The sequence below is a fragment of the Pinus tabuliformis genome, chromosome 2_2 (genome assembly GCF_031772625.1).
Source record: "Pinus tabuliformis cultivar Carrire ecotype Pingquan chromosome 2_2, CPIR1, whole genome shotgun sequence".
NCBI lineage: Eukaryota > Viridiplantae > Streptophyta > Pinopsida > Pinales > Pinaceae > Pinus > Pinus tabuliformis.
Window position 1 is genome coordinate 527,723,694 of NC_142300.1, and position 72,089 is coordinate 527,795,782.

At 38.0% G+C, this 72,089-nt stretch overlaps 1 protein-coding gene and 4 pseudogenes across 1 annotated transcript; 4 read left to right on the forward strand and 1 right to left on the reverse strand.

Moving 5' to 3' along the window:
• Positions 1-9,195: 9,195 nt before the first annotated feature.
• On the reverse strand, positions 9,196-18,315 carry LOC149193678 (uncharacterized; annotated as a pseudogene).
• On the forward strand, positions 9,287-13,626 carry LOC149193679 (beta-phenylalanine coenzyme A ligase-like; annotated as a pseudogene).
• A 1,399-nt stretch (positions 18,316-19,714) lies between the features above and the next one.
• LOC149193680 (putative xyloglucan endotransglucosylase/hydrolase protein 32) lies at positions 19,715-21,265 on the forward strand (annotated as a pseudogene).
• A 1,719-nt stretch (positions 21,266-22,984) lies between these two features.
• Positions 22,985-38,360, forward strand: LOC149193681 (putative xyloglucan endotransglucosylase/hydrolase protein 32; annotated as a pseudogene).
• Positions 38,361-43,553: 5,193 nt separating this feature from the next.
• Positions 43,554-45,261, forward strand: LOC149193682 (putative xyloglucan endotransglucosylase/hydrolase protein 32). The gene is made up of 4 exons (XM_089406828.1): positions 43,554-43,854; positions 44,090-44,190; positions 44,329-44,549; positions 44,828-45,261. The coding sequence occupies exons 1-4, from the start codon at positions 43,566-43,568 to the stop codon at positions 45,252-45,254; spliced, it is 1,038 nt and encodes a 345-aa protein (XP_089262954.1). The 5' UTR covers positions 43,554-43,565; the 3' UTR covers positions 45,255-45,261.
• The last annotated feature ends 26,828 nt before the right edge of the window (positions 45,262-72,089 follow it).

A 72,089-nucleotide genomic window follows, 5' to 3' on the forward strand; every position in this document is an offset into this window, starting at 1 on the left:
AGACGGATACCTAAAGCATTAATTTGATCAATTTGTGGGGGATGGACTCGACTCTAGGAATTGAGGATTTGTCGAGTGAGCTGGGGTTGGATCTTAAGATCATGATTCTATATGATCCCTATATAGAGATAGAATCTTTTTGGAAGGCATTGTGCAGGAAGAGGGTCTTTGATTCTGAAAACCTAATTCTAGGAGGGGATCTAAATTTTTTTATGGGAGTTGCAAAAGTGTGGGGGTATTCATGTAAGACTTGACCCTTTTATAATTTTTTTCCCTTATCTATTATCATATCACGAGAGTAGCGATGTAAATATGGTAAAAGCCAAACCTACTTGGAGGAATAAGAGAGTGGGCCATTCCTGAGTTGCGAAAATATTGGAATGATTTTTAATTGTTGAAAGGTTAGTGGAAGGGAAACCTATATTTCATCAATGGGTGGATAACAGGGGTGGAATTTGACCACTATCCTGTTCTCCTAGAGATCAAGTGAAACAGGAGGAACATCAAGACTCCCTTCAAATATAATGAGAACTGGTTGAAACATAAGGATTTCCTAGACCTGGTATGTTCAAAATGGACTCTCTTTGATCCTATCTCTAGTTATTAAACTACTTCACAATTTGCTTGGAATATTGTAGAAGTCAAAATACCCTTAATTGAATGGGTAGATCTCAAGTGGGTACAATATGATCGAGGAATTAAAAACGGTGGAGGAGGGCCCAATTTCTCTTTGGGATTCAAAGGATGGTGGTTTTTTCTCTAAGGAATCCAAAGAAATATTGATGGAATTGGAATTAAAAAAAGGGGAAGATCCAATAAGAAAAATAGGTCCTTTAGAGGATGAATAGAAGATCCATCTCGATGGAATGTGGATATGTAAACATGAACAATTTCCAGAAATTTTCAAAAGGAAGGAAAATGGTAAATGCCATCTGGAGAGTCTATAAGACCAAAACAATTTCTAGGCTTCTTCTTTTGAGGGGCTATCAAGTCTTTGAAAGAGTCACTTATGTTACTTATTTCATGCTTAAGAAGGGGAATTCATAGCTAAGGTTAGGTTGGATCAACTTTTCTTAAGGTTTTTGGATGAGAAATATAATTTTCACTTGATGTAAGAAGTCTCAAAAGATGAACTAACTGGGTTCTTCAAAACTAGAAGGATAAAATCCAGGTCTTGATGGGTAGTCTATTGAATTCTTTCTGGGGTTATATTACATGATTGGAGGTGACCTTCTCAATGTGGTGGTAGAGTCAAGGTAGTCTAGGAAGATGTTAGCTTTTTTTAATACAAATTTTATTTCCCTTATCCCAAAGGTGGACATCCCAAGGAATTTTGATGATTTCAGAACCATTTCTTTATGCCACTGCATCTACAAGGTGATAGTCAAAGTGATAGCTCAATGGATCAAGCCTATACTTTCAAAATTTATCTCAAAGTACTTTGGCTACTTGGAAGGGAAACAAATCCATGGGGAAATTGAGGTTGCACAAGAGGGCCTTCATAGCCTCAAAACTTGAAAGCTTAACAGGGTGGTTGTGAGGATTGATTTGTCTAAAGAATATGATTGGGTAAGTTGCATATATCTATGACTCCTTTTGACTCATTTAGGGGTTTAGGTCCCATTTATCACATGGGTCATGATATGCATCACTACTATTTCCTTTCTGGTTCTCATCAATGGTTTGGCCTCGGATTTTTCCATAGGGGCTTCACTCAATGAACCTCAAACATATCACGTGTGTTCATGGCATACTAATTAGTACCCCTAATTTGACTACATATTGGAAAATATCTCTAATAATCACATTATTTAACCCCCTACCAATACGAACCCAATACACCTTCCCAATTTAAAAAAACCTCTACTTTCATTAGATATTGTAGGTATCCATTTTTCATTATAAAAGCCCTTTACCCCATATTATATGTTCAATACATCATGTCATTTTTTCCTCAATATATATCCCCCAATATGAATGCACATGGTGTGGTATTTCTCCCCCGTTAAAGCCCCTGTGGATTTTTCCATGCACAAAGGGGTTTGAGGTAGGGATATCTCCTATCCCCACTACTTTTTCTCCTGCTCATGGGGGACCTAAAGAAACTGCTAGAAAATGAAAAAAGAATGGGATATTTCTAAGGGATAGGGGTAGTAGAAGCCATGTCAATCATGCATCTACTTTTTTTTTATGACATCTTAATCTTCTGTTATGGATCCAAGCACTATGCTAGGTTTTTGCACTCAACAATGGATCTCTTTGGAAAGGCAAATGTTATGCAAATAAATACATCTAAATGGGCTTTGTCCCGATTTGATTTAGAATATGCATAAGTTTTAAATTTACATAAATTTTTCCCTTTTACTTTGATGCTCTTTGAAGGTATAAAATATATGAGATTCCATTTAAAGCCAATCTTACTATAAATCCAATTGGAACGGGCTACTAGAAAAGCTAAAAAAAGTGTTAAAAACCTAGAGATTTCAATGGCTTTCTAAGGAGGTTTGTTTAGTCCCCATAAAATATGTACTAGAAACTATCCTGGTATACTAGATGTCACTCTCATGGATTCCCAAAGGACTGTTAGAGAAATTATGAAAGATGTGTCTATGATTTCTGTGGGCGGGAACAAAGGACATATATGTTGCAAACTATCTAAAATGGGATAGAGTTACCATTCCAAAGGCTAAGGGGGGATGGGGAACGAAAAATTCCCCTTTTTTTCCAAGGCTTTGGCAGCAAAATCTAGGTGGAGTATTCACTCTTCAAATAGTCCTTGGACGATTGCAGTACACATGAAGTAGATCTACCCGGATACCATTGAAGGATGGGTTAGAAATCCTAACAAGCCACATACTAATGTGTCAGTTATATGGAAGGAAATTATGGCCTCCTTCTCACTTATTGAGGAATACCTTTCACGGAAGGTTGTTGATGGCACACCAATTAGAATTGGCATGGATCCTTGGTTTGATGTAGGGGAAGGATTTCGGCTCCCATATGATCTAGTCACCTTCCTAAATGACAAGAGTATCCTATGTTTCAATCAGGTCTTGGAACCTTTAACCACAAATATATTGATGTAAGATTGGTCCTTAGTTGGGTAGCTTGGAATTCTAGATGTCTTTTCTGAGAGTATAGAAAACTATATTATTTACCTCTACAACTCCCATATCAAGCTATTAGAGAGAGAAGTTGTATTATCCTAGAAACTCACCCCGTTTGGAGATTATACCCCAAATATGGGTTCTCAAGTGCATTCTCAACTTGCCTAGTGGTGGAAGCATCTTTGTAAACTCAAGTTCTTGACAAAATCTCATCTATCAGTGCGGCATTTAAAGGAAACCAAACTCCCCACTTGGGACAATATCCATAAGATGCTCTTAGAAGGTACCAATTAGTGCACCCTTTGTAAGGTTGAGGAAGAAATTGTCTCACATTTATTCTTAAAATTCTCCTTTGTGATAGTGGTGTGGGAGTTTGTGTGGTCACATCTAGGCTTAGGTAGTGAGTGGCAAGGAGAAAAAATTACATAATCTAGGTATAGATGGGATACTGACAGGGTCCTAAGGCCATTTGGCACTATTCCACTCCTCGTTTGTGGGGATATTTGGATTGTAAGAGACAAGGCTATCTTCCAAGGGAGAGCCTCAACCCCAGATAAGATTCCATCACAAGTTATAGATATTTCCCCTTCTCCCACAGAAGAAAAAGACATAAGGCATTCAAGCCATTACTAAAGAAGTCATAAACACTTCCAGGACTTGGGCTTTCTTTAATGGGGCCTCACGTGATATAAATAAAGCTTGTGGGGGAGGTGTGGTTCTTCACCTCTCGAAGAATCATAGTTTTTCCTTATCAATGGGTCTAGGGATGGGTACGAATAATTATGTTGAGTTGATGGCTATTAATCTCTTGCTTCTTTTTGCGAAAGAACAGGGTTATGAATCCACCCAACTTTTCACTGACTCCATGAATGTTGTTAATTTGGTTAATGGAAATCAAAGATGTCATAATAAACAACTTTTTCCTTTGCTAGAGGAAATTTCGCATATAAAATCCACATATAACATTTACTCTTGCTACGATGTTTACAAGGAACATAACACAAAGGAAAATTCCCTATCTACATAAGGTCTTTGACTGGATTATGGGAAATGGATCAGAAAGGATAACATAGTGGGGAAATTCTATGAATTCTATCACTAGCCCGTCACCAAAGGTTGATGCAGGAGCATTCAGACTTCCAAGTCAATATTGTATTTTGACTAGACCTAGGGGTTTTCATTTACCAAGGGATTTGGTTCCCTAATTGAATGTAATTATTAATTATTGTATGTCATGTTTTAGAGAGTTCTAGAAAAAATATGTATAATGAAATGAAATCGTAATCAGATCTATTCTTTGGGAGAAGTCTCAGGAATATTGAGAGAGCTAGAGAGATCTGGGGATTAGTTAGATCTCTTGAGAGAAGTGTGGATCTAAAGGATCTAGTTTAGGTGAGAAAATAGTGGATCTAAACCTGAATTAGTTCAGAATCCCATTTTGTATATCAATTTCATGAAATAGTGGCCAAGTGAATAGAAGAGATTGGAGAGGTTTTAGGGCCAAAAGGCCGAGAGAGGTTCACGTGATATATTCCAAGCCAAAGGGGCCTTTTGTAATTTATTGTAATATATGAGAACACTATATTTTGAGTGTGTGGATCCAAAACACAAACCTTTGTTTATTAATTGTTAACATGTTATGATTTGTTATTGTGTTAAGCTTAGGAGAGAGAGCATTTGAGAATGCATGCCGAAACCAATTTATGAGAATTAGAATATTTTTTAAGCGGGACTGAGCCTTTCTTTAATAGTCAGAATGAATATGATATAGATTAAAGAGGAGAGGTGATGCTTTGGGGAAGCGAGAAGGTGAGAATCTCTTGGTTTTCCCTAGATTTGGTTGGAAGCAGAGATCATTGATCAACAGAGTGATTAATGATCTCGCTGCAACAAAATATCAAAGTAGCATAGAGGAAGAATGAAGATTGGAGAGGGCCAAATGTCTCGTTATAGTTGAAGTGAGAACTTCCTTTTAAATGGAAGGAATGACAAATTTTCGATCATTGATCAATGATCATGAATACACAGAGGAGATGAAAGCCATAGAAGCAATTCCATGGTGGAGTGAATGTAGAGGAGCCCTAAACACTAGCAAAGCCTAAATACACAAGCGAAGGAACATATACTTAGTCTTTTAAAGGTCTTATGGAAACTATTAAGAGACATAATCGTCAAGGGGGCAGCATCAACTAACAACGTCAAGACGAAAGTATCATCCTAGAAGTTTGAAAGTGGTAACATTATAAAGATTCAAGATATTGTATCCAGGCTTGTGGCCTTGAAAATATGTAAGGATAAGTGGGTCCCGCCCAGAGATTCTATCTCGATGGGATTTTGCGAATCCCACTACCATTGCACTGGATTTAAAGAGTGGCCCAAAAAATTAAGTTGGTGTCCCACCTAGAAGCTCCTACCTAGCGACTATTATAATCACTTTTCTCATATTGTCAGCTTATTTAACCAGGCTTGCATGGAAAGTGGGCCACTCGAAAGGGATTAAGTTGGTGGTTGTAGCCAGAACGCTTCGAGGTGTCTTTATTGAATTTGCATAAGGGTCGAGATGAAAGAGAGAGGCTTGTGAAGATTTGGGGAAGGGTTTGAATGTATCAACCTTTTCGGCTCCTGCCATTGTTTAATTAAATCTTTCACTGTAATTATCCTGGAAAGCGACAACAAGATAGGGTTGAAGGAGGCATTGTGGGTCGACATGTCTAATTTGGGCCTACATCATGGTCCTCCATATCAACAGATTACAACTACTTAATGATATATGAAAATATTTATACTGATGTAATTCTCAGTGGTTACTTGTAATCCTAAAAACTATATTTTTTGTGCTCAGTAGAAGAATTAATCTTGGTGGCAAGATTGGTTTTGTATTTTATGGGGATAGAGAATCCGAAATAATTGTTGAATTTATTGTTTACAGTGTAGTATCATTATAGTATCACGTGACCGTAAGCCACTTATATATAAGAGATGAATAGATCCCACAATAATACATAATCTTACATCTAAAAAAATGTAAGTGTACATTATCATACTAATAAAAACAAATTATTATTTTTAAATAAAAAACAAATTAATTATAAAATTAATAACTATAATTAATGAAATTTTATTAATAATTAAATAATATAATTAATGAAATTTTATTAATAATTAAATAATATAATTAATAGTAATTAATGATTTCCAAAAAAACATAAAAACACCCATAAGTTTGGAAAGAGTAAAACTTTTAATATACCATTTTTTTTCCATTTTGTCTCCAAATTCAACACAAAATATAAAATAAAATTGGTATTATGATGTAAAACACAAGGTTAATAACTCAAAAAACACATAAGAGCATAAAACTGAATGATACTCCAATCAACTACATATTTTTTCTATAGTATAGAACAATAGGGCATAAAACACCATACAAATTCCATGACATGAAACTAATATGGCATAAAACACAATACAAATGCCATGACATGAAACTAATAGTTTTTTTTTCAATAACACCTTTAGGCGGGCCCACTCAAAGGGGCCATGCCTAAGTTGAGTTGACTTAACTTACAAAGTCTAATCTTTATGAACAAAGATTGAGCAACCAACTAAATTATCCGTCCAAACATGACACCTCACTTTTATAATACAAATTACAATCAAAATAATATGCAACCACTACAATGTACACCATCTTCCAATGTATTACAACTTTTCCAACAAAGATACAATGTACTAACACCTTCCAATTCGTTATAACTTTGCACCATGGAAGATAGAAATAAGATAGAAATAAAATGGGGAAAAATGCATGCAATGTTATTTACAATTTGCTATGATATTGTATTCAACATAAGGTGTAAAATCATTAGATTGATGTATATGTGAAGATTAAATGATAGTCTAGGTTTTATACATGTTAATGATGTTATTATATTCAACAATAAAATTTAAAATCATTACATCGATGCATCGACGGAGATTAAATAATAGGTTAGATTTCATACCTTATAAACATGTTAAGCTATAAATTCAGGAAAAAATAAAAATTAAGTCGTAAGTTTTTGCGTGAATTAAAAGGTCAGTGGTTTATCTTAATATCTTTATCAAACAAACATAAAAAAAATTAAAAAGTCAGTTGTTTATTTTAATTTCTTTATCTAACCAACCTATAAAAAAAATAAATAAATAAATAAAAAATTATCATCTATTTTATTTTTACCCTAAAATCTATGTTGGATCATTATTTAAAAATATGCTATGTTTAGCCATTATCACACCGTAAGGTGTTACTTTTTGAAATCAACTTTCCACTTGCCCACTGTCATTATTGAAAGCCATAAGATTTTATGTTAGACGATTAAGAAAAATTCAACCTTACGATCAAAGAAGAGTAGTTACTAATTCGTTGATCTGCAGCTGCAACTGCTTCAACTATCACGCCCCGTATCTAAAGGCTTCAACCGTCGCGCCCTGTATCGCCCTGTATCTCGTGTGCACACCGGCAACTTCCAAGAAGTAATTTTGCAGTGCTCCCAACCCATTATTTTTCTTTGCAGTATGATACAATGCAATTCTTAATTGATTTTTCCGAAAGAGGGACTGGGCGTGGCTGTGGCCAGGGATGGGGAGAAGAGCATTTACCTCGTTCTTAAGGACATCAGCGACACCGTTGGGGCTTGGGACCTGTATGGCTCCAATATCCCCTCTCCCTACCACTCGTTATAGGTACAATTCATTCATACTTTTTACTTTTTCTGTTGTTTTGTGTGTGTTGATTTGACTGACGGGGTTTTCATTTGTGTGGTACACTTGGTGAATGGATAGATAGGCAGTGTTTATATATCGGATTTTTGTATTTGAAGGCACGAAAGAGTTCACAGGAATCACACAGTTGGTGTGAAGGAAAGACGCAGTTGGTGTAAGGGAAAGAAGGAGATGTTTCGTTTTCTCTTTAATTTTTTATCCATTCATCTGATACACCTATCACTATGATAATGATGAGCAATCTCTGATTTCTAACCTTTCCTCGTGCTCTAGACGGAACATATTTGTGGCTCAAAAGCTCTACAACTTATAAATATCACCATTAAAGCTTATCGCAAGTTGCATTGTAAGTGAAGCTGTAAAATGAGATCTATAAATTCATATAGCTATAAAAGTCTATGTTATATTAGTGGAAAATTGAACAATCCTCGTCCTTGTCTTCGCCATCCGTTGAAAGGCTTTCGCTGCCTCTGTATCATTGTTATGTTATACGGATTCTTGCCATTTAGAGCTTAGATTTTACCAGTAGAATCCGATTAATGGCAAGGTGGGAAAGCCGAGGAAGGACACTATTTTCTTTTCATTATTAGGGCCCGTTGTACTATGTTGCAGTTAACCTCTCTTCGGCATGTGCATCATCCCTTTCAGTGACTTAGAGTTCCTAATTTCCCACTATTTCCTCCTATTTAAACAACACACATACCCAACTTGTGCACCACATATCGCTCTCCAAGTTTTTTGTTGAATTGTCTCACCTAGCTGCAGGAATTTTAGGGTTGTTATTCACAAACCCAGTTTTGCTGCCCTTTTAATCTTGTTGTAGGACTTTGAATTTGGTAGACTTCATTTTTTCTCAAGAGAGAATTGATAATAAATGCAAAACTCCCTAATGGAATAACCTTCCTTGGCGTGGAATCTTGTAGGTCAAAGAAAAACCCTCATTGGCATGGAATCTTGTAAGTTAAAAAAAAAACTAAACATATATATATATATATATATATTCCCTAATGTCTTTTTCTTCAGAAAATTAGGGAATATATATATTTCTTTTATAGATTTATTCTCATTTTAAGAACGCATTATGGAACATATATTCTCTCCTTAAAGAATATATACTTTTTATTTACCACATCTCAGGTCTATGAAGAGTCAAAATTCTGAGCGAGAAGTATTAAAAACTAATTACGCCGTAAGGCATTTCCCTCTGAAATGAACTTCCCTAAAATCTACCTATCATCCCTGTGTGCCGTTAGATTATGTGTTAGACGATTAGAGGATTGTTAATCGTTCAATCAATGGAAGGTAGTTGAGTGGTTGGAACTGTTCACGATAACCTCACGTCACCGCAACCGTCGCAGGGTTTGGAATGAGCCTGCACTGGGAAGCTGAAGCGAACAAAGTTATTCCACAGAGCAATGGGTCTCCAGATCGATCCCTGCAGTGGATATTGCAGCTCCAACCAGACGTACTACAGTAATCGAAAACTAGTAGATTTTCCCCAAGACGAATTCTTGGATCTCCCCACCTATGTCTCCTCACTTCGCCACAATGGCTGCATAGCCCTCATCGACTCTGCCACTAGGGAAACCACCACATTTCCCCAACTATGGCAGAGCGTAAAGTCACTTGCCGCAGGTTTAGCCAGCCTTGGCATAAAAAAATATGACATTGTACTCATCCTCTCGCCGAATTCAATCTATTTCCCCATAATCTGCATGGCTGTCTTGTCCATTGGAGCCACGTTACGACCACCAATCCGCTAAATACCACAGCTGAGATAGTGAAGCACGCCAGAGACTCAACAGCCATGTTGGCCTTCGCCACGCCATCTTTGGTTGTCAAATTGGCAGCCACCAAATTGGCCATTGTGCTCATTTCTTCTGTTGGCATTATGACTCAGGTTTGGCACTATGGCTCAGGTGTTGTCCTTGATGGTAACTCACTCAGATGGCAGATCACAGTTCAAGCTCTCAGAATGGAAGAAAAATACATATACGCAGGTTCCTCTTAACCAGATTGCGTATACACGCGGGATTGATGATCAAAAGTCGTGTATGTGTATGCACGCACTTTCATGCACGGAAAAGCATGTACATGTGGGAAAGCTTATTTTTGGGTCCATGGTATTTGGACCTATGGTCTTGGACCTTGGTATTGTGTCTGAAGTATTGAACCCAAGTATTGGGTTCCTAGTATTGGTTCTCTATGGTTTTGGACCATGGTTTGAGTAAAGTCTTAGACTATAAAAAGGAGGAGATCATTTGGCAAAAAGATAGACTCAAGTATTGAATATCTTATGAAGAGAAAGATCTGGAATACTAGTGATTGGTTTCTGGTGCATAGCTGAATCAGAATCAAGGAGGAACCTAAGCGCAAAAAGATGGATAAGTTCTATTGATGGGTCAAAACTCAAGTCTTGAATAGTAGTATCTTTGTGTGATTTTGATTTGTTATATTTGGCGCATGACTTGATCTATAAATATGATAATATGGGTATAACTAATGTCTGAATATTTGAAAGAGTGAATTATCTTTTATAGATCTGTACACAGGTTCGACACATCAGAGGCGCGTATACACACTGGTTCAGTAAATCAAAACAACGTATACGCTGGTTGGCCTTAATACAGAAGCGTATGCACACAGGTTTCTGCATATTGAAGTAGCGTACGTCTCTTGAAATATGTTTTAGCTACTTTTGTTTATTGCTGCAGTGTTCTGGGTTCAGAATTGGTGTCTGGTTATTGTTACTATTTTTTGGATACAGCATTCGGAGAAGTGACTATTTGATTCAATTTGTTTGGTGCAAAGGAGATTGGTTGATGCAGATATACTTGATGTTTGATTGATGTTATTCATGGATCCAGTCTGAAAATTTATGAAACATGGTCCCTGGAAGAAAAGAGAAGGTTGTAGCCTTCTGTAGGTCAACACCTACGTACTAGTACCTCAGCTAGTACAAGAGCTAAGGGGGTTGTAGCTCCCTTCCAGGAGAAGCTAGAGAACAAGAGAAGGTTGTAGCCTTCTGCAGGTAGAAGCCTGTGTACTGGTATAAGTCTGCACCAGTACAGATCCATTGTAAAAAGAAGTTTCTAATTGAAATAAGATAGAAACGAATTGCAGTAGGTGGTTTTCACCCACATTGGGTTTCCACCTTATATCTTGTGTTCTTGTGTGTGACTGTCTAATCTATTTTTTACTTTTCCTGGTTACTGTTTATATGGTTCTGACACACAGATTAATGATCAACATTAGAATAATAAATTAAATTACAATTCTTCAAGTTATACGTGAATTTCCTTAACTGTAGTTGCGTATATACGTTGTTTTCACTAATTGAAGTAGCGTATGCAAATCTGATTGTGAAATGAAAAATAATTGACCTGATAATACTAATTCACTCCCCCTCTCAGTATTATTTCCAACATGTTCTTCTTCATCTGAATTAGCCTCCCAGAATGACCAAAATTACATCTCTACTCTAGACAAGCTCCTGACTTCGAATCCTACCCATGCCCCTATTGTTAAAATCTGGCAAGACGATATTGCCACACTGCTCTATTCCTCCGGGACTACTGGAACGAGCAAAGGGGTCATTTCCACCCACAGAAATCTGATTGCTATGGTTTGCATTGTGCTGAAGCGCTTGGGATTCACTCCTGAGAATAGTACCCGGAATCAGACTGATTCGTTCCTGGGTATGGTGCCCATGTTTCATATATATGGGCTTGCGGCTTTTTCTTGTGTGTTGCTTGGTTCCGGATCCAGGATTTTTGTGTTGTCTAAGTTTGATCTCATGGAGATGCTTCGGTTGATTCAGAAGTACAGAATCACCTATTTTCCTCTTGTGCCTCCCATTCTGTTGGCTATGAACAAAGTCGATATTGCAAAGAAATATGATTTGAGTTCTTTGCACACTGTTATATGTGGTGGAGCTCCCCTGAGCAAATATTCTATAGAGCTTATTTCTTGGTTCCCTGGAGTCACAATAAGACAAGTAAAGTTGTTTTCTTCTTTTCTGCCATGCTGGTCTACTTACTATAGAAATACAAATACTAGAACACTAACTTTGCTTTCTTTTACATAATTTAAAGATATGGACACTGACTAGATAATCACTCTCTCCAACCACTCAGGAGGGTATAAAAAGTTACTATCCGTCTTTATTAGGTAGGTTAAGTGTGCCTCATTCATTTTTAGCCTAGTGCAGTGATTGTCCTGTAAGGGAAAATGAGGGCTAACAGGGGCCTTCTATCTTTACCTTTAAACACAGGATTGACCTTTGAGTACCTATACAACAGAGCTTTTACCAGCCATATTTGGAATCTATTGTTGAAATGCATCTGGCCCTAGCTATGGATCAGAGAAAAGTATTTTGGAATTGAAATAATAAGCAATAACGTTTCCTTCTAGTTAGCTATAACAAAGTCAAGATTAAATTCCACGAACCTTTTTCAAGTTTTTAGAAACAAGAATCTGCATTCAAGAATCACTCACCTCAAGAAAAAGTAGAGTTCATTAGACTATATTCCAGCTTCGATGTTAGGCAGATTTCCTACCTCTTAACAAACCAGGCTGTGTAGTCTGGCTAAATCTATGCACAGTAGTGGTGTTTTTCTTTGGGACCAAATTGCTATAGCTTGGGTGACTAGGCATTTGGGATTAAAAAATAGCTAGTCACAAACTTGAAGCCTACTGAGCAGATGATTGTATGGGAAGGATCAGCCTTTTCTTGGCCTGCACATAGGTTTGACTGATAGCTTTTTCCCACCGATATGATACTCTAGAGCCCAGGGGCACGTGTACCAAACATAGAAAGCATTTAGAGGTAATTTGAAGTATATCCTGGATGGTGGATCGTAGATATTAGCAACATCACACCTATGGGGTCTTCTTAGCGAATGTGTATATGCCTAGCCATGCTTACACACAAGCATCTAACAAGTACAAGGGCTTGCATTGAGCATTGAATATCTCTGACTAATCATCAACAACTAACATAGTTTCTGCCATTATTTTGCTTGCTACCAAGGTATTAAAGCCATGACCTTACAACTATCTCGGTAAGCTTACACCTAGGCTATGCTTTTTCTCAAGTAAGGTTGCATGATATTTCACAGTGCTATTGAAGCAAAGATAGTTGATCCTGTTTCAAGAGCTCCTCTGCCCCCAAACCAGAAAGGAGAACTATGGCTTCGTGGTCCATATGTCATGAAAGGTATGTTCTCTTTTAAAACTTTCTTTTGTTCATAATAAAGATATTGAACAAGAGACAACCTTAAATACAATGCATAGTTCAAAACCTGCTCTAGAGAGGAAGTATTTCATCGAAGTTTTATACCAACAAACAAAATTTTAAGATGGTGGAATAGAGTTATGCAAGTGGAAATAATTCCAATCCAATTCTTTGGAGGTTATCAATTAGCTGTGGTGAAGCAAGCCCTTAAACTTGACTTCTTCGCTTAAACCTGAGAAAATTACATCTTTTGGAAAGGGAAACTTCTGGAAGATGAGGATCGTGGATATGTATCATTGCCTTAAATAAACAGATCTTTTAAAGGTCAGATTTAAAGATTTAAAAAATCATTTTTACTCTATTGCAGGTTATTTCAGCAATCCAGAAGCGACTAGTTCAACTCTGGATTCGGATGGTTGGCTACGAATAGGTGATCTCTGTTACATTGATCATGAAGGCTACATCTTTGTAGGGGACAGATTGAAAGAGTTGATCAAATATAAGGGTTACCAGGTATAATCTGCTTCTCTTTGAGAAGTCTCTTAACTTGTTGATGTCCAAATTTTGCAAATGATTCAATACTTAACCTCAACCATAACATAACTTGGAGACCCATTGCTCTGTGCTATTTTATTCATTACAGAAGTAGTGCTATTGAAGCAAAGATAGTTGATCCTGTTTCAGGAGCTCCTCTGCCCCCAAACCAGAAAGGAGAACTGTGGCTTCATGGTCCATATGTCATGAAAGGTATGTTCTCTTTCTGAAACTTTCTTTTGTTCATAATAAAGATATTGAACAAGAGACAACCTTAAATACAATGCATAGTTCAAAACCTGCTCTAGGGAGGAAGTATTTCATCAAAGTTTTATACCAACAAACAAAATTTTAAGATGGTGGAATAGAGTTATGCAAGTGGAAAGAATTCCAATCCAATTCTCTAGAGGTTCTCAATTAGCTGTGGTGAAGCAAGCCCTTGAACTTGACTTCTTTTCTTAACCTTGAGAAAATTACATCTTTTGGAAAAGGAAAATTCTGGTAGATGAGGATCGTGGATATGTATCATTGCCTTAAATAAACAAATCTTTTAAAGGTCAGATTAAAAGATTTAAAAAATCAGTTTTACTCTATCGCAGGTTATTTCAGCAATCTGGAAGTGACTAGTTCAACTCTGGATTCGGATGGTTGGCTAAGAACAGGTGACCTCTGTTACATTGATCATGAAGGCTACATCTTTGTAGTGGACAGATTGAAGGAGTTGATCAAATATAAGGGTTACCAGGTATAATATGCTTCTCTTTGATAAGTCTCTTAACTTTTTGATGTCCAAATTTTGCAAATGATTCAATTTTTAACCTCAACCATAACATAACTTGGAGACCCATTGCTATGTGCTATTCTATTCGTTACAGAAGCAGTGCTATTGAAGAAAAGATAGTTGATCATGTTTCAGGAGCTCCTCTGCCCCCAAACCATAAAGGGGAACTGTGGCTTCATGGTCCATATGTCATGAAAGGTATCTTCTCTTTCTGAAACTTTCTTTTTTTCATAATAAAGATATTGAACAAGAGACAACCTTAAATACAATGCATAGTTCAAAAATTGCTCTAGAGAGGAAGTATTTCATCGAAGTTTTATACCAACAAATTTTTTTTTAAGATGGTGGAATAGAGTTATGCAAGTGGAAAGAATTCCAATCCAATTCTCCAGAGGTTCTCAATTAGTTGTGATGAAGCAAGCCCTTGAACTTGACTTCTTCGCTTAACCCTCAGAAAATTACATCTTTTGGAAAAGGAAACTTCTGGCAGATGAGGATCGTGGATATGTATCGTTGCCTTAAATAAACAGATCTTTTAAAGGTTAGATTTAAAGATTTTAAAAATCAGTTTTAGTCTATTGCAGGTTATTTCAGCAATCTGGAAGCGACTAGTTCAACTCTGGATTCGGATGGTTGGCTAGGAACAGGTGACCTCTGTTACATTGATCATGAAGGCTACATCTTGTAGTGGACAGATTGAAAGAGTTGATCAAATATAAGGGTTACCAGGTATAATTTGCTTCTCTTTGAGAAGTCTCTTAACTTGTTGATGTCCAAATTTTGCAAATGATTCAATACTTAACCTCAACCATAACACAACTTGGATACCCATTGTCCTATGCTATTTTATTCGTTACAAAAGCATTCCAGATACTTAGCTAACTCCCCTATTTCATGCAGTTGTTGAATTTCCTCAACCCTGCCAATGTATTTTCCCCCAATAAACAACCTAGGCACCGGCATGGGCTTCCCCAAAAGATCCTGCAATTCCTGCTGAAAAGGGGAATGCATGGAAATATCCCATTCATCGACCGAAACCCTGAAACCTCGAAGAATCAATTTCACAGTGTAGCAATCCTCAAATGTTTTCCTTATTCCCCTCAAGCTCGTGAAATACAGAACCACCTTATCTTCTCCCCCGGGGGGAGCCCTCAACTTAGCGTTTTTGATAGAGGATTTTTTGGATATGGGGGGTCATTTGGTCGACCTCTCGTCTATTATCTGCTGCAAAGTATTCACCCTCGCCTGAATGCTACTAGATCGGAGCCTGAAAGATTTGCCTGGGGTACCCTTTTTGTCTTCTCCGCTCTTGCTTCCCATGCTGCCCTCACAGACCTCTGAAATGGGCTCCATCGAATCTCTGGGGAAAAATTTCATCCATGGCTTTCCTAAATGTAGAAATGAGATCCAGATCAAATAAGGTTTCTCTTGCTTCCCGTGCTACCCTGACAGACCTCTGAAACGGGCTCCATCGAATCTCTGGGGGAAATTTCATCCATGGCTTTCCTGAATGTAGAAATGAGATCCAAATCAAATAAGGTCAGAGATGAATCATCTGACGATGACTGCTGCGTCCAAATGGTTTTCATGATTGAATCTACAGGAGTCGAGGGCGAATCCGCCCCAGAGGAAGAAAATCCATTGAGAAATCCATTGCCATTGTCGAAATTTTTCTTCAAATTCATGTTGGGTGTTGTTGAAGATGCCTGCGAATTTTCGTCTGCAATTTTTACGCGAGGGGTAACCTTGTGCCATATAGAGACCTGACAACTGACAACCCAAAAAACTTCAAGAACTTGAAGAAGATATAGTATATTGGGTAAGATTTATTGTTTCCAATTCCAAAAGAGCAAAATCCTTTCTCACTCATGTCACAATTTTCACTCATACTTCTCTAAAGTTAAGAATTGTACTTATTAGCGGTCCAATGCATTCACAGGCTTAGGGATCGTTTCACTACCTTTGTTGAACAGGGAATGATAATTTTGTATTGGGAGAAACATATAAAGAGCATTGCTCATTGAAGTTTTTTTCAAGCTTTTGTCTGGATTATTGAATGTATTAGAACTAACTTTAGAAGATGGAGGAACCAAAATACCTTTTTGTAGCTGATTGCTTTTTACTATAAAGGAAATTTGAGTTTCATCAACATTGAATTAATTAGAGCTATTCTAATACTTAGCAACAGATGTGTCGTAGGTTATATTCCTTTCTGATGATTGGTTTGGTTTATTATTTGACATTTCCTCCATGTTATGTTTGTCCTTTCCCATTGAAATATTTAACAAATCCCCATATCTATATTCTTCTTTAGTTCTTGTTGAATAGGGTCATTCTGAGTTTCTTCTATCTTATTTTTGTAGTTAGCATTTTTGTATAGGGAGCATGCTTATAAATATTGGTACACATTTAAGAATATTTCTATAATTCTAGTTGTTTACAATGTTTAGAAAAAGTGAATAGATATGTTGATATTTAGGTCATTGACATAATGCACACACTATATGGATAATGGATTCCACACTTTATGCCTTACAGCGTTTCCTTTGCGACATCTGGTGCAAATGCTAGTATTTGTTTATGTGAATAGAGGCAATCAGAACGTCTATGCCCTAACGTTGATAAAAAAGATCAAGAAAGCAGCCACACTGACGTGATCGTATAAGAACAAATCACCAGCCTGAGGAACAACTTTTTCAACGCTCATAAGAGCTATTTTCATGCTAACCTTTATTTCGTGTATAAATGTCAACATATTGATTTGACAATATAAGGATAAATCATATTGGAATTTGGGCAAAATACCTCTAATATTAAATAATTAAAGGAATTTGGGCCAAAACAAATAGTTCCCCATCATAAATTTAGATCATGATATCTAAAAATGGAATGTAGATTTACAAACAAGTAAAAACGTCTTTCATGTATATGAATGCCATAATTGGGATGTAGATTGAATAAGAATTCCTTCGGGTTTTGTGGGTTTCGTTTATCAATTTTTTGTTAAAATAGTTCTTAATCATAAATTTAGATTATGGTATCTAAAAATGGAATGTAGATTTACAAACAAGTAAAAACATCTTTCATGTATATGAATATCGTAATTGGGATGGAGATTGAATAAGGATTCCTTGGGGTTTTGTGGGCTTCTTTTATCAACTTTTTGTTAGCCATTATAATCAGTAATATTATAATTGCAAATTGATTTTAATCACTACTATTATAACTTCAAAACTTACTAATGCAACTTCTCATATTACATAAAACCTAATCAAAATTTTGAATTAATAACTTAAAAACAATTATGTTTTCAATTTTATTTCCAAATAATCTACACCCAAAATTCTAATATTAAGTTACTCTACATGAATTTAAAATTTCAAAACTCCAATATTATATTATTCTACATAAATTTAAAATTTCAAAACATAAGCCAAATATATTATATATTTGATTCCAATATTGTGTTAATATATTATTCAAATATTATATAAAGCACGTATTAATGTTACTTTAGTATTATCCTATAATATATTATTCAAATATTATCCAAAAACATGTTTCAAATCCTGGGAACATAAGGGACAATCCAAAATAAAATTCACTGGTTTGCAACAAGCATCAACTCTTTCATTGCAGAAAACATTTGAACCATTGGATAGAAGCCTCTTTCATTGCAGAAAACATTTGAACCATTGGATAGAAGCCTTGGGATATCCAGCAAGATTATGGTTGTAATCAACAAAATAGAACCCAAATCTCTAAGTGTACCCCATTGCCCACTCTCAATTTTCCAACAGAGACCACACAAAATACCCATGCACATTTTCCAACAGAGACCATGCAAAATACCCGTGCACATCACACCCATCCTCCCTGTGCCAGTTCGTCATTAATAACATATAATTAATTGGTATTTTCTACTTGTTATTTGATTTCATAATCACACTTCCTGCTTACCTGATAGCTCGAGAAAGGTTGGAGAGATAATCATGGTATTTTATCCGTCTTTCATCGTTCAACGCCTTTTCTACATGAATCTAAATACTGTTGTGGTCATCCATTCCTGTAGAATGATGACAATATCATCATGGTCAAACAACATTTAGAATGAGGGATTTCATAAGTGGCCAGAAAGATTCAAGGTCTAGATGAGATCATCACATGGTAAGAGCAATACAATTTTACCCCAAGCAATGTTCACTCCTTTCTACAAAGTGAAATATATTGGTTTTCCACCAACATTTATTATACCAAAATTATGAAATGCATTTGAAGACATTGAGTCACTATGGAAAGAGAATGATGGGCACCTAGTTGAGGCTATGGAAATGATTGAGTTAGATAAAATACAATGGTCCAAAGAGACAACAAATAATACCATTATTTTATAGTTTGGACATTTTACACGAGTGAAATAAGGATAAAAAGAAACAAGTAACTAAATTAACAACATCATGTAACAAATGTTGAGGGAGTTTATTAATGTTCCCCTTACTACTAAAGTCTTTCTATTAAGATTTCCTCATAAAATTAGACCAATTTCTAATGAAAAAAAACTATTATCCATTGCATTATGAATTAAGGTGATATGAGATTACTTTGTTATGAAATGTTTGATTTAAATCACTTACTTATAAAGGTTAATCTTAATGAAGAGCATTTTCCTAAATCCTTCACTTTGAACAAAATTGCATAAAATTTTGACTTCTTTCTTCTATACTATTCTTTCTTATACCTCTGCGTTACGGCAACATGTGGTGCAAATGCTAGTTTAAAAATATATTAAATAAAATATAAAGATGGAAAGGTTTTACCAGCCTAAGATATATATTAGATGTAAAGGTTTTACAAAACATATATCATTAATGAGGCAAGTAATAAATGAATTTATAAAAATGTGTACATTTTTTGTATGTGAAATATGATAATGATTTAATATTTGAAGTTTGAGAGTGAAAGGCAAGCAAGCCTTATGCTACACCAGAAGTCAAAAATGTAATTATTCGCAACAATTGGCCACTCGTCATTATCCATAAATCTTCGTTCTGTTTGCACACGCCAATAGCGCTGAAAAACTAAGTGATGTTGCCCCTCATCTAGTGGAGTAGTTGTGCTATAAATTGGATCCATTCGTAGAACAAACTACCAACGAATTTCGTGAGTGTATTTGGTACGTAGTGTATGATGGTTGCCCAACTCTCAATATTCCTCACTGATTACAATGGCTGGAAGGGCATTCTATTGCTCTTCTTTCTGTTTCTTGGATTGCTTCACAGTCCAGTAATATCCATGAAGAGTTTGGCTTCTGCAGACCAAAACCCTGCAATACCAATCTTACCTGGCGTTCCAGTGATGAATTATTTCAAGACTGAAATTTTCAGAGGGCTATGCTAATCTATGGGGTGGGCAACACCAAAATGTTTCCAAAGATGAGTCCTCAGTCACACTCACATTAGACAGATTATCTGGTAACACACTTCTTGTTTCTTATGAATAATTATATTCTCTATCCTTTCTGTTTGCATTAGTGGGGATAGAATGTGTCAGAGGGATTTCTTGCCCCCACAAATAAGGTCTCATAAATCAAATTTATGAAACTCTGATTTTATGGTTAAATTATTGATATTTTATTAATTGTTTATCATGCTGAGAAACTACGTGATATGTGCTCTGTTTGTGGCATCAGGCAGTGGATTCAAGTCAAATGAAGCATACATGTATGGTTTGTTCAATGCTGCTGTTAAACTTCAGGGGGGCTATACTGCAGGAATTATCACTTCATTCTATGTAACTATATTCATCTTCATCTTCTATTTGGGTTTAAAGCATCAATTAATGAATCAACTCATGTCATAAGATTATATAGAAATTGACTCAGAGGAATTTGAGTACAATTTTTGATCTATTGATTGGAATGGTGATATTTCAGTTGTCAAACAACCAAGTTTATGAAGGGTGGCATGACGAGATAGACATAGAGCTTCTGGGAACAATACCAGGGGAGCCTTACAAACTCCAGACCAACGTGTATGGGAACGGCACAGGAGATGGGCCAAATCTGATTGGCAGGGAACAGCAATTCCATCTCTGGTTCGACCCTACTAAAGACTTTCACAACTACACCATTCTCTGGACGCCTCATCAAATCCTGTATGTATAATATATGAAATCTAATTATATATATATTTTGTGGGTGCTTGAGGTTAATTCAATTGGTCGAGCCACTTTTGATATTACGAGGTTACTAGTCATTTTTTGTGTTATTAAGATGTCATGGGTCATCTTTTCGGTAAATGGGTTTAGTACAAATAAATATTGAAAATATTCTATTCATCTAATTCCAAAATATTCTTGAATCCTGTTAAATTCCAGGATTATTTCTCATTATATTCCATCCTTTTATTGTGTGGCAGGTTTATGGCGGACAGTATTCCGATCAGAAGATTTCCGAGGATGAAGAGCCTGGGAGTGACATACCCTTCGAAGCCCATGTCGGTTTATGCAACAATATGGGACGCCTCTGCATGGGCCACAGATGGAGGACGATACAAAGCCAACTACAGTTACGAGCCATTCCTCTCAACTTACACCCACTTTATCACCATCGGCTGCTCTTCCACGAACGATGACGATATGCGATACTGCTCACAGGGTTTTCTGGATTGTTTTATTTCTCCGAAGCTCAACCGGGAACAGATTCGAGCTTTGGAGGCAGTGAGAAAGAATTACATGACCTAAGATTACTGCCAAGATCTTCAGCGATATCCCAAGGGCACAATGCCCGAATGTTCTGTCAACGATTTCCATATAGGCTCTTCCAACCATTCAATCGTGGACTGAAAGTGAGGCTAGGCTGCTAGCCAATGAAGAAAATACCAATCCATCCTTCTATCTAAATTATTCGATGTGAAATTCAGGATTGGAAAGTTTCAATAATGTGTAAACTAAATTAAGTAGCATTTCTCCATGTATAACGTCTATATCGTTGTAACGATAATACGAACTAAATTTGCGGATACTATTCATGGATACATTCGTTGAGCTGGGAAAATAAGTATTGTTTCAATCCAAAGTAAAATTGCCATAATGCACTTGTAGTATACCAGGCCACCCACTGAACCAGTCAATTCCCTACAACTGAGCTACTACTAAACTGAGGAGAGATTTCGTGATGTGAAGGAGGCGTGGAAAATCGTTAATGCCTGGTAGAGTTGTTCCAACCACATGAACGGCCATAGCATTAATCAATAGATGTTAATGATTAATCACATCATAATGGAATTACAATGTTGGAAAGGCCAAACTTGTTCAGGAGCGTTCCATATTTGTGCTTAAGCTGGAGAGGGAAGGTGACCCACGAGTCATAAATTTATGTCAAATAATGTACCTGAAAACTGAATATCAAAACTAATGAGAGTTCCCAGTTTGTGTTGATAATGGGATAGGGAGTTGAACGGCCGGTCAGAAATTTGTGTTAAAGCATAATGAACATCTCATGTTACAAAGGCAAAACATCTTGACTTGAATGTTTGATATTTGTGTCATGCAATTAATGTGATAAACTATTTTAACAATGTTTATAAGTCAATTTAATCGGTTGTGTTCAAATACATATTTTACACATGAGAAACAAACTTGTAACTAAATTTTGTTGTCTTAAAATAAAAGTTTTTTCTTAGAAACCAACCTGTAAGGCCTCCGAGAGATGAACGACGAGCGCAAGGCGGGCGCGAAGTAAACGACGAGGGCATGTGTGAGAACGCACCCGCACTTGGGCGAGCCGACGTTGGAGGCAAGCTAAACGTGGGCGTTCGTGTTAATAATTGGAAGGTCGGCCGAGGATGGATTTGCGACCTCACTAGCATATATATCGAATGGACTGCGATTCATTTCAAACCATCGAACATATCTTCGCACTATTCATACGCACAAGGGGTAAAACAGCGCAGGGGTAAAGAAGACTGCGCATATCTCATGCGCAGCACTTCTAAGGTGCAGTTTTGATTTTAAGTGCGGTTTGGGTGAGGCAAGCGTGCCGAGGTGGGAGTTATGTGCAGATAATTGTGTGCAGGATTTGACAAGGTGAAATAGGTGGCTCGGGTGAGCATTCCACTTTGTGCAAAGGTGCACATAATTTGTAAAAGGCTGGTTTATGAAATTATTCTAAGTATTGGCTTGGAGATTGTCGAGCATACTTGTATTGTAATATTAAAGAAGTTGTTATAATATATTGTTGGGCAGACTTTCTGGGAGTTGCCCCTCCCTTTGTACTTGCTTATTGTTGATGTTCTCGGTTTATTGTTCATGGTTAATAATTGAGAATGGTCTTCACTAAAGTATAAAGGATAAAGCTTTATTTAGTTGCAAAAACATAAGTTAAGTATGTTCATGTTGAAGTAGGTGTAGTCCACGGGTGTTAGTATTGTTAAAAAGAAAGCGCTCGGTGGTGCCGCACCTCGCTACAAGCGGTTGGAAGATCACCGCAGGTGTAGGGGCGTGACAGTTGGTATCAGAGCTTGGTCGAAGCTGGTGAGCAGGGTTGCTCGTGACGAAGGTAAAATGGTGAAGCCTGATAGAGCTGAGTTGCTCATGGTGGGTGAAGCCGATGCAGATAAGGTTATGGAGAAATCATGGATGAACAGTTTGGGTTTCATCGACTTGATGGTTCATGGCAAGACCATTCAAGCTCTGGTAGACACAGGTGCTACACATAACTTTATGACGACACGGTTAGCAAAAGAGGCTGGACTGATGATCTCCCCATCAGATATGGAGGTCAAGGCAGTAAACCCTAGAGCTAAGGTGGCAGGTTTGGTACATGATATACCTGTGCAGATGAAAGGCTGGAAGGGTCAGTTGGACTTCACAGTGATGGAGATGAACGACTTCGATGTGATACTTGGACAAGATTTCTTGAAGGGCAACAAGGCTATTGTTGTCCCCTTCTGTGATGAAGATGTTGCAGGCATGACTACGATGGAGGATGAACTTGAGGCTGATCAAGTTGAACCAGGATCATGCAGTTTGTCAACATGGATGGATGAGGTCACTCACATGGAGGAGCCTCATGATGATGAAGTAAGTAATGATACTTGTGTTTCATTTGGGCATTTGGGAGATGGACCGTGTGCAGTGAAGGGCAAAGCCAATTTGCCAAGGCAAGAGGACATCTTACCATGGATGACTATGATGGAACCTTGTATGGAGAAGCAAGGATTGTCAGTTGTTGCAAGGCTTGTTGGGGTTACTTGTGACCGTATGATGAAAGGTGCAAGGACCCGTGACAAGGGTGGAACTTGATGATCGTTGTGGAAGATTGAGTCATGCTTTAGCCACATGGAGAATTGGCTAAGTGCCCGGCATGACTCATGGACAGATTGAGGAGGGCACACATTTGATGATGTCTTGGGTGGACTTCTCATGGCCGAGACCAAGAGTAAGTCTTGATGGACACTTTGGTGGAGGAGCTATGATGAAGGGACTTATGACATGATGATGAGATGGTTGGGTGACCGAGTTCACTAAACCGAAGATCGAAGACTTGGATGAGATGGCCAGATGTTGTGATGTGTCTACTTGGTTGGACTACATGGGCAGCTTAGCCATGGACATCAGGTTGGAGACTTGAAGACATGAAGCATGGCAGACCTATGCAAGGACATTGTGTGGAAGCACTTGTAGAGATGTCAAGGGACATCCAAAGAGGAGTGCTAAGGCAGGGATGTTATGCAGGAGGACTTGCTAGTGTGACATGGGAACTTGAGGATGGCACATTGCAGATGATGAAGAGGACTTCATGGACCTGAATGGGGCACATCAAGAGTTGATAAGATTAAAGACTTGGATGGACTTGTGAGCAGCTATGGAGCATTCCTACTACATGGAGAGCTGAGGCATCTTGTATGCTTGCTAAAGTGTTGATTGGGGATGGGTTATGGGGCTCATGAGGACATGAGATTGTTGTGACTTTTAGGGACTTCATGTATGGTGGACTTTGAGGATCTAATGCATTGAGGAGCTGAGGTCAGGAGACTTTGATGCAGTATGGGATGCATACTTTCAAAGTACATGTATGGGCATGGCTTGGAAGAGTGACTTGATGTAGAGGATCGTTATGAGACACCTTGAGGTGATGGAAGTTGCAACGATGATGATGAGGATGCTTTGGTGATACACTTGAGCATGGGTTGAGCCGAGACTCAACCACTTTCTATACATGACAGCTGATTTGATCGAGGATCATGGGCATCACATGGATAGATGAGAAAAGTGCATACTTGTTTCTATGAAGACTTGAGGATGGCACATTGCAGATGATGAAGAGAGTTTCATGGACATGAATGGGGCACATCAAGAGTCGGTTTGAGGAGATGTTCCCTTCACTTGGAGGAGACACACATATGGGCAACATGTTGCAGATGAGATGGATGGAGTTTCCATGGACCTGAGCATGGATTATGGAGATACATACTTTCGTACGGTGAGCTTGGTGGCAGTGGTCACTAGGCCGGGACATAGTGGAGAAAGAGTCTCTACATATGTTGCAAGGATGTTTGCCTTGTGTAGAAAGGTCGACATCGTGGATGAATGATGATCTTGGTAGAGAGCTACCAGGATGATATGTTGTCGAGGACGACAACGATTTCAGGTGGAGGAGAATGTAAGGCCTCCGAGAGATGAACGACGGGCGCAAGGCGGGCGCGAAGTAAACGACGAGGGCATGTGTGAGAACGCACCCGCACTTGGGCGAGCCGACGTTGGAGGCAAGCTAAACATGGGCGTTCGTGTTAATAATTGGAAGGTCGGCCGAGGATGGATTTGCGACCTCACTAGCATATATATCGAATGGACTGCGATTCATTTCAAACCATCGAACATATCTTCGCACTATTCATACGCACAAGGGGTAAAACAGCGCAGGGGTAAAGAAGACTGCGCATATCTCATGCGCAGCACTTCTAAGGTGCAGTTTTGATTTTAAGTGCGGTTTGGGTGAGGCAAGCGTGCCGAGGTGGGAGTTATGTGCAAATAATTGTGTGCAAGATTTGACAAGGTGAAATAGGTGGCTCGGGTGAGCATTCCACTTTGTGCAAAGGTGCACATAATTTGTAAAAGGCTGGTTTATGAAATTATTCTAAGTATTGGCCTGGAGATTGCCAAGCATACTTGTACTGTAATATTAAAGAAGCTGTTATAATATATTGTTGGGCAGACTTTCTGGGAGTTGTCCCTCCCTTTGTACTTGCTTATTGTTGATGTTCTCGGTTTATTGTTCATGGTTAATAATTGAGAATGGTCTTCACTAAAGTATAAAGGATAAAGCTTTATTTAGTTGCAAAAACATAAGTTAAGTATGTTCATGTTGAAGTAGGCGTAGTCCACAGGTGTTAGTATTGTTAAAAAGAAAGCGCTCGGTGGTGCCGCACCTCGCTACAAGCGGTTGGAAGATCACCGCAGGTGTAGGGGCATGACACAACCAGTAGCTACTTATATTGAAATCTCCACTTTATTTTATCGCATAAAACTGAGTCAAAACTTCATGACCTCAAGTCAAAATTTTAATTTGAGAATGTATGTTTTAGTATATTTACTTACTATATTACATTTGATTAATTCGATAAAATTTGTGTGAATTAAATTGTTTATGAATTTATATGATACACTTTGCTTGAGTATTTATTCTTCTTAGTGAAGACAAAAATATCAAATATATAAAGGGAGGTATTTAATATTAATGATGTAAAATAAATTTTGTCATGTATATATAATGTATATATAATTAGTATAACTATATTTATTTAATAAATGTGGTTGGTATATATAGATAAACACATACTAATTAATCATATGCATAATTATATTAGTAAATTTATTAATATTATTATTAGTTAATTAATTAAAAATAATATTTAATTATGCTGATAAGTTTTTTATGCTAAGGTTCTTCCTCACAACGCTATAGTAGATTTGTCAATCTTCAAAGAATATACCATTTCGACAGTGTGATTGACCGTGGACCTCCAATCTGCGATTTTCTCTGCTCGAGGTTCTTTGAATCTTAATAACTGTGCTCTAGCCACATGGTAGAGTGTGACATCATGCCTATGGAAAGGATGTTACGTCATAAAGCTACTGAGTGATGCCTTTCGAGACTAAGCCCTTTAGCTTGGGACAGGGGGATGACGCTATAGTAGATTTGTCGATCTTCAAAGAATATACCATTTCGATAGTGCGATTGATCGTGGGCCTCTGATTTGTGATTTTCTCTGCTCGAGGTTCTTTGAATCTTAATAACTGTGCTCTAGCCACATGGCGGAGTGTGACATCATGCTTATGGAAAGGATATTACGTCATAAAGCCAGTGAGCGATGCCTTCCGAGACTAAGCCCTTTAGCTTGGGACAGGGGGTCGATTCTTTAGAATATTGTGCTACAAATTTTTCCAATGTGTAATGCATGGGACCACATCACACACGCTTCATCCTTTAGAATATCGCATAATCACAATCGGCAATTTCACAATGTAGAATTTGGTTGGAGTCCCAAAACTTGTGATCTCCAATGAGTGACGTGGTCTGATCTACATGGAGAGGAAATAAGTGAAGCCCCTCCGCGCGAAATTTTTATCATATAAAACCTGTGTTAACCCTTCCTGCCCAACTTTACATGAAAACCTGTATTAACCTATGTCCACCCAACTTCATGATTTAGATAGACATAACAAATATTTAAACTATCGTCACCCTTCTAATGCATCGATAGCCCTTGATTCCTTTGAAATCTTTGTGACTGTGGTGCTAGCCCCCAAATCAGAAGTGTAACCTTAGTGAACCACATGTCAATTTGCCTATTGTCGATCATCGATCACCTTTTGCATTTGGGCCTTGCTCCTATTTCTCTTCACGTGACCGTAGTCTAGCCCCATATTGGAGCCCTTCAATTGAAGATTATCAATCGGAGGTTTCACTTCGATGCACAATATGCCTCAACCTATGATCCATGATCTCCCATACGTGAGGTCATCGATACCATGTATCTACCACATGTCACCTTCTGAATAATGTCACATGCCACCCTTGATTCCTTTGAACTCTTTGTGACTGCGGTGCTAGCCCCCAAATCGGAGCCCTCTCTATCGACGATTTCCAATCGAAGGTGTAGCCTTGGTGCACGGCATGTCAATTTTCCAATTTCCTATCACCGATCACCTTCTACGTTTGGGCCTTGGTCCTGTGGCTCTTCATGTGACTGCAGTCTAGCCCCCATATCAAAGCCCTCTAATTGGAGGTTATCAAACGGAGGTTTCACTTCGATGCATAATATGCCTCAACCTCTAATCATTGATCTCCCATACGTGACGTCATCATTGCCACATATCTTCCACGTGTCACCTTTTGAATAATGCAACGTGCCACCTTTTTTGGCCTATTGTGAGCTTTGAAATTGTCAAATTCGCCTACCATGTGTCAACCCTATTGGCACGTCGTGATGACATCATCCTTTCCATGTCACTTGTCGCAACCAATTTCCGGTTGCAACGCACCCCTTAACACATCTAGTCCCTATTTATCACGTGTCTCTTATCAAATCTGGTATTTTTGCTGCCACGCGTCCCTTTGGGAGGAGAGAGAAAAGGCTCAAGTTTCTTTGGTTTTACAGGCAAATCCTTTGTTAATTTATTATTGTCCATCTCGACACTTTAACATTAGCAGCCCATTTTGAGTGGTTTCATCCCATATCGCAACTCACAATATCGACACTTTTAAGATGTGGCCCATTCTCAAAAAGTTACACTTGAGAGCAGATGTGAGGTTCTATTTAATTATTTTTCATACCTCTGGAGGGTCTAGATATCGAGACAAATAACAATCTCAGAATTCAGAAGTCGGAACTTGAAAAACCAAGGCATTTAGAGGCCGACAAGGATCACTAGATATGTGAAACAGATAAGGCAGTGACACCTCGAACCTGCGAGACATTCCTGTTGGTCTATTGGTCAGATGAACCTCTTTATAATAGATTTATATCAAACTAATAACATCACGGAAATTCTTTTTGAAATTTCCGATACATGTAGCATTGGTCCTTTATAATAATAAACAAACATCTAAATTCTGAATCTCTAAACTGTGTTATAGACTTCCAACCACTAAGATGCAACCCCGATTCTTTTATCATACCAAATTTAAATGTGAAATCGAATTTGCCCCTTATCGTAGCTTTTGGAATACGACCTTCAATAAGATCCATTGTCTATGCACGTATCTTGCTCTCGCTATCTATTTTATTCACTAATTACCATTGGTTAGTCGACTATGTGCATTTATTTTCATTTTATTATTCCTCATATGAAGATCCTATGTTTTATTCCCTTGTATAGAGGTAAATTAATATGATCAATAGACCTTTTTTTCTACATATTTCCAAAATATTTTTTTTCGTGTCAAGGTTTTAATGCCCGGAAAATCTGATATATATTTAATCAATATTCCACATTTTTTTTAACGATTTCAACATAAAACCTCTACACCATTAATCTAATTAATGGACCGACCATGTGTGTTTATTTTCGCTTTATTCTCGCTCACACGAAATTGATATGTTTTATGCCTTGGACACTTTATTATATGCATTTATTCAAATGAGCCACATTGATATGCTGGATCGGACTTTTGACCTGCAAGATTTCAAAAAGGATTCTTCTCATGTCAAAGTTTCAAAATCCTGAAACTCCCATGTACATTTAATCAATATGTCACATTTTCCTTCGATAAAGGTTTGAAACTTATCCACACATCCTGACGTCGAGGATTGTTCTATTCAATAATCTAATTAATGACACACCTGTGTGCATTTATTCTCACTTTACTCTCGCTCGGATGAGCATCTTTTTCATTGTCTTTGTCACTGGTAACTCCGTGACCTCTACCATGTGTCCTGACTTTGATTCTGATTTATTTCTCCCTTTGCTTAGCTGGTATATGGGCGTGTGCTCTATTTAACCTCTTCACATCGCACTGTTCTACTGCTTTTTTGAGTTTCATTTTTTGTTGTTGTTCTGCTATTGTTGGTCTCTTTTTGTGCTCTTGTTGTTGCTATTGCACGTTGTGTTGTTGCCTTCAACTGGATAACTACCCCAGAATTTCAATAACAAATAGGTGAGAATCGAGAACCTACTAACTATATCATCTTTTGCACCTAAATGAAAAGTATCAATGTTTTGATAATGTGTATATAGATTAGAATAATATGTGTGCTGTCATGACATACAACACACTTGCCTGTAGAGTTTCTGAAATGCCATATATAGACAGCCAACTTTCTATGCTTAAACATTTCAATTTTCCTTTCTCCTTACCTTTGACTATTGGAAACAATCTAAATTGTAAATATTTCTTCTTTCATTTGGCTCCAAGTATACCAAACCTGTGAATGACTGCGCTCGTTACTCTATTTTCGCTTCTCTTCCAATGTTGACAGCATTTTATGGGCTTTCACCTTTCAACACCTCCTTTCCTCGTCATCATGGAAGTTTCCTTGACAACGAATTCCATCACTTTGTTGCTCATTGGCTCTACAATAATCTAACCATCACTCCAAATCGTTGAACTCGACCTTCTTGCTTCCAAAAAGACATCGTCTCAATGCTACCACATTTCCCTCTCTGACGGTACCTCTCAGCACAGAACTTTGCTTTCATCTACTTACAATGGCCATGTCGTCTCTAGTTCCCTCCAGTTGGGCTCGATTATCATTCTCAAATAAGTCAGTTGCACTTTTTTGCAAAACTATGTGTATGTTCACTCTTCACCATATTCTTGATGTTTTTTTGTTCCTTCCCTCTCTCCACCACTGTCACTCTGACTAATGCCGCGTTGATTTTCTCTTTCTTTCCTTCTTTTCAGGACTCTGCAAATTATTAAACTAGAACTTCTCGAATATCATGTAACTTTGATTAGGAACTCAAACCTTCTTCAAATTATACAAACGTCGACATACCAACCAGGCTCTTCAACATCACACACCCTCGCCTCGTTTATTGCTGATTCGACATAGGATTCTGCGTCATCATCAACTCAGTTGTCCTCTGCTTTACCTGCTTCCATTCCATTCTTGGCACTAAGCCTCTATCGTAAACAATGGTTGATCCAGGGCAGGGTGCTTGGAAAGACATATGTTCGCTCCTACAATAATGCTCGAGGCTCCAAAAAGGTCTTTAGATTTTACCTCGTTGATTTTGCCAATGATACAATCCATCTCTATGCCTTTGGTGATCTGGAAGATTCCTTGCATGACCTTGTCCAAAATTTGGAAGCTTTACATGGTTTCAAATGGCACTGTGAAACCAACAAACACAAATTACAACCATCTAGATAGCAAATGGGAAGTCTCCCTCTCTACAACTTCCACTGTTGCACCTTCCTTAAATGATGTCCAACAATTCCTTTGCACTATTTCCGTTTTAAATCTATATATGAAATCAAATCTGCAAACCTCGGCTCAATTGTCAACATCATTGACATTGTCGGGTCCACTTCACTAACTTCCACCATTTGTCGAAGAGATGGCTCTCAAACACCTAGGAAAACTCTCATCTTGGAAGACATGTCTGGATATAGTATCGACATCACCCTATGGGGGGAGAATTGCCACACCTTGGGCAAGAAACTCGTTGAACTTGCCTCTTCTGGTGCTTCGACCGTGCTTGCAATCAAAGGGGGTCACATAGCCGAATTTAATGGAAGAACTGTTGGGACTATCTCAACCACCAACCTCGTGCTAGATCCTGCCATTCCAAAGATTGAACAACTCCAATCATGGTTTCATCAAAGATACCACTTGGCCTCTTCACCATCATTAAGTAGAAAATTCTTGGGCCTTCCAAGAAGGGCCACCCGCAACGTACAATTATCAACCTCATATACTCGCATCCCATTGTAAAACCAACATGGTTCTTTGTTTGTGGAACCATCATCTCTATTAACATGCAATATTTCTACTTACTTGCATGCCCTCTCTCATCTGATGGCATGCAATGCATGAAAAAAGTTGTCAACCACTCAAATGGAATGTGGCACTGAACAAAATGTGGTGGGGCCTTCTTGGAATGTGACTATCGGTATGTGCTGAAATTTGAAATGCATGACCACACAAGCATATTGGAAAATGTCATCGCATTTGATAATGTTGCAACTAAACTCATGGGTGTCCAAGAAAAAGACTTGTTCATACTCTCCAGTGATCCTGGTGTTATCCATGAGCTTCATGCAAGGGTTTCATGCCATCCTTTCCTCTTCACATTTTCTATGAAAATAAGTTTCTTCAATGGTGTGGACCATTTGAAGTTTGTACTAATCAATTAAGAGGAAATCACCTATAGCTCTACATGTTCCATTCTCCTCTAGGAAATCAAAAAAATGTCTACTACTTCAATTGTTCAACGTCTTTGAAAGTCGATTTCTTTTCCCCATGCCACCCTGAAGTGTAAACAATAACTTCTATATTCTTTTTCTCATTGTCATTTCGTCCCTTGTCACCCACCTTCTTTTTGTTCACTTCATCATTTTACTTCTCTTCTTTATGTATATACACCTATGATACATGTTGCAGCTTCCACCTTTGCATAATTATCCATCTTTTACTTTTACATATAGTATATATGTTTTTTTCTTCCTTCTAAACAAAATAGAATATTTACATCCTTTTATATTGTTCTTTGTGCACCTAAACACAAACACTAGCTTCTTACAAAGGGTTTTTGTTTGTTTGCCTTAAATCGACTAGGTAAATGAATGATAGATAGTTATCGATCACCACAAAAATACTTCACTGAAATAAGATTGATTCTAATCTCATTCTATGCTCCAAAGATAGCTTTGACAAAGTTCCAACAACAAAATTTGAATCACACGACATTAGTACATAATATCAAAGAAACATAAACTCTATTATAAAAAGGTTTCTCTGACCACTAAACTTTAGCTACTTTGTCAAAAGACACATCTACTTTATAAGCTAGAAGGCACTATTTCGAAAATATACCCACTAATGAAGTTCTTTCTTTTGGGGGCTATGTACTCTATCTTTGCACTTAAGACAACTCTTTCTCATCTCCTATATTCACTTGAACTTGTGTCCCCATGTTTGTATTAGGATGGACATGCCAACATCTTCTGCAAACCCCTCAAGAAATGCTTGGAAGAGACTCATTTATGCATAGAATAAATATGCCTCCAACAAACAAAGATGAGTCAAATATAAATCCGTTTTAAACACCCAAACCTTTCCATCTATACCCACATCTAATGTTTCTCTTCCCCAACATCATGAATCTTGACTTGCAAACCCATCTCCTTCAAAATTTCTTGCTCTGAATGTACCTACCCTTCAACTTCTTGCATTCACTGCCCCTTCTTGCCCATATACATCGCACACCGCACCATCAACTCATCCTCCTTCACCCTCCCATCCCCATATTTTGGTCAACCCTGCTCTTAACCATGCACACCACCAATATTGTGAAAGGATAGATGACCTATCCCCCTTGCATATCTTATCCATATGCAAAGAATCATACCCAAATATGAAAACAAAATTCTTACATGGTAACATATATTGCTCTCAATGTGCAACTACAAAATCCAACCACCACTTCTCCCTTGCGAACAACATGGACCCTGGAGACCAACCATTTTTCCTTGCTTCTCTAACACAAATAGAAGAAATGTTCATATCATGTGTCAGCCCAATTTTGCAAGTCACCCATGCACGAGGTGGGCAGTAAAAATACATTGGTCATATTATTTGTTTCTCGCAAGACATCACTGCCATCACCAACATTTTACCATGCTTGGTTTCCGAATTAGACATCGTCGTTGTTACTAGGCATGGATCTGACCACAAAACATATGATTTCATTATTAGCGGGACACGTGTTCTTGCAGATTTAGAGTACAAACTAGCCCATGATCCCTACTACAAGGATGTCCAACTGGACCAAGATGCAATATCTGCCTTGTCGACTCACCCTATTGATATGTCTTCTCTCGTTCGTCGTATCTCCCCCTCCTCTCCTGAACCACAACTTGACTTCCTTGCTTTCGATGATAACATTCTTGCACACCCCACTCCAAAAAACCTCCAACCATCCTCTTTTGTATCAGTACTCCCTAATTCCCATACTGAGCTTGAAGAAATACATAACTACCTACAATCTTCCCATCCTAATTCCACTACTTCACTTTGCTGGTCCTTTGTTTCCCCCTCCACAATCAATGAATATACCACAGAAGGCCTCTTTTCTATGGAGTTCCCCACAATCTTCAACCACATCTGAGAAAAGTTGAAATGCAAGAATATGTTGTTCACCTCATACACTACTATGATAATCGTTTTTCCCAGCATCCAAGATTCTAGTATTACTCGTACAATCTTATGTTGCAGCATCATAATCAAGAAATTGTTGTTGTTTTCGTGAAGAGAAACCTTGCAGAGGGCTTTCCAATTATCATTGCAGACCTTCATGCATACCTCCATGACATGCCTGATTCCATGCTTCATAACCAGATTATGCACTTCGGATCAAGCCTTAGAGGGACACGCTCGTTCTGGAAAAAATGCAGAGGTGAACTCACCAATATGATCATAGAAATAGGTAGCCCTACTTTCTTCTTCACCCTAAGTGAAGCTGACACCAAATGGCATGACATGCACATGGTCATGCCTAGAAGCCCCCCACCCGGACTTATCTTAGTTGTCTCGATGGAAATTCAAGAATATAATCAACAATCCACATCTTGTAATGCATTACATTCATTGTTGATTCACAATCTTCCTCGAAGAGTTCTTGCAAAAAGGTTTACATGCAAAGGACTTCTGGTGCAGGTTTTTCCTTGACCATCCTTCTCCTTTTTGTTTCTTTTCATGGATGTACAGTTGCCTCACAAAAATTCCTTTTTCATCTTTCCAGGTATGAGTGGAAACATAGGGGCTCTGCACACATATATGGTTTCCTTTGGCTCGAAAATGCACCTGATATGGACAACCTCGATTGGGATGACCAAGTTGCAATGAATACAGCTAGGTCCTTTTTCGATGAACACATTTCTGCTTGGAATTGTCGCCCTCCTGAACAATGTGGACCTTATGTACACATATCTACAGAGAATGACCCATGCATCCTCCCTTCGCCATTGATATTTTCATCCTCTTGCCTTGGCGACTACGAGAATATTCTTAATTTCATTCAATGACATACAATATTCTTAACAGAAACAATTTTTGATAGGGACATCAGTGCACAGGAAACATGCCACATGCTATAAAAACTTCCCCTTTCACTTTGTAGCCTCATTTGTTTCCCTAAATGTTACTCAAACTCTTTTTCGATGTGTTTCTCATGGTCTAGTTTCCCCCTTCCCAACACCACCCTTCATTGTAGCATTCATGAATAGACCTGCTTCGCATGAAACACTAACTCTCCTCGAAACTGCATATTCCTGGTCCTTCTCTACTCGCCGAAAACATAACCAATGAAAAAAAAAACCCTTGCAAAATTGTTCATGTCCTTCGTTCCTATTCCTTGATCCCTTCTCCTGATGATGCATCCTATGCTTCTTTCTGTTGGAGTGAACTACTTCTATACTTCCCTTTCTACACACTCCCATCAGACATAGGCTCCACTGATGAAGCAATCATTTCATGGCATGTTCATCAAGCCCCTGAAACCCCCCTTTCCCCTTTCTCTGATGACACCTCTACTAATGATATGTCAAACCCCCCAGAATCCATAGTCATCGATGAATGGCAATTCCTTTCTCAACTAGACCCTGGAAACAACATGGAAATTGCTGACATTGACATGCTTGGATATCGCGACTTTGACTCTAACCACAATTGGGCCCATACTACCATCCCTCTCCCTTTGTAAGAGACAACCATATGTTTCATAGACTTTAGTCGCTTATCCACCCAAATCCATTCTATCCTGTCTCCATTTCCCCTTTTGCTCACCTCACTATCACCCACCTAGCAAGTTTCTTTCACCATTGTCCTCACCCACTTTAGGACCACTTCCTCCATTCCTCCACTTAGAATGCGCATCCAAGGTACTATTGGCACAAGGAAGTATCATTTAATTGATTTCCTAAAAGATACATTTCTTGTTGAATCTCTTCCCAATTCAAGTCCATTTCTCCTACGCGCTCCAATAGGTGTTGTTGTGTTTAACATAAAGGCGCTTACAATCCATTATTCCATTCACATTCCTTTAGTGTCAATGCATCCTCTTGTGGACCAACCACTTATGCATCTCCAACAAAAACTTCGTCACCTCAAGCACAGTTTAATCGATGAAATGAGCTTTATTGGCCCTAAACTTCTTTCACACATAGACGATCGCTTAAGGGAGGTATTCCCTTCATATCAGAATGTGCCTTTCAGAAATCGGTATATCATACTTGTTGGTGATCTTGGGCAACTACCTCCTGTGAAGGATATCCCCATGTATGTCAGCACATTAGCGGAAATTCCCTTTGGCAGACCTTTGACACGATCGTCATAGTATCTACCATCTTTTGTCAACAAGGGGTGAACCCTCTTCAAATTGCATTCTGACAATTGCTCACGAATCTCAGAAATGCAACACCAATAGTCGAAGACTGAAACCTTCTCATGTTAAGGACACATTCCTTTTTGTCAAAGGATGAGAAACAAGAATTTGGCAATGCAATCCACCTATATCCAACCAACCTAGCTATCGAATTGCATAACAAACAATTGCTCAAAAAATTGAACATGCCAATTGCATGATGCTACGTAGAGAAAAGGAACCACCATCCTACGGGTGCACACGAAGAAGATGAACAGTTGGATGCAAAAATTATTATTTGCAATGAAAAATATGTTTTCCTCACATGTAACTTGTGGGTTGAAGTAGGTCTTGTAAACGAAGCACTTGGGAAAGTAATTTCCATTTTATATGTAGCTGATCAAAACCCCCTCAATAACCATCCTTTGTTGTTGTTGACTTCTTCCAATACAAAGGCCTGCCACGGGATGCCTTCAACCCATATTATGTTCCACTTCCCCCAATAACGTGAGGGTCTCGCAGGCAAATTCCACTTTGAATGGCATGGGGTTTGACAATACATAAATCGTAAGGAATGATATTACCAAAGGCGATAGTGGACATTGGAAACATAGAACAACAAGGCTTCACATTCACTACTATCTCCAGAGTTCGAACGTTGGCTGATCTTCGCATCTCTCCACCATTTTCCTTTAGTTGCTACTCCTGCATGAAAGGCAATGCTTACATCAAGCATAGGCAACAAGAGGAATCCATACTAGCATCAAAGTCTTTACAGCCACCTGCAATCTGATTGTTTCATCTAGCACCTTTTAATTCCCTTTCAGTAAGCATACTTTGCTAATTGATTTCTTTTACAAATAGTTGATGCGAAACTCAGTTGAAATGACATTAAATTATTTCAAGACTATGAAATTTTCAGAGGGCTATGCTAATCTTTGGGGTGGGTAACACCAAAATGTTTCACACTCACATTAGATAGATCATCTGGTAACATACTTCTTGTTTCTTATGCTCACTAGCTTCTTATGAATAATTATATTCTCTATCCTTTCTGTTTGCATTAGTGGGGATAGGATGTGTCAGTGGTATTTCTTGCCCCCACATATAAAGTCTCATAAATCAAATTTATGAAACTGTGATTTTATGGTTAAATTATTAATATTTATTAATCGTTTATCATGCTAAGAAACCATGTGATATTACCTCTATTTGTGGCTTCAGGCGGTGGATTCAAGTCAAATGAACCATACATGTATGGTTTGTTCAATGTTGTTGTTAAACTTCAGGGCGGCTATACTGCAGGAATCATCACTTCATTCTATGTAACTATATTCATCTTCATCTTCTATTTGTGTTTAATGCATCAATTAATGAATCAACTCATGTCATAATATTATATGGAAATTGACTTAGAGGAATGTGAGTACAATTTTTGATCTATTGATTGGAATGGTGATATTTCAGTTGTCAAACAACCAAGTTTATGAAGGGTGGCATGACGAGATAGACATAGAGTTTCTGGGAACAATACCAGGGGAGCCTTACAAACTCTAGACCAACGTGTATGGGAATGGGACAGGAGATGGGCCAAATCTGATTGGCAAGGAACAACAAATTCCATCTCTAGTTTGACCCTACTAAATACTTTCATAGCTACACCATTCCCTGGATGCCTCATCAAATCCTGTATGTATAATCATATCATTTACATAAATTTTTTATCTTTGGATGATATGAAATCTACATTATATATATATATATATATATATATATATATATATATATATATATATATATATATATATATATATATATATTGTGGGTGCTTGAGGTTAGTTCAATTGGTGGATTCACTTTTGTTATTATGAGGTTACGAGTTATTTTTCGTTATTAAGATGTCATGGGTCATTTTTTTTAGTGAATTAGTGTAGTACAAATAAATATAAATATTGAAAATATTCTATGCATCTAATTCTAAAATATAAATATTCTTGAAATCGACAATTCTATTAAATTTGAGGATTATTTCTCATTATTTTCCATCCATTTATTGTGTGGCAAGTTTATGGTGGACAGTATTCTGATCAGAAGATTTCCGAGGATGAAGAGCCTGAGAGTGACATACCCTTCAAAGCCCATGTCGGTTTATGCAACAATATGGGACGCCTCTGCATGGGCCACAGATGGAGGACGATACTAAGCCAACTATAGTTACGAGCCTTTCCTCTCAACTTACACCCACTTTATCACCATCGGTTGCTCTTCGACAAATGATGAAAATATGCGATATTGCTCACAAGGGTTTCTTGATTGTTTCATTTCTCTGAAGATGAACAAGGAATAGATTTGAGCTCTGGATATATAATTAGCATAACCACATTTATTTAATAAATGTGGTTGGTATATGTAGATAGACACATACCAATCAATCATATGCATAACTATATTAGTAAGTTATTTATTAATATTATTATTAATTAATTAATTAAAATTAATATTTAATTAAGCTAATAGGTTTTTTTATGGTGAGTTTCCTCCTCACAACAGTGTAGTAGACTTGTCAAACTTCAAAGAATATACCACTTTGACCGTGTGATTGACCGTGGGCCTCCGATCTGTGATTTTCTCCACCCGAGGTTCTTTGAATCTTAATAATTGCGCGTTAGCCACATGGCGGGGTGTGACATCATGCCTATGGAAAGGATGTTACATCATAAAGCCAATGAGTGGTGCCTTCTGGGCTAAGCCCTTTAGCTTGGGACAGGGAGTAGCTTCTTTAGAATATTGCACTACAAATTTTTCCAATGTGTAACGCATGGGACCACATCACATGCGCTTCGACCTTTATAATATAATGAAATCACAATCGGTGATTTCACAAAGTAGCATTTGGTTGCAGTCCCAAAACTTGCGATCTTCAATGAGTGACGTGGCCTAATCTACATGGAGAGGAAATGAGTGAAGCCCCTCCACAATGCAATTTTATCATATAAAACTTGTGTTAACCCTTCATGCCCAACTTTACATGAAAACCTTTTTTAACCTATGTCCACCCAACTTCATGATTTAGAGAGATAGAACAAATATTTAAACTGTCGCCACCCTTCTAATGCACTTATAGCCCTTGATTCCATTGAACTCTTTGTGATTGTGGTGCTAGCCCCCAAATAAGAGTGCAACCTTGGTGCAAGGCATGTCAATTCGCCGATTGTCGATCTTCGACCATTTTCTTCGTTTATGCCTTGTAACCTATTTCTCTTCATGTGACCGTAGTCTAGCCCCCATATCGGAGCCCTTCAATCGGAGGTTATCAATTAGAGGTTATCAATTTGGAGGCCGACAAGGATCACTAGATATCTGAAACAGATAAGGTAGTGACACCTCAAACCTGCGAGACATTCCTGTTGGTCTATTGGTTGGACGAACCTCTTTATAATAGAGTTATACCAAATTAATAACATCGCAGAAATTCTTTTCAAAATTTCCGATACATGTAGCATTGGTCTTATATAATAATAATAAAATATCTAAATTTTGAATCTCTGAACTATGCTATGGACTTCCAACCACTAATATGCAACCCCAATTCTTTTATCATACCAAACTTAAATGTGAAATTGAATCCGCCCAGCTTTTGGAATACAACCTTCAATAAGATCCATTGTCTATGCACGTATATTGCTCTCACTATTTATTTTATTCATTAATTATCATTGGTTAGTCGACTATGTGCATTTATTGTCATTTTATTATCCCTCGTATGAAGATCATAATTTTTATTCCCTTGTACAGAGGTAAATTAATATGATCAATAGGCCTTTTTTTCCACATATTTCCAAAATATTTTTTCTCGTGTCAAGGTTTCAATGCCTGAAAAATCTTATATATATTTAATCAATATGCCACATTTTTTTAACGATTGCAACTTAAAACCCTTACATGCATCTTGGTCTCGGCACCTACTCTATTCATTAATCTAATTAATGGACCGACCATGTGTGTTTATTTTCGCTTTATTCTCGCTCACACGAAATGGATATGTTTTATGCCCTCGACACTTTATTATATGCATTTATTCAAACGAGCCACATTGATATGCTGGATCAGACTTTCGACTTGCAAGATTTCAAAAAGGATTCTTCTCATGTCAAAGTTTCAAAATCTCGAAACTCCCATGTATATTTAATCAATATGTCACATTTTCCTTTGATTAAGGTTTGAAACTTATCCACACCTCATGACATCAAGGACTATTCTATTCAATAATCTAATTTATGGCACACCTATGTGCATTTATTCTCACGTTACTCTCACTCGGACGAGCATCTCTATCATTGTCTTTTTCATTGGTAACCCCGCGACCTCTCCCACGTATCCTCACTCTGATTCTGATTTATTTCTCCCTCTGCTTAGATGGTAGATGTGTGTGTGCTCTATTTAACCTCTTCATGTCGCACTATTCTGCTGATTTTTCGAGTTGCATTTTCTATCATTTTTGTTGCGCTATTGTTGGTCTCTTGTGTACTGTTGTTGTTGCTACTGCATGTTGTGCTGCTGCCTTCAACTGGATAACTGGCCCGGAATTTCAATAACAAATAGGTGAGAATCGAGAACCTACTAAGTATATCATCTTCTACACTCAAATGGAAAGTATCAATGTTTTCATATTGCGTATATAGATTAGAATACTATGTGTGTTGTCATGACATACAACACACCCACCTGTAGAGTTTTTGAAATTCCATATACAAACAACCAACTTTATATGCTTAAACATTTCAATTTTCCTTTCTCTTTACTTTTGACTATTGGAAACAATCTAAATTTTAAATCTTTCTTCTTTCATTTGGCTCCAAGTATGCCAATCTTGTGAACGACCGCACTCATTGCTTTATTTCCACTTCTCTTCCAATGTTGACAGCATTTTACTGGATTGCACCTTTCAACACCTCCTTTCCTCGTCATCATGGAAGTTGCCTTGACAACAAATGTCATCACTTTGATGCTCGTTAGCTCTACATCGATCCAACCATCACTCCAAATCGTTGAACTCGACCTTCTTGCTTCCACAAAGACATCATATCAATGGTACCGCATTTCCCTCTCTTATGGTACCTCTCAACATAGAACTTTGCTTTTGTTTGCTTACAATGGCCATGTTGTCTCTAGTTCCCTCCAGTTGGGCTCGATTATCATTCTCAAATAAATCAGTTGAACTTTTTTGAAAAACAATGAGTATGTTCACTCTTCACCATATTCTTGATGTTTTTATGTTCCTTCCCTCTCTCCACCACTGTCAATCCAACTAATGATAATAAGTTAATAATTATTTATTTAATATTGAATGATGATAATTTTTTAATATAATGCTCATATTATAGTATAGATGTCATGTCATTAGAGTATAGATTGATATAATGAGAGTTGTACAAATTGTACACATGTTATTTTTACATATTTTTCCAAATTTATATTTTTTAAGTTATTTTTTTAAATAAAAAATAAAACCCATAAAAATGGTCTATTCAATACTTTACACCAATGAGAAAATGGAATTTTTGAATTTAATTACAAACCATTTGTGTTTATGGTAGGTAGTAATTAATATATAATGTTATCTTTCAAATTATTTATATTTATTGTACAGAGTAATTAATAATAGAGTACACAAAAGTCAATTATTGCCATCATTACACAATAAGATGGGAGACATTTCAACCAATCATATTTGATACAAATAGAAATAAATTTTATTTAAAAATAATAAATTTAATTTCATAATGTTAAACTTTGGATAGAGTTTAAATTTTTTTAGTCAAAGCAAAACTATAACAAATCATTGAAAAATTGAATACGTGATATTCTACCAACCACAAATATAATAATAGGTTAAATTTTATACTTATAAGCCATAAATTTTAAACATGTTAAGCTATAAATTCAAAAATATATATATATATATTAAGTCATTAGTTTTTGCCTGAATTAAAAGGTCAATGGTTTATCTTAATTTCTTTATCAAACAAACATAAAAATATTAATATTAGAAGGTCAGTTGTTTATCTTAATTTCTTTATCAAACAAATTATCATGTATTTTATTTTTTACCCTAAAATCTATGTCTGGCCAATATTTAAAAATATCCTACGTCTAGCCATTATTTAAAATATACTAAATAAAATATGAAGATGGAAAGGTTTTACAAGTATAAGATATATATTAGATGTAAAGGTTTTACAAAACATATATCTAAGTAATAGATGAATTTATGAAAATGTGTTTATATTTTTTTAAGTGAAATAGGATAAAGATTTAATATTTTAAGTTTTTTTATATATTAAAATCATAAAATTTTATGAATTTGATCTGCCGTGAAAAGATTATATTGGTATGATTTTATATTTTTGTGATTTATATTGATTATGATTTATAGTGAAAATAGTATATTTATATGATTTTATATTTTTGTGATCTATATTAATTAGTTTTTAGTATTAATCACATCATTAAATTATGGTAGATGTAATATAGTTTATTTTTACCATAAAAGAATTGCATTTACATTTTTAACAATTTGAATATTTTTAATATTATTAATATTTTTTGAATGCTAAATGTCACTTTTTATTAAAAATTTAATAAATTACACACATTTCTTTTATTAAAAAGTAACTCAATTATTTTACTTTTAATTAAAACAAGAAAATTTAAAAAAAATAGATTCTTCACTTTCAAGTGGTCTATCCACGCATTTTAAAATTTAATTTTGATTTAAAATCATAGAAATTTTAAAATTTGAACCATTCGAAACATTAATTGAAGTCTTAAAATTTCTATTTACCAGATTCTATTAAACTTATATTTTTTTTGAAACATTATAATCCATCGTAATTTAATATAAATAAATTCATTAAATTATTAAATCTAAAGGTTTATTTTACACTCCAATATGAAATTAAAATTTATTTATTTTAATATTTAAAGTTATCGGGAGTTGAAATTTTATTTATTTTAATCAAAATAAAATTAAAAATAATAAAAAAAAATCATAAAAAAACTTAAATTTAAATAAAATTGACTATAAAAAAACTTAAATTTGAATGCGAAGAAATTAGATTCTTCTGAGCTCATATTAAATCCATAATTTAAAATAAATTTATGCTGATAAAAATTGTAAATGATAAATGGCTTCTTACATTAAATTTCATTGTCAACCTCTTCGGAGTTGAATTGCACCAACGAAATAACTAACATTGATCCTGACTTGTACTGCCCTTCGTTTATCACCTCTTATCATATAACACTTCGGGTACTACAAAAAAGGATCGATAACCTCACCAGACTCAAAATGTGAAATAAAATGATGTATCACCTCACCAGACTCGAAATGTGAAATAAAACAGAATTGTCACAGAAAATGATTAATGAGCTCACGAGACTATAAAACAGAAATGTCACAAGAAATCGGTGGAGTAGTTGTGCTATAAATTGGATCCATTCCTAGAAGAAACTACCTACGAATTTCGTGAGTGTATTTGGTACGTAGTGTATGATGGTTGCCCAACTCTCAATATTCCTCACTGATTACAATGGCTGGAAGGGCATTCTATTGCTCTTCTTTCTGTTTCTTGGATTGCTTCACAGTCCAGTAATGTCCATGAAGGGTTTGGCTTCTGCAGACCAAAATCCTGCAATACCATCCTTACCTGGCGTTCCAGTGATGAATTATTTGAAGACTCTGAAATTTTCAGAGGGCTATGCTAATCTCTGGGGTGGGCAACACCAAAATGTTTCCAAAGATGAGTCCTCAGTCACACTCACATTAGACAGATCATCCGGTAACATACTTCTTGTTTCTTATGCTCTGTAGCTTCTTATGAATAATTATATTCTCTATCCTTTCTGTTTGCATTAGTGGGGATAGGATGTGTCAGAGGGATTTCTCGCCCCCGCAAATAAAGTCTCGTCAATCAAATTTATGAGACTGTGATTTTATGGTTAAATTATTGATATTTTATTAATTGTTTATCATGCTAAGAAACTACGTGATATCTCTTCTGTTTGTGGCTTCAGGCAGTGGATTCAAGTCAAATGAACCATATATGTATGGTTTGTTCAATGCTGCTGTTAAACTTCAGGGGGGCTATACTGCAGGCACCATCACTTCATTCTATGTAACTATATTCATCTCCATTTTCTATTTGTGTTTCATGCATCAATTAATGAACTGACTGTCAGAAGATTATATGGAAATTGACTCGAGGAATGTGAGTATAATTTCTGATATATTGATTGGAATGGTGATATTTCAGTTGTCAAACAACCAAGTTTATGAAGGGTGGCATGACGAGATAGACATAGAGTTTCTGGGAACAATACCAGGGGAGCCTTACAAACTCCAGACCAACGTGTATGGGAACGGCACAGGAGATGGGCCAAATCTGATTGGCAGGGAACAGCAATTCCATCTCTGGTTCGACCCTACTAAAGACTTTCACAACTACACCATTCTCTGGACGCCTCATCAAATCCTGTATGTATAATATATGAAATCTAAATTATTATATATATATATATATATTGATATTGTGGGTGCTTGAGGTTAATTCAATTGGTGGAGCCACTTTTGTTATTACGAGGTTACTAGTCATTTTTTGTTATTAAGATGTCATCGGTCATCTTTTCAGTAAACGGGTTTAGTACAAATAAATATTGAAAATATTCTATGCATCTAATTCCAAAATATTCTTGATTCCTGTTAAATTTCAAGGATTATTTCTCATTATTTTCCATCCCTTTATTGTGTGGCAGGTTTATGGTGGACAGTATTCCGATCAGAAGATTTCCGAGGATGAAGAGCCTGGGAGTGACATACCCTTCGAAGCCCATGTCGGTTTATGCAACAATATGGGACGCATCTGCATGGGCCACAGATGGAGGACGATACAAAGCCAACTACAGTTACGAGCCATTCCTCTCAACTTATACCCACTTTATCACCGTTGGCTGCTCTTCCACGAACGATGACGATATGCGATACTGTTCACAGGGGTTTCTGGATTGTTTTATTTCTCCCAAGATGAACAAGGAACAGATTCGAGCTTTGGAGGTAGTGAGAAAGAATTACATGACCTACGATTACTGCCAAGATCTTCAGCGATATCCCAAGGGCACAATGCCCGAATGTTCTGTCAACGATTTCCATATAGGCTCTTCCAACTATTCAATCGTGGACTGAAAGTGAGGCTAGGCTGCTAGCCAATGAAGAAAGCTATACCAATCCATCCTTCTATCTAAATTATTCGATGTGAAATTCAGGATGGGAAAGTTTCAATAATGTGTAAACTAAATTAAGTAGCATTTCTCCATGTATAACGTCTATATCATTGTAACAATAATACGAATTCTGCTAAATTTGCCGATACTATTCATGGATACATTCGTTGAGCTGTGAAAAGAAGTATTGTTCCAATCCAAAGTAAAATTGCCATAATGCACTTGTAGTATACCAGGCCACCCACTGAACCAGTCAATTCCCTACAACTGAACTACTACTAACCTGAGGAGAGATTTCGTGATGTGAAGAAGGAGGCGTGGAAAATCGTTAATGTCTGGTAGAGTTGTTCCAATCACATGAACGGCCATAGCATTAATCAATAGATGTTAATGATTAATCACATCATAATGGAACTACAATCTTGGAAAGGCCAAACTTGTTCAAGAGCGTTCCATATTTGTGCTTAAGCTGGAGAGAGAAGGTGACCCACTAGTCATAAATTTATGTCCAATTTATGTCAAAACTAATGAGAGTTCCCAATTTGTGTTGATAATGGCCTAGGGAGTTGAACGGCTCGTCAGAAATTTATGTCAAAGGATAATCAACATGTCATGTTAAGAAAGGCAAAAACATCTTGACTCGAAAGTTTGATATTTGTTGTTAAGCTCCCTCTCCCAACGGCCGCTGATAATTTTGGAAATCAATTGTAGTCATTTCCTTAAATTATGGAAACTAATTGCAGTTATTTTTTTCAATTACTGAATTAATTTCTTGTTGATAGCTCTTAAAATGGTCTATTACTCTCTTTGTAGTTCTCTACCATGATCTGTGGAATACTTGACACATAGCCAAAAGCTTGGCTATAAATACTTCTGTTTGGTCCCCAAACTTACAACTCAATCCCCTTAGCTTTACACCATCAAATGAGAGTGAGCAGAACTTGAAAGTGCCACAAAGTTGAGAGTTTTTGAAATCATTGTGGTTAGATGCTGACCTTCTCTTCCTTTGCTGTCTATTTAAACGCTTGCTGATGGTCTTCAACAAATTCTAAGAGCCATTATGTTTATATGAGACAGGATGGGATTGCCAGGGATTTCTATATTGCTGTTCCATTTATTTATGGAGTTTTCATAGTATTTGAAAACAGGCCATGCTCCATTGTGCGATAAGACGGCCACATGTATTTTTGGGTTTTCTTATTCGTATTCAGCCCCTCCACATTGCATTCACAGCGTTTGCCGCCGTCTTCCTGTTGTCGCTCTGGCTCGTGGACTCGGTGGATTTTATTTGCAGAGGTGAAACAACTGTGGGTAAACATCGATCTACTAGGCGGACATCAGAGTGTGAGTAGCATCAATGGCGAGAAGTATGTTTTATGGGGCATTAAAGTTTTCGATTCTTAAGTGTTTATGTCGCATTATTGAATCGTTATTATGGTAACATTTATGTGATGCCATTATTGTGATAAACTATTTTAACAATGGTTATAAGTCAATTTAATCGGTTGTGTCCAAAAAAATACTTTATCCATGAGAAACAAACTTCTACCTAAATTTTGTTGTCTTAAAATAAAAGTTTTCTATTAGCTACTTATATTGAAATATGCACTTTATTTTATCGCTTAAAACTGAGTCAAAACTTCATGGCCTCAAGTCAAAACTTTAATTTGAGAATGTATGTTTTAGTAAATTTCCTTACTATATTACATTTGATTAATTCGATAAAATTTGCGTGATTTAAATTGTGTACGAATTTATAGGATACACTTTGCTTGAGAAATTATTGTGTAACATGTACTCTCGTACTTATTGTTTCAGCTTATTTCCTTCAAAGTTTGGTAGAGAGCAGGGTTTAACCGATTAACCTTTATCTGAATTATTCCTTCCGACCGGTACAAGGGTTTTACTCCGAGGTCTTGGTTTTCATTGAAAATGGTTAAATTTCATGTATTCTCTACCTTTGGTCTCTGAAACCACTTGGTTCCTCCTTGAGTTAGAGGGGTTGTTCCTTCCAGGAATTCTTCGATTTTTGACGGTGTTCTTGTTATTCAAGAACTCGGCATTATGTTCTTTTAATGAAAAGATTTTGTATAGATCAAGTTTATTTCTAAAGACCAAAGTCCTCAGTCTCATGCTTGACAGAGTTAAATAGAAGTTTGATTTAATCCGTTGTGGTGTGATTGTTATATGTATATGATTACCACGTTTTCGATTTTTGGCTACTCCATTTGTTAATTCTTCTGCTTTGTTGAATACTTACTCAGTTTAGAGCAGACTATTGTTTTTGCGGAGATAATTTAATTAGTCTTTTATATTATTTGGTTAAAGTTTAGGAATGACAGTGTACTTCTTAGAAATTGGTTGTCGTTCTTTTCAGTATTGGATAGGTCTCATTAGCTGCAAGTGAGGAATAATTCTCATTGTGTTTCCTTTCAGAAAGGTTTTAGCTATTTGTTTCCAGGAATTGTATCAGTCGAATTTCTAATTTTGGCACAGTGAATATATGTGACCTTCTATTACTGTTATGAGTTTTGAAAAACAGAAACTGGGTTATTCTTACTTTTAAACGAAATACAATGAACTCTTAGACCATCAGCTATTCTGTAATTTCTTAGTGCGCACCTGGCCGTGGTTTAGGCTTAATCGAAATCCTAAAATTCATTATGAGACCTCCTATATATATATATTAAGCAGACTCCTGTATATATACTTTCTTTTACAACAGAAAATACTCATTCATTTAATATGAGTAAAATAAATGTTTTTTCTCAGATTTACAAAGTTCTTCCAGTTTTTTGAATGCATATAAAGATAAAGAAAGAATCATCATACTTTTCCTGCTATCATTTTCCTTTACATTGTGCTGTCCATTAACACAGAGAATACATAATTTCTCAACAACAACAACAAAAAATTGCAGAGATACTTATATCTTTTCCTAGTTGTACTATGAAGATCTCTGTTATGAAACCAGTTCATAAAAAGATAAAAAAGATAGATCAATGCCTTGGAAATAAGCTTTTTCAAGGGGGCAACATCCTTTACATTACACAAATGAATAATTCTTAGATGATACAAATAACAAGACCTCCTTTCTATATATAAGAGTCTAAAGGATCATAATATAATCAGAGCCGATATAACAATAATAATGTAAGGGCACAACAATAACAAGAGTGCACTTCTATGGGGCACAATAATACCAATATGAGGACTACATGGGCATAGCAATATAATAAGGGGGTTGTACTATAGGGACCTAACATGCTCCTCTCCTTCAAAAAGTGTTATCCTCAACGCTTGAGTAGTTCTTGATGTTTCTATATAAAATTATTGTCCTCCCATGTGGAATCTTCAGCGGATAAGTTCTTCCACTTGATGAGATACTCTAAAATTGATTGATTTCGTAGCTGTCGGGTTCTTTTTTTTGTAACTACTCCAGGTTCCAATATGATTTTTCCTTCCTCGTCAAGTTTTGGCAATATTGTTTGAACTGGGATCTTTTGCAACTTTTGAATGAGTGACCACACTTCTTCGTCATTCTCCCATTCATCTCTTGCTTCGTTTATCTAATCTGGTTGGATAATATAAATAACACAAAACAATGCTTCCACATCCTCATTCTTTCTTGAAAGTGAATCTACAACAACATTTTTCTTCCCTTTTTTGTAGATGATTTCAAAGTCATAACCCAACATATTTGTGACTCATTTTTTCTTCTAAAGATAATCTTTGTTCTAAAAAGTATTTAAGACTATCATGATCCATTTTTACCTTGAAGTATCTTCCCATTAGGTAAGGTCGTCATTTCTTAAGTGCATGTAGTATTGCCAACATTTTCTTCTCATAAATAGCTTTCTTGAGATGTAGCCATAAAAATATCCAGTAGCCTACATCAAAACTTCTTTCACTGCGATGTTGATCTGTCTGTTGTTTCACTCGATTCTGCACCAAAGTGGCGTTATCCTTTAAAAGTTGGAGAACTGGTTGTTGATGCTCGATGTGATCTTTCATTGCTTGAATCTTTTTCTTAAAATATAATGAGAACTGATTGAAATGTCAGGATTTCCTGGACCTAATATGTTCAAAATGGACTCCCTTTGATCCTATCTCTCATGATTAAACTACTTCACAATTTGCTCATAATGTTGTAGAAGTTAAAAGGCCCTCAATTGAATGGGTAGATCTCAAGTGGGTAAAGGATAATCGAGGAATTAAAAATAGTGGAGGAGGGCCTAATTTCTCTTTGGGATTCAAAGGATGGTGGTTTTTTCTCTGAGGACTCCAAAGCAATATTAATGGAATTGGAATGAAAAAAGGGGAATATCCAATAAGGAAAAGCAGGCCCTTTGGAGGATGAGTAAAAGAGCTATCTCGATGGAATGTGGATATGTAAACATGAAAAATTTCCATAAATTTGCAAAAGGAATGAAAATGGTAAATGCCATCTGGAGAGTCTAGAATACCAAAACATTTTCTAGGCTTCTTCTTTTGACGAGCTATCAAGTCTTTGAAAGAGTCACTTTGGATACTTATTTCATGCTCAAGAAGGGAAATTCATACTTGAGGTTGTTAGGTTGGATCAACTTTTCCTGAGGTTTTTGGATGAGAAATATAATGTTCACTTGATGTAGGAAGTCTCAAAACATGAACTAACTGGGGTTCTTCACAACTAGAAGGATAGAATCCAAGGTCTTGATGGGTAGTCTATTGAATTATTTTTAGGGTTATATTACATGATTGGAGGTGACCTTCTAAGGGTGGTGGGAGAGTCAAGGCGCTCTAGGCAGATGTTGGCTTCTTTTAATACAAATTTTATTTCCCTTATCCCAAAGGTGGACATCCCAAGGAATTTTGATGATTTCATAACCATTTATTTATGCCACTGCATCTACAAGGTGATAGACAAAGTGATAGCTCAATGGATCAAGCCTATACTTCCCAAATTTATCTCCAAGGAGTAGTTTGGCTACTTGGAAGGGAAACAAATGCATGAGGAAATAGGGGTTGCACAAGAGGGCCTTCATAGCCTGAAAACTTGAAAGCTTAACGGGGTGGTTCTGAAAATTGATTTGTCTAAAGCATATGATTGGGTAAGTTGGATATATCTACAACTCCTTTTGACTCATTTAGGGTTTAAGGTCCCATTTATCACATGGGTCATGATATGCATCACTACTATTTCCTTTTCAATTGTGATCAATGGTTTGGCCTCACGATATTTCCATAGAGGTTTCACTCAATGAACCTATGACATATCACGTGTGTTCATGGCATACTAATCAGTAGCCCTAATTTGACTACATATTGGAAAATACCTCTAATAATCACATTATTTAACCCCCTACCAATACGAACCCAATACACCTTCCCAATTTAGAAAACCTCTACTTTCATTAGATATTGTAGGTATCCATTTTTCATTAACATTTTTAATACCCCTTTATATTTTTTCGTTAACTTTGAGATCCATTTTTTATACCTGCCAATATAAAAACCCTTTACCCCCTATTATATGTTCAATATATTATGTCATGTTTTCCTCAATATATATCCCCCAATATGAATGCACATGGTATGGTATTTCTCCCCCATTGAAGCCCCTGAGGATTTTTCCATGCACAAAGGGGTTTGAGTTAGGGATTTCTCCTATCCCCTCTACTTCTTCTCCTGATCATGGGGAGCCTAAAGAAACTAATAGAAAATGAGAAAATAATGGGAGATTTTCGAAGGATAGCGGTATTGGAAGCCATGTCAATCATGCATGTACTTTTTGTTAATGACATATTGATCTTTTGTGATGGATCCAAGCACTCTGTTAGGTTTCTGCACTCAACAATGGATCTTTTTGGAAAAGAAAATCGTATGCAAATAAATACAACTAAATAGACTCTGCCCCCATTTTATTTAGAATATGCATAAGTTTTAAATTTACATAAACTTTTCCATTTTACTTTGATGCTCTTTGAAGGTATAAAATATATGAGATTCCATTTAAAGCCTTAATCTTACCAGAAATCCAATTGGAACGAACTACTAGCAAAGCTAAAAAAAATGTTAAAAACCTAAAGCTTTCAATGGATTTCTAAGGAGGTCTTTTTAGTCCTCATCAAATATGTACTAGAAGCTATCTTGGTATACTAAATGTCACTCTCATGGATTCTCAAAGTAGTGCTAGAGAAATTACGAAAGATGTGTCTATTCTTTTTGTGGGCGGGAACAAAGGACATGTATGTTGCACCCTATCTAAAATGTGATAGACTTACCATTCCAAAGGCTAGGGAGGGATGGGGAACGAAAAATACCCCTTTTTTTCCAAGGCTTTCACAGCAAAATCTAGGTGGAGTATTTGCTCTTCAAACAGTATTTGGACGATTGTAGTACACATGAAGTAGATCTACAGGGGATACCATTGAGGGATGGGTTAGAAATCCTAACAAGCAACTTACTAATGTGTTGGTTATATGGAAGGAAATTACGGCCTCCTTCTCACTTATTGAGGAAGACGTTGCATGGAAGGTTGGTGATGGCATGCCAGTTAGAATTGGCATGGATCCTTGGTTTGATGTAGGGGAAGGATTTCAGCTCCCATATGAACTAGTGACCTTCCTAAATGAGAAGAGTATCTTAACTTTCAATTAGGTCTCAAACCCTTTAACCAAAAATATATGGATGTGTTGAAGGTGCTGGTCCCACCAGCATGTCAGGGGATCTCCCGGGTAAGAAGTCCCAACTAGACCTCACATCGTTTGGAGTAGGAGTCCCAGCAGTGGGTAGTAAAGCTATGCCTTGACTATGATAACGCACAAAGGTAAGAAATATATCCTTGTCAGAAGAAAGTGTGCGACCTTGCAACGAGCCAAGAGAGACACATGGGGAGGTTCTAAAACATGGGGAGGAAAGGAAGTGTGCCCCTTAGAAGCCTGTAATATTACGCATCCTGAAAGGAACACACGAGATGAATGACATCACAAACTGGAAAGCAAAATAGTTGAAAATCCAAGTGATGAGTTAAACCAACAACACCATTCAATAATATTCATACAATCACATACGGAATAGTCCATACATTAATGCATAAGTAGAACTAAAAACATTGCTAAAGTAACCAGAATGGTCGAACTACAATAACAACATATGCATGAGACCTGTTGGATCTGTTATATTATATAAAGTGATGGTTACATCCATACATACAACCATGACAACCACTAGCCCCAACAGTGGAACGTTACAGTCAACACCTCCTGCTCCTCCAAAGGGACGTACTCACTATGCACTGTGGAGAAGCCAAGGCTTGTCACAATACTCTCCAAGCCCTCTCTATGAAATGCGTAGCAAAAGCTTGGCTCCCAAAAGAACTTCCTACGAGTTATGAGGTTCTATTTATAACAAAGGGTGGGGTGACCCTCAACATCCCCTTTGTGACTCTTGGACCACCCTCATGACTCTTCAACTTCATTACATAACTCTTTACATTACTTATGACTGTTTGTATTCCACTAATGACACTTGGAATTTCACTTTACATCATGTTTACAAAAATGATACATTTTCCACATATACCCATGTGGGAAAAATGGCTTGAGTCGTCCAAACAAGATAACACTAAAACTCACACGGTTGTGGAAATACCAGCTCATCAACCTCCTCTTCATGATCCTTGGTGATGAACTGATGCCATGCTTGGTAGTGCGCAATGGTGTGTGAATACTCTTTGAAGACGTCTTTCTGGAAATGAACTCTTTCCTCCATTGCTTTCGTGTATATTTATTTGGAACCTCTATCCAACTCATCCTGTAACATGTGCAGCTTAGTCCTGAGAAAAGCCAGAACGATGATGTACATACGCATGTTATCTGCGTTGACTTGCAGATCTGCGTTAGTGGTCGTGAGCATAAACTGATCAAAGTACACATCGAGCTCCAATCTGACCCGGTTCTTCTCTTTGGCCTTGGTGAGTGTACCAATCGACAGGGTGTCATACATTCTCACCACAACATCCAAATTCCTACACAACCGTGTATATGAAGCCTCCACACTGGTGATGAGTGGCAGGAGTTCCTCATAGTTCTGGATCAGACTATGGATGTGTGCTTTATCCAACTCTACCTGTGGCTTCATCATCTTGTGCAAGTGAAGTGGGGCTCCCTTGTACCTCATTTTCCATCTATGTACATGATCAATTGCGACATGTATATCTATGTGCGTTTGCTCTATCTTGGTGCAACACTGCTGATGACCATGTAGATGGACAACTGCCTTATGCACGGTGAGGAACCTATCATACAGTCTCTATGTGACTATCTCAAGAGTCGATATTTTAGAAAGTATGGATTTCTTCATATCTGCTCTAGAGGATCCTGTTGATTGTTCCCCTCTCTGCCTAGCTACATGCAATTGCTTAGCCATGCGCTCATTTTCTGTTGTCAAGAACTTAACACTCGAGCTCGTGGCTTCGGCATAAGCCTTGTAGCATAAGCCAAGGTGGGCAGATGTCTTCATACATCTGACACAATCACGCATTATTCAAAGTGGGTAGGTGGTGCATGCTCAACCGAGGTGCACACTCTACGTGCTTGTACAACTTTGCGTTGAGACTCGTCAAAGGCTATGTTGTACATCTCTATTCCTGGATGGTCCTAAAAAAGAATGGTATCCCCTTGTTTACTTAAGACTTTCTCTATGGTTGGAGCTAGTGATGCTTGTGGAGTGACCTTGGTTTCTTTTTTCATGAGGTCTGTATCCTAATATTGTTATGTCTACTCCATCTCCATGTCCATCTATTCTACTAATGGTTCGTCCTATGGAGCAAGTTCCTGTTCCTCATCTGCTATTGTTTCAGAGTCTTCAACATGTATCAGTGCATTTTGCGTTGTCTATGCACCATGCACTTCCTCCTGTTCCTATTCTTGTTCCTGTTCATGCTTATGTTGTGCTTCCTTCTCTCTTCTATGCAGCTCTTGTTCTTCTTTGATCTTCTTCTGGACTTCTTGCAACTTCCTTTCTACATCTTCCATTCTTTTCTTCCCCTCTTTATTTGCGCTATCCTGTTGTCATGTTGACGCCTCTTTGCATCTATCTCCAAAGCTACCTTTTCCACAAGTGGTTCTTCCTTAAACTTGTAGCTTTGCTCCGTCTTTGTGCTTTCGGAAATCTTCCTCTTCCCTTTGTCTTGAACATGTTTGTTGCTTGCTAATGTTGTTTTTGTTGCTCCCTGAGGTGCTACTAACTTGATTGCTACTAGCCAATCTACTACCATGTTGATTGGTTCAATGAGCCTAGAGGAATTATAATAGTATCTCCATGGGTCTTCCTCTGGCCAATGACACGCCCTATGGATCCAAGAATAGTACATCCTCGCATAGTGGTCCCTACATAAACCATGTGGATCATATGGGTTGAAACTCTTGGTTCCAAACTTAAACTTCATGAAGTCTACAACCTTGGCATCCACTTCTTTCAAACTCCTGATCGTGTACAACCCAATTCACATAGGAAGCGTAGGCCATGGTTTCTTCTTCTTCCTATGCAACCTAGCTGATAACCTTGTCGAGATCTGGTATCCAACCTCCTGCATGACCAACTTCTCCATGACAAACCTCGGAAAACACATGCAGAGCTTTCTCCATGATGTACATGCTAATGAAGGTGCCCACAGGTGAGGCGTACCAATCTGAAATATTCAACAATGCCTCCATTATTTCTTGGGACATGCAGGGTGAATTTTGGTCAAAGATCATCGTGTACAGAGGGGCGATGAAATCGTCAGATATTCTAGCCATGACTCCTCGGTAATTGTAGTCTGTGTTGGATTGTGTTATATTCTTTCCACGACTAGCCCACATAGTTAACCGGGGAGCGGAGCCCCCCCTTCGTTGCGTCGATTGCGTAGCGGGGGGGGGGGGGGTCATAGGGGGTTTGAGGGGTGTAGGGAACCCCACTCTATGGGGTCCAGGGCAACACCTCAGAAAATTTTGGTTTTGGACACTATGTTAGGTTGCGCGGACCTACCTATGGTTTTGTGCATGATTTGCGCACATGGTTTTGGACGCGATGGTTTTCGGTCTATGGTATTAGATGCTTTGGCATGTATAAATATGTATTTTAACATTGAAAGGAACATAATGAAAATTCAAGCTGGTAGTCCTGGTTTTGGGATCCAAGGGAAAATCGCTGTGTATATGTGTTTTATGTGTTATACTCTCGCATTGTTTATTTTTTGTGTTTTAGAATTCGTATGCAAGTAATTTTTGTACGGGTTTAAAACCTACATTTGGTATCAGAGCTATTTTGGCTTCAAGGGGACAGGACACCTTTGTTGCTAAGGGGTTTCACTCGAGCCTGTGGTAGACCCTGTTAAGTGGGAGATCTGCAGGATTGATTCTGGTGGTGAAAGAAGATGGTGAACAATGGAGAGATAGAGATCGAGAAATTTAATGGTCAGAGTTTCGAGTTGTGGAAACTTAAGATATAGGATCTGTTGGTGGATAAATATCAGTGGATCGTGGTAGATCTAGGTACTAAACCAACGGGAGTGTCTGATGAAGAATGGAAGAAGTTGGATCGAAAGGCAAAGAGCACAATATGATTGTGTCTCAGCTTCAGTATCACTGAATGTATCAGGGGAAGCTACGGCGAAAGCTTTGTGGGACAAGTTAGGGACTTTGTACCAATCTAAGTCTCTAGTGAATAAATTGTTCCTACGGAAAAAGCTGTATAACCTGAGGATGAAAGATGGAGACTCAGGTACAGAGAATCTGAACGCATTTAATACTGTGGTAAGTCAGTTATCATATGTTGATATTAAAATTTCATATGAATATAATTGCATTAGTTTGTTGTGTTCTCTACCATATTCGTGGGAGACTCTGGTTATTGCAATAGATAGCAATGCAACTGCCTTGCAGTTTGATGAAATAGTCTCATCCTTGCTGACGGAGGAAATGAGATGGAAAAATATGGAGAGCCAGAATGGTGATGTCTTGTCTGTACGAGGACGGTCCCACAATAGAAACAAAAATAAGTCATCGAGTGGGAGGTCTAAATCTAGAGGGAGATCTAAATCTCCAGGAAAACCTGCAAAGGTGGTGTTTTGGAAATGTGGAAAGGAAGGGCACTACAAAAGGGAATGTAAATCTAAAGCTCCCGATAAAGGAAAGGGATTTGATGATGCTCCTTTTGCAGAGGCGAAAACCACCTCAGATGAAGGTGGGGATGTGTACCTGGCTTCTTCAAGTACACATGTAGATCATGAGGCATGGTTGATTGACTCAAGTGCATCCTTTCACTTCACTCCCCATAGAGAGTGGTTCTGCAAGTATGAGAAATATGATGGTGGTGATGTATTCTTGGGGGATGACAAGAAGGCTAGAATCATTGGTCGTGGAAAAGTAAAGTTGAAGTTGCAAGGTGGAAGGGTTAGAACACTTCCGGGTGTTCTGCATATTCCTGCATTAGCCAGAAATCTGATTTCTGTAAGCAAGTTGGATGATGCAGGTGTAAAAACAGTGTTCGAGAGGGATACCTGCAAGATGGTTCGGGGAGCACTGGTATTAATGCAAAGAGTTAGAATTGGAACTATGTACATGCTACAAGGTAGCACTGTTGTTGATGGGTGCAACAGTTCTGTGGTTTCTAAAAGTGGAGTAGAAAATCTAGTGGTCTTGGGAGAGAAGACCATGTTGTAGCATCAAAAACTTGGAGATATTGGAGAGAAGGGCCTTTGAATACTTCATGGTAAAGGTATGGTAGAAGGTATGAGTAATATCTCTCTGGATTTTTATTTCTGTGAAAATTGTGTATATGGGAAGCAGAATCGGGTGAGTTTCCCCTCTAGTGGTAAGAGGGCGAAATAGATATCAGAGCTTGTGCACAGTGATGTGTTTGGACCTGTGAAGGTTCCATCACTAGGTAAGTCTGTGTACTATGTATCATTTATAGATGACTTCTCAAGGAATACATGGATATATTTCCTTAAGAATAAATCTGAAGTCTTTGACAAGTTTAAAGAATTTAAGGCTCTAGTGGAAAACCAAACAGAGAAGAAGATAAAGGTGTTGAGGATAGATAATGGTGGAGAGTTTTGTATTAAGGAATTTGAAGAATTCTGTAAGAAGTGTGGTATAGCATGGCAGAAGACTACTCCATATACACCTCAGCAAAATGGAGTAACAGAAAAAATGAACAAGACGTTGATGGAAAGGGCAAGAAGCATACTCAACGGTGTCGGGTTAGGACAGGAATTCTAGGCAGAGGTAGTGGAGACAGCATGTTACCTGGTCAACAGATCACCTTCATCAATGTTGGATGATAAGACTCCATAAGAGGTATGACTGGTAAGAAACCTTCTCTTTCACATTTGAGGGTATTTGGATGTGATGCATATGTACATGTTCCAAAGGAGAAACGAACCAAGTTGGATAGTAAATATGAAAATTGTATCTTTATTGGGTATAAGGACGGTTTAAAGGGTTATAAGTTTTGGAACCCAGTAACAAGGAAGGTTGTATAGAGCCGAGATGTGGTGTTCAAAGAGGTGAAAGATGTTATTAAACATGTAAGTCCAACCAAAAGAACCTGAGAAGATATAGTGTGAGCTAAAGGAGGAAGAATTAGACTCTACAGCAGAGGAGGAATCAAAATATGAAGAGCCACAAACTCCGGGTGTGAGAAGATCAGTTTGAAAAAGAAGGAAACCAAAAAGGTATAGTCCATCTGCTTTCTGTTCAAATTTTGCTTTATCTATTACTAATGATGATCCCAGAACTGTGAAGGAAGCAGTAGATTCAGAGGATGGAAACTTTTGGAAAGAAGCCATGGTTGATGAAATGGCATCTTTGCACAAAAATGAGGCTTGGGATCTGATGGAGTTTCCAGCTGGAAGGAAACCCAGTAGCATCAAATGGGTGTTCAAGAGGAGTTTCCAGCTGGAAGGAAACCCATTGGCAGCAAATGGGTGTTCAAGAAGAAGACAAATGCAGAAGGAAAGGTGGAGAAATACAAAGCTCGGTTGGTAGCAAAAGGTTATTCCCAGGTGTCGGGCATTGATTTTGGTGATATTTTTTCTCTTGTTGCCAAGGTAACTTCTATTAGATTACTTTTATCTGTTGTTGCTGCTTTTGATTTTGAGGTAGAATAGATGGATGTGAAGACAACATTTCTTCACGAGGATCTGGAAGAGGAGATCTACATGAAGCAACCTGAAGGTTTTGCAGTGAAGGGTAAGAAATAATTGGTATGAAGTTAAAGAAGTCTCTGTATGGGTTAAAACAGTCACCAAGGATGTGGTATAAAAAATTTGATACATTTATACAGGGACTTGGCTTCACCAGAAGCAAAGAAGATCACTATGTGTATTCTAAATTAATTGGTGACCGTGTTATTTATCTGGTCTTGTATGTGGATGATATGTTGCTGGTTGGAAATGACAAAGAAATTATCCAAGATTTGAAGACCCATTTGTCCTCCAAATTCGACATGAAAGATCTAAGTGCTACAAACTATATTTTGGGCATGGAAATTAAAAGAGATCGGACAAAGAGAAAGCTCTGGTTAAACTAGATAAAGTATGTCGAGACAATATTGTAGAGGTTTATTATGCATGATAGTAAATCGGTGAAGGTTCCTATTCCTGTAGGTGTACAGTTATCTACTGAACAGTGTCCCAAGACACAAGAAGAGGAAGAGGACATGTCCTACATTCCATATGCAAGTGCAGTCAGTAGCCTGATGTATGCGATGGTCTATGTTAGACCAGACATTGCACATACAATGGGAGTATTGAGCAGGTTTATGTCAAAACAAGGGAAGGAGCACTAGACAGCAGTGAAGCGGGTTTTCAGGTATTTGCGTGGCACTAGTGATGATGGTTTGTGCTACCAAGGAAGACCAGGATTGGACAGAGTGTTGAATATTCATGGCTTTGTTGATGTAGACTAGGCTGGAGATCTGGATCAGAGAATATATACAAGTGGGTATGTGTTTAACCTATTTGGAGGTGCAGTCAGTTGGATGAGTAAGAAACAATTTGTAGTGGAACTATCAACTACAGAGGCAGAATACATGGTAGCCACTCATGCAAGCAAGGAAGCAGTTTGGCTGCAGAGATTGTGTTCAAGTATGGGGTTAGTACAGGGAGATATAAGGATAGACTGTGACAGCCAAAGTGCAATTTTCTTGGCAAAGAACCCTGCATATCATTCAAAGAAAAAGCACATTGATGTTCAATATCACTTTGTGAGGGATTTGATATAAGACAAAAGGGTGTTGATGGTAAAGGTGGACACTTTGAAGAATATTGCAGATGCATTGACAAAATCTGTGAGCTTTGAGAAGTTCTCTTGGTGTAGAGAAACAATGGGTGTTGCAGGACTGGACAAATGACTAAGCTCTCTTGTGGCCCCCTGTGGAAAGAAAACAACAAGTGGGAGAATGTTGGATTGTGTTATATTCTTTCCACGACTAGCCCACGTAGTTAACCGGGGGGCAGTGCCCCCCCTTTGTTGCATCACTTGTATAGCGGGGGGGGCCACAGGGGGTTTTAGGGGTGCAGGTAACCTCAAAAATTTTGGTTTTGGACCCTATGTTAGGTTGGGCAGACCTACCTATGGTTTTGTGCATGATTTTCGCACATGGTTTTGGACGTGATGGTTTTTGGTCCATGGTTTTAGACGCAATGGTTTTGGTCCATGGTATTGGATGCTTCAACATGTATAAATATGTATTGTAACATTGAAAAGAACATAATGAAAAATCAAGCTAGTAGTCCCGGTTTTGGGATCTAGGGGAAAATCTCTGTGTATATGTGTTTTATGTGTTATGCTCTGGCATTGTTTATTTTCTGTGTTTTAGAATTTGTATGCAGGTAATTTCTGTACGAGGCTAAAACCTACAGTCTGAGACAAACTTGCAATATATGTTCAAAATACCCTTTGAAGGTGTCCATGCCCAACCCATTCCAGGAAACTGTTGACGGGCACAAATTGCATCAAGCAGGTAGGTAGACATGAAGAATCTTTTTTTTTATACTTGGGCGGACTCCGGGCATTGGATACATGCACTTTCAACTGGAGAGCCAACATTTCTGACCAGTTGATCAGTTTTCCTTCACTTGCCAGCTGATCCAACATACCAACCCAAATCTTCAGGAAGGTCTCTGTATTCCCTTCGCCTAGAAGCAACATGCGAAGATGACCAAGAATTGATATTCCTTCCTAAGTGTCTTCGTCATGTATATCTTGTTTGGTGTCGTCCTGAACTTTGTTGGCTCCCTTACCCAACGCTTCAAGATGTCTCTTGTGTTCGTGTCGTTGTCGGGAGTGTAGAACATTGCATCCATCCTGCTTATTGACAATGGAAAATGATACAACTAATAATAATATTTCATCCTTAAGGAAGCAAGATTTTCTCACTGACACTACTCAGTATCATTGTCTCAGGATCAATGTGTGAGACAATCCAGTGGATCACATCTGCGCATGGGAACACAAGAAACATGCATGCAACCTTGTACAATCTTGACTTATGGATGTTCACATAGACCTATTAGTCCTCCAGATTCTCCTCAAAGCTGCCTGAGAAAGTAGTATTGATGTCTTGCCATGTGATCTTGATGTCCTTCTCAATGAGCATGTGTGTGTCTGTGTACACGGGAAAGTTCATAGACCCCTGTTCAACCACATCCCCAGTACTTATTTCAACTGTGTCTTTTGATCCATCTCTCTTGGAGGCCATGATACCTTTATTACTAAGAAGTTTCTCAAAAAACATGTGGTACCTGGAGACAGAGAAGACACTCATGGCGAGACAATGTCAACTAAAACATCAAACAAGTCAAGAAACATTCGAGGAACAAACTGGTGACTATTGGGCAAGATTGAGCAGCATTGACTTAAGGAAGCTGGAAGACTATCAATTGGAGTTGCATACTGCGCAGTCCCAGCTGCCAGTGAGGCTGACTGCTAGCCAGAACTTCACAGTGCGCAGTCAAGTGAGGCTGACTACTGACTGAAACTTCATAATGAGCAGAACAGCCAGGCTGGGTTGCTGGTTGAAACTGCACATTGTGCAGTTCCAGTGAGCAGGACTAGGCACTGCCTCCCAGGATTGTGTATATCACAACTAGGAGACAGTGTGGGCAGCCTCTACACAATTCCTGGAGGCAAGGCAGAGCCTTGACTACCAGGAATGCACAGAGCATGCTGGGAGAGAAAATATTTGGGCCAAGTTAGCGCAGATCTACCCAATGGCAACCTGAAAACATGAAGGACTGAGTGTTTGTATGAAGATGATGCAAATCTGAGTGAAATAGACATGCATGCAATTCAAGCAAGTGGAGAAATCAGTTAAACGGCAAACCTAAGAAGCGCATTAAGCAAGTCGCCGAAACGACGATTGTGAGTGCAGAAATAGTGTTATGCATGCGACACTAAGGAAAGGTAATGAAAAACTTGAAACAACACTTCTACAAGCTAAAATACATTGAAACGCCAATGGTTGTTCAATAAAACCAAGGAAACAACACTCATACAAGCCAAAAACTAAAAAGCGACAGAAAAAGCGGCAAAAGGCATGAAAATAAAAACTTACCTGGAAAAGTTGTGTCGACTGTGTTGAAGGTTCCTAGATGCTCGGGAATGCCGAAGCTCCAAGATTGAATGTGAAGAATGAGCTCCGAGGTGTTGTTTAAATAGATTTGGAAAAATTAGGGTTTATGATGTGCATGCCACAAATCTAGGAAAAAGTGACACTTGGTGGGGAGTTTCTAAAAATGACTTTGCATGTAACTCTTGTTGCTAAAAATAGATCCCTAAAATCTAGGGATGCTTTTTCACTTTTTGCTTCTTCTTTTTTTAGGAAAATCTTCCCAACATGAAAATAAGGTTTGCGCAACTTTGGATGGAACCAGGCAACCTACTGACATATGCAACAGACAACTAGCGAGGGAAAACTTTTTTGTTGTTTCTGGATTGAGTGGCCCTGGTTGGTTGGTGAGATCTGTGCAATTTTCTAGAGAAGTGATGTTGGGATGCTCTACGCATTTATGGAGAGCAGTGCAGCTGGCTAGTTCTGTGCAATTCTGGAGAACAATGCAACTAGCCTGGGCTTCTCTCTGCATTTCTGGAGAGAAGTACAGTTGGGTTAGTTCTGTGCATTTCTGGAGGGCAGTGTAGCTAGCCTGGCCTGCTCTATGCAATTTTGGAGGGCAATGCCAGCTGGTTGGAACTGTATAATTCTGGAGAGCAGTGTCGGCTGGCATGCTCTGTGCAATTTCCAGAGCTAGGTTGGTTGACTTGCTCTACGCAATTTCTGATTGAATGGCAGTTGTTTGGATGCTCTACATAATTCCTGAGGGGAAGACAGAATGTCCTCCAAGTTTTCACAGTTTTTCCCGACAGTCAGTTGACCGGATATGAACCAAGTGCTGGGTGTGCTTGTGGTTGACCAACAGGACAAGTGAGTGAACACAAGTTGTTAAACAACAGATGAAATCAAATAAACACTAGTACCTAATCAGTGTAAGATAGTTGGAATGATTTTGAGGAGGGAGACTCTAAAACGAAATGAAGGAAAAATTTTGGAGGGTGGTTGTAGCCACTACAACATTAGCGACACACTAGTAGAACTCCAGCTCTTTTTATGGAACTTGTTCGTGAAAAGTGAGTCTAACTCTTCCGGAAGTATTGTTCAATTCTTCAATCATCATGGATTCAACACTAAGCTTGAGTTAAATATATAGTCCCTGCCATCCTCTTGATCTATCAACACACATTCCTAGCCAAGTCAAGTCAATTGTTTCGATTGGGGATGAGGCGTATATTGGTGCACAAGTAATAAAGATGTCAGAGTCTTAGTTTCATCTCTGGTGTTGCTCCGCTTCCAGTAGGCCTGGACAGTACCCCAGTGGACTCATGCGGGAACACAAGCATCACTTTGTTGCCAGCGAGCCTAGTCAGTACCCCGATGGAGTTACTTGCATCACTTGTCTGTGCAGGAAGCCTTTCTCTTCTTTTGCCTTATTCATTTCTTTCATTTTTCATTTTTTTTCATTTTTCAAAGAACTGTGCATAGGCACTTATTTATTTCAAAGGCGGAAGAGGGATCTTGACTTATTGAGAGTAGAAGAGGTTGTCCCTTCAGAGAAGTATTTTATGTATACCTCTAACAATACTTGTTAAGGTTTTCCCCCTCACCTTACTCTACTTGACTGAGCTAACAAGGGTTAACCCAAAAGGACTGATTAGAGTAAATAGTACTAGTTAAAGTGCAAGTGTTGTGTTTTCACCAAGACTCACTCTGAACATAATGTATTTTCCATCAAGATATCATCAATTGAAGACAACAAGCCCTTTCATAAAGAGAGAGGACAATAGATAACCAAGTGTTGATAGTTTTACAAGTCCTCTTGTATCTCATCTTGCTTGTCTCGAGAGCCACACGCGATTTCATGTGAACCTAACCTATGAGTGAAAAACAAGCAAACAAATAGAAAGCAAAGGACAGAAGTAAATGAAAGAAAAGCAAGAAAGCGAAGCAAGAAAACAAGCAACGCAAACAAATTAAACAATACAAACATGCAAATAAAGAAAAACAAGAAAGAAAACACTACTCCTTCTTGTAAACTAAACAGTGCATGGGCCGACTTCATGTGAAGTTGTTGGGTGTGGAGCCTGATTATCTTCTATATTCAAAGGTATCGCCACATTGGACCCCAGTTCGAAATGGGGGCGGCAACGCCGCCCGTAAAATATTCGCTGCAGGGGGGGTCCAGGGGGGGGCGGCTGTGACCTTTGGGAGCCCCCCCTAGCGGGGGGTTTCGGGGGCAGCGCCCCCAAAGCTAAAAACAGCTGTAAAATTGCCTTGTAAAAGTATAGTAATTTCTAGTCAATCTGGGTCGTTCATTAAGCGGATGATCTGACGGTAGAACTTATGCTTAGTTTAGGGTTTTTTTCCCTAGAAGGAAACCCCTCTCTTTGTATGAGGGCATTGTATTTGAGGCTGTGTGATAGATGTGTATTCTGTGAGCGGGAAATAGAGAGGTGAGACTGTGAGAGAAAACAAAGGATATTACAGCAGATTTGCTGTAGGTTGTGTCTCTTCATTTTGCTAGATAATAGAAAGGAAGGACTGGTTGTTCGGGGTGGACGTAGCCCAAACTGGGTGAACCACGTATATCTGTGTCTCTCTTGTTTTATGCGTTTTCTGTGTTTATATTTCTGCAATATTTTATGTGTTCCATTGCTCCATAATATATAATTTTCTAACAACTGGTATCAGAGCCGAAGGTCTATTTGGCTGATAAACTCGCAGGAAAGAAGGGTTCCTGGTTCGAGTGGGAGCAATGGCGGAAGATGGTAAGTTTAGGGTCGAGAAATTTAACAGCCAAAACTTCTCGCTGTGGAAAATGCAAATGGAAGATTATCTGTATCAGAAAGATATATACCTACCATTGGGCGGAAAATCAAAGATGCCGACGGGTATGACAGACGAAGAATGGAACCTTCTTGATAGAAAGGCACTTGGAACAATACGGTTGTGCCTTGCTGCGTCAGTCACCTTCAACATTTCGAAGGAAACCACGACAGAGGGTTTGATTCAGACGTTGTCGAAACTATATGAAAAACCCTCGGCCTCAAACAAGGTATTTCTTATGAAACGGTTATTTAATATGAAGATGTCGGAAGGTGGATCTGTTGCAGACCATTTAAATCATTTTAATACAGTTACAAGTCAGTTAAGTTCTGTAGGGGTAAATTTTGATGATGAAGTTAGAGCTCTGTTATTCTTGTGCTCATTACCAGAAAGTTGGAATGGTTTGGTAATGGCCATTAGTAACTCCGTTTTTGGATCTAGTACTTTAAAGTTTGATGATGTTGTCGGTGCTATCCTTAGCAAGGAAATGCGACGGAAAAGCTCCGGTGAGACATCGGGAAATGCTTTGAGTGCAGAGTCTAGAGGAAGAAAAATGGAAAGAGGAAAGAGCTCAGGATATCGCAGTAAATCAAGAAAAGGCAGATCCAAGTCCAGATCAGGGATAGTGTGCTAGAAATGTGGAAAGAAAGGACACCTAAAGAAATATTGTAGATCTCGGAAGGGAAAAGAAGGAGATGCACAACAAGAAAACAATCATGAAGCAAATGTGACAGGTGAGGTGTTACAAGATGCTTTGATTCTTTCTTTCGAAAATATTACTGATTCCTGGGTGGTAGATTCAGGCGCTTCATTCCATGCCACACCTGATAAGAAATACTTTCATGACTATGTTCAAGGAGATTTTGGACAAGTTCGTCTGGGTGATGATAAACCCTATAAAATCATTGGAATGGGTAAGGTTCTTGTAAAACAGCAGAATGGAAACCAATGGCTATTAAAGGAGGTAAGGCATGTTCCAGATCTAAAGAAAAATCTGATTTCAACAGGGCAGTTAGGCGGTGAAGGTTGTGTGACAACTTTCACAGATAAAGCTTGGAAGGTCACCAAAGGAGCCTTGGTAATAGCAAAAGGCGAAAAGGTTGGTACATTGTATTTATGCAATGATATTTCTAACTCTGTTAATGCTTTAACTTCCAAAGGAGTAGATGTAGCATTATGGCATCATAAGCTCGGACACATGAGTGAAAAGGGGATGAAGATTCTTCACTCAAGGAATTTGTTGTCGGGTTTGAAGAATGTTGATTTGGACTTCTGTGAGAATTGCATTTATGGAAAACAGAAAAGAGTCAGATTTCTTAGAGTTGGGAAAGAAAAGAAGAGCGAAAAACTAGAGCTTGTGCATACAGATGTACGGGGACCTGCTCAGGTATCATCTCTTGGTGGCTCTCGTTATTATGTTACTTTTATTGATCATGCAACTAGAAAAACTTGGATTTATTGTATTAAGAATAAATCTGATGTATTTGATACTTTCAAGAAATGGAAAGCTTTGGTTGAGATTGAGACAGGAAAGAAATTGAAGTGTCTTAGATCAGACAATGGAGGTGAATATTGCAGCAAAGAGTTTGATAGGTACTGTTCAGAGCATGGAATTCGCAGAGAGAAGACAGTTCCAAGAACACCACAAGAAAATGGTGTGTCAGAAAGGATGAACAGAACAATCATGGAGCGTGCAAGGTGCATGAGATTGCATGCAGGATTGCCTTTACAGTTTTGGGCAGATGCTGTAGATACTGTTGTTTATCTAATAAACAGAGGGCCTTCAAGTTCCTTGGATGGTGGTGTTCCAGAGGAAGCATGGATAGGTAAAAAGGTAAACTACTCTATTTTAAAGCCTTTTGGTTGTGAGGCCTTTGTCCATATTGATAAAGAAAATAGAACAAAGCTTGAGGCAAAGTCAAAGAAATGTACCTTTATTGGATATGGTGTTAATGATTTTGGTTATCGCTTATATGATTATGAAAATCACAAAATCGTTAGGAGCAGAGATGTAATATTCAATGAAAATGTCTTGTATAAGAACCAGTTGCAGGAAAAGAAACAGGAAAAGGAAAACAAGGAATACGCAGTTCTTGATGAAATCACTGAAAAAGTAAAGATGCCTGAAAATAATAATAATCAACAACCATCACAACAACAACAGGCACCCCAAACACCTGAAAGTGGTGTTAGAAGATCTACTAGGATAAGTAGACCCCCTGAACGATACTCTCCTTCATTATATTATTTATTGTTGACTGATTCCGGTGAACCCGAATGTTATGAAGAAGCAATGCAGGTTGAAAGCAAGAAGAAGTGGGAGGTAGCCATGGAAGAAGAGATGGACTCCTTAATGCATAACCAGACTTGGGATTTAGTCAGGTTGCCTGCAGGAAAAATTACATTGAAGAATAAATGGGTTTATAGGCTGAAGGAAGAAGATGGAGGAAAACAGAGGTATAAATCTAGACTTGTGGTGAAGGGGTTTGCACATAAGAAAGGTATTGATTTTGATGAAATATTTTCTCCTGTTGTTAAAATGACTTCAATCAGAACTATTTTAAGTCTTGTAGCAGCTGAAGATTTTCATCTTGAGCAGTTAGATGTAAAGATAGCCTTTCTCCATGGGGATTTGGAGGAAGAGATATATATGCAGCAGCCACAAGGATATGAGGTGAAAGGGAAGGAGAAACTAGTGTGCAGGTTGAAGAAGAGCTTGTATGGCTTAAAACAGGCTCCAAGGCAGTGGTATCTAAAATTTGACAAGTTTATGTCTGAACGAGGTTATACTAGATGTCACTCTGATCATTGTGTTTATTTGAAAAAGCAAAATGATGGCATCTATATTATATTGTTATTGTATGTAGATGACATGCTTGTTGCAGGATCTAACATGCAAGAAATAAATGTGCTCAAAAGAAAATTGGCAAATTCATTTGCAATGAAGGATTTGGGAGCTGCAAAACAAATCCTTGGTATGAGAATAACTAGAGACAGAAAAAATCGTAAATTAACATTGTCTTAGAATGAGTACATGCAAAAGGTGTTGAAAATATTTAACATGCACAATGCAAAACCAGTTAGTACACCTTTTGCTAGCCATTTCAAACTCAGTAAGGAAATGTGCCCAAAGACCCAAGAAGACATGGATTATATGTCTAAAGTTCCATATGCATCAGCAGTTGGAAGCTTAATGTATGCAATGGTCTGCACAAGGCTTGATATTGCACATGCAGTGGGAGTTGTAAGCAGGTACATGAACAATCCAGGAAAGGAACATTGGATGGCAGTGAAATGGATTCTCAGATATTTGAAAGGTACCACAAATCAAGCATTATGCTTTGGTGGTTCAAACATCTCCCTACAAGGATATGTTGATGCAGATATGGCAGGTGACAAAGATAACAGGAGGAGCACTACAGGATATGTATTTACTGCTGGAGGAACAACTGTCAGTTGGGTTTCAAAAATCCAAAGTGTTGTTGCACTTTCAACAACAGAAGCAGAGTATGTTGCTGCTACAGAGGCTAGTAAAGAAATGATTTGGTTACAAAGGTTTATGGGTGAATTGGGTAAGGAGCATGATATGGGCACGTTATACAGTGATAGCCAAAGTGCCATTCATCTTGCAAAGAACTCAGCAATTCATTCCAGGACTAAACACATACAGCTCAAGTACCATTTCATACGATCAGTGTTGGAAGATGGAGAGTTGAAGCTGGAAAAGATACACACTAGCTAGAATCCTGCAGATATGCTAACAAAAGTTGTAACCAGGGAGAAACTGAGCATATTGGTCTTCAAGGATGACGATGAAGATGAGAAACAGCCAGGTCCAAAGAGGAGTCATTGTCCAGCAAATGGAGCAGCGGTGGAGTTGCTATAATCAGTCTCCAAGTGGGAGATTGTTGGGTGTGGAGCCTGATTATCTTCTATATTCAAAGGTATCGCCACATTGGACCCTAGTTCGAAATGGGGGCGGCAACGCCGCCCGTAAAATATTCGCTGCAGGGGGGGTCCAGGGGGGGGCCCTGGAAGGAAACCCCTCTCTTTGTATGAGGGCATTGTATTTGAGGCTGTGTGATAGATGTGTATTCTGTGAGTGGGAAATAGAGAGGTGAGACTGTGAGAGAAAACAAAGGATATTACAGCGGATTTGCTATAGGTTGTGTCTCTTCATTTTGCTGGATAATAGAAAGGAAGGACTGGTTGTTTGGGGTGGACGTAGCCCAAACTGCGTGAACCACGTATATCTGTGTCTCTCTTGTTTTATGCATTTTCTGTGTTTATATTTCTGCAATATTTTATGTGTTCCATTGCTCCATAATATATAATTTTCTAACAGAAGTGATACTTCTAATTCAGCCATCAGTGCATTGGTTGACCCATGTTGGTGAAGGCATGGTCTACGAGAACGATAAATGTGTAAACCAACAAACAAGAAAAATATAGCAGTGAATACCAACATGCTCTGAGTCTAAAAATATCCATAGAAAAGAAAATAATAAAAGTGCAAGAAAATAATTATGTAGATGTATCATGGTCATGCATCACAGTATGCGCATACAACAAACATGCACACTCTTTTGATCATGACAAGCGAGCAAACATGAGAAATAAAGACAACTTACATTTAACAAGAGTGCCCGATGTTTATGATTCCTCCAATGCATGAGCGATGGGATCATGTGATTCAGGTGGAGGATGTGAATTTTGTGAACTAGATTTATCTTCAATGTAAATAGGAGAGTGATGAGGAGCCATGGGTGTTTCGACAAATTTTTTATTTGGAGTGGAATCGACCTCAAGGCAGCGAGGACCTGACATAACCATCAGCTTGAGTTGAAGTGCCTCAATAGCTTGTGGAGTTTCCACTTCATCAACAGGTAGATCATTGAAGATGGGTGGCTTAGAACAATTGATGACAAAAGAATCAACATCGTGATTGAATGAAGGAGAAAAGAGATCATGACAACCACGATCATACAATTTGATATTTTCATCAGCATACTCATGATCAGATGAATCATAAAGAGGGGTTTATGGGAAGAAAGAATTTTCACCCTCTTCGTTTCTGGAAATTATAGATGAAATATTGAGTGGATCTGTAAACATAGATGTGTCCTCTCCGCTATGCAATGACATACTGACATCAGGTGCATTCTGTGGATGATCGGAAGTATATGCATCCAACAATGAATTCTCACATGGACAATCAACAATGGTAGAATCACCAAAGACGTCAAGGAAGAGAGGATGAGGTGCGGAAAGAATGAGGTCATCGGTCACCGCAAGCTCTTATTTAGATTCCCAAACATACTCATCATAAATTATAGCGCAGGTTGGCTGCTCCATACCAACTCCATCAACAACTTAATCCTCATGAACAACAAGTGTGGAGTCCAGGATGGGAGAACACAACACAGTACAATCCGTAGGATCAATCGAACACAGGGGTGGAGGCTAGGGAAACACGTACACATGAAAACCAATAGTATTGTCAGCCAATCTATGCAAAGATCAAGAGAAGGTGGGGTGGGAGGATGTGAAAGTTCAATAGATAGATGCGCACCTTCTCCCACCTCACACTATGAGGCCAGAGCTATTTGATGAGATGAGGAAGGACAATCACTTGTGACAACAACCGTGTCCAACTTGAATTTAGCATCTCTAACATAGAGGTATGCTAGGGTCAGTTTGAATGATTCTAACATATGCGGATTCTCAGATATGTGAAGAAAATACTGAAATATTTCATTGGTAAATTTCCAATCAATTTCATCCTTTGGGAAATGAAATGCGAGATTACGAAATCGATCCCAGAATTGTGCCAAGGATTCATCACGGGCTTTCCGTAATTCGCAAATTTTTTTAGTAAGTGCTTGATGGTCAAACTTATGGAAAGAATTAGATAACTCTATAACAAAGGGACCAAATGAGTGAATAGATTTTTCAGGTATTGTGACAAGCCATTGCAATGGGTGCCCACAAAACGTGAATGCGAACAACGTGCAGATCACGTAATCCTCATGGGTTTCGTCGCTATCACATAGATCGGAAAAGGCAAGACTATGCCTCTGCTAAGTTGTTACACCTTAACCTTCATATGTGTTCTGTGACAAGAGATTCCAGAACTCCTCTGAGATTTCAAAGTCATTTCCATAAGACATGCATCTCGTAGCACGAAGTGTAACATAAGTCATGATATATGTGCAAAGATTCAAAACAGACTTTGAGGATTCAACTTGTCATCTAGCCCTCCTAATGCCAGAAATGTTGATGGTGTTGGAAATTCCAACATGTTAGGGAATCTCCCTAGTAAGAAGTCCCAACTAGACCTCAGATCGTTTGGAGTAGGATTCCCAGCAGTGGGTAGTAAAATTATGCCTTGACTGCGATAGCGTGTAGAGGTAAGCAAGATATCCTTGTCAGAAGCAAGTGTGTGACCTTGAAATGAGTTAAGAGAGATGCATGGGGAAGTTATAACACACGGGGGGAAAGGAAGTGTGCCCCTTAGAAGCCTGTAATAGTACGCAACCTAAAAGGAACACACGAGCTGAATGACATCACAATCTGGAAAGCAGAACATTCGAAAATCCAAAGTGATGAGTAAAACCAACAACATGCTTCAATAATATTCACACAATCACATATGCAATAGTCCATACATTAATGCATAAGTAAAACTACATACATTGTTGAAGTAACCAGAATAGTTGAACTACAATAACAACATATGCACGAAACATGTTGGCTCTATTATATTATATAAAGAGATAGTTCCATCCATACATACAACCATCACAACCATTATCCCTAATAGTGGAACGTTACAGTCAACACCGCCTACTCCTCCAAAGAGACGTAATCACTCTGCACTATGGAGAAGCCAAGGCTTGCCACAATACTCTCCAAGCCCTCTCTAAGAAATGCCTAGCAAAATCTTGGCTCCCAAAATCCCTTCCTATGAGTTATGAGGTTCTATTTATAATAAAGGGTGGGGTAACCCTTGACATTACCCTTTGTGACTCTTGGACCACCCTCATGACTCTTCAACTTCATTACATAACTCCTTACATTACATATGATTGTTTGTATTCCACTAATGACACTTGCAATTTCCCTTTACATCATGTTTACAAAAATGATACATTTTCCACATATACCCATGTGGAACAAAATGGCTTGAGTTAGCCAGACAAGACAACACTAAGACTCGGATGGCTGAGGAAAGATCGACTCATCAACCTCCTCTCCATGATCCTCGGTGACGAAATGATGTCGTTCTTGGTAGTGCACAATGGTGTTCATGTACTCTTTTATGATATCTTTCTGGAAACGAACTCTTGCCTCCATTTCTTGTGGGTATACTGATTTGGAACCT

What these genes read in the sequence shown, in the direction of transcription:
- LOC149193682 (XM_089406828.1), top strand. Translation starts at nt 43,566, where the DNA reads ATGATGGTTGCCCAACTCTCAATATTCCTCACTGATTACAATGGCTGG. An exon ending in CACATTAGACAGATCATCCG is followed by an intron (nt 43,855 to 44,089) that starts GTAACATACTTC and finishes TTGTGGCTTCAG; the next exon opens with GCAGTGGATTCAAGTCAAAT. An exon ending in GCACCATCACTTCATTCTAT is followed by an intron (nt 44,191 to 44,328) that starts GTAACTATATTC and finishes GTGATATTTCAG; the next exon opens with TTGTCAAACAACCAAGTTTA.